The sequence below is a fragment of the Gorilla gorilla genome, chromosome 19 (genome assembly GCF_029281585.2).
Source record: "Gorilla gorilla gorilla isolate KB3781 chromosome 19, NHGRI_mGorGor1-v2.1_pri, whole genome shotgun sequence".
In the NCBI taxonomy this organism is placed as follows: Eukaryota; Metazoa; Chordata; class Mammalia; order Primates; family Hominidae; genus Gorilla; species Gorilla gorilla.
This window is the reverse complement of record NC_073243.2, coordinates 26,118,618-26,190,706: the sequence shown is the minus strand read 5'-3', so window position 1 is coordinate 26,190,706 and position 72,089 is coordinate 26,118,618. Positions and strand designations below refer to the sequence as shown.

Below are 72,089 nucleotides of genomic sequence, written 5' to 3'. Positions count from 1 at the left end.
ACACCCATTTTCATTACAATATTATTCACAATAATTGAAAGGTGGAAGCAACCCATGCCCATCAATGGATGAATGGATAAACAACTTATGGTCCAGACATACGATGGAATATTATTCAGCCTTGTAAAAGAATGAATTTCTGATACTTGCTACAGCATGGGTGATCCTTAAAAACATTTTCCTAAGTGAAATAAGCCAGACACAAAAAGGATAACTATTGGATGATTCCACTTACATGAGGTACTTCAAATAGTTAAATTCTTCGAGAAAGAGGAATCATGCTTACCAGGGACTGCGGGGAGGGGGGAATGGGGAGTTAGAGTTTAATGGGTACTGAGTTTCAGTATGAGATGATGAAAAATTTCTGGAGATGCATGGCAGTGATGATTACACAACAATGTGAATGTACTTATCACCACTGAACTGTCTACTCAAAAATGATTCAAATGATAAATTTTGTATGCTGTATATTTTGCCACAGGAAAGAAAATGGCCAGCAAATGATAACCAGACACTTGAAATGTCCTCTAATCGACAGAGAGAAAACCAAACTAGTATAAATAAGGGACCCGGGTTATGCAGAAATGACTCCAGGAGCAAAGGAAAGATCTACATCTTTATCTGGATCTGTATCAGTGTCTTTAGTAGAATGAAAGGAGATATTTCACCTGCCTGGACCGCGAATTGCAAAAGGAACAACATTCCACACAAAAGAATTGTCCAAGAACAAGGAAAGAACTTTTAGAAATTAAAGTATTTGAAGTCCTTGCCCATGCCTATGTCCTGAATGGTAATGCCTAGGTTTTCTTCTAGGCTTTTTATGGTTTTAGGTCTAAAGTTTAAGTCTTTAATCCATCTTGAATTAATTTTTGTATAAGGTGTAAGGAAGGGATACAGTTTCAGCTTTCTACATATGGCTAGCCAGTTTTCCCAGCACCATTTATTAAATAGGTAATCCTTTCCCCATTGCTTGTTTTTCTCAAGTTTGTCAAAGATCAGATAGTTGTAGATATGTGGCATTATTTCTGAGGACTCTGTTCTGTTCCATTGATCTATATCTCTGTTTTGGTACCAGTACCATGCTGTTTTGGTTACTGTAGCCTTGTAGTATAGTTTGAAGTCAGGTAGCATGATGCTTCCAGCTTTGTTCTTTTGGCTTAGGATTGACTACTTTAAAGTAGTTTTTTCCAATTCTGTGAAGAGAGTCATTGATAGCTTGATGGGGATGGCATTGAATCTATAAATTACCTTGGGCAGTATGGCCATTTTCATCATATTGATTCTTCCTACCCATGAGCATGGAATGTTCTTCCATTTGTTTGTATCCTCTTTTATTTCATTGAGCAGTGGTTTGTAGTTCTCCTTGAAGAGGTCCTTCACGTCCCTTGTAAGTTGGATTCCTAGGTATTTTATTCTCTTTGAAGCAATTGTGAATGGGAGTTCACTCATGATTTGGCTCTCTGTTTGTCTGTTATTGGTGTATAAGAATGCTTGTGATTTTTGTACATTGATTTTGTATCCTGAGACTTTGCTGAAGTTGCTTATCAGCTTAAGGAGATTTTGGGCTGAGACAATGGGGTTTTCTAGATATACAATCATTCTAAAACACCAAAAGCAATGGCAACAAAGCCAAAATTGACAAATGGGATCTAATTAAACTAAAGAGCTTCTGCACAGCAAAAGAAACTACCATCAGAGTGAACAGGCAACCCACAAAATGGGAGAAAATTTTCGCAACCTACTCATCTGACAAAGGGCTAATATCCAGAATCTACAATGAACTCAAACAAATTTACAAGAAAAAAACAAACAACCCCATCAAAAAGTGGGCAAAGGACATGAACAGACACTTCTCAAAAGAAGACATTTTCTTAATCCAGTCTATCATTGTTGGACATTTGGGTTGGTTCCAAGTCTTTGCTATTGTGAATAATGCCGCAATAAACATACGTGTGCATGTGTCTTTATAGCAGCATGATCTATAGTCCTTTGGGTATATACCCAGTAACGGGATGGCTGGGTCAAATGGTATTTCTAGTTCTAGATCCCTGAGGAATCGCCACACTGACTTCCACAATGGTTGAACTAGTTTACAGTCCCACCAACAGTGTAAAAGTGTTCCTATTTCTCCACATCTTCTCCAGCACCTGTTGTTTCCTGACTTTTTAATGATTGCCATTCTAACTGGTGTGAGATGATATCTCATAGTGGTTTTGATTTGCATTTCTCTGATGGCCAGTGATGATGAGCATTTTTTCATGTGTTTTTTGGCTGCATAAATGTCTTCTTTTGAGAAGTGTCTGTTCATGTCCTTCGCCCACTTTTTGATGGGGTTGTTTGTTTTTTTCTTGTAAATTTGTTTGAGTTCATTGCAGATTCTGGATATTAGCCCTTTGTCAGATGAGTAGGTTGCGAAAATTTTCTCCCATTTTGTAGGTTGCCTGTTCACTCTGATGGTAGTTTCTTTTGCTGTGCAGAAGCTCTTTAGTTTAATGAGATCCCATTTGTCAATTTTGTCTTTTGTTGCCATTGCTTTTGGTGTTTTGGACATGAAGTCCTTGCCCACGCCTATGTCCTGAATGTAATGCCTAGGTTTTCTTCTAGGGTTTTTATGGTTTTAGGTCTAACGTTTAAATCTTTAATCCATCTTGAATTGATTTTTGTATAAGGTGTAAGGAAGGGATCCAGTTTCAGCTTTCTACATATGGCTAGCCAGTTTTCCCAGCACCATTTATTAAATAGGGAATCCTTTCACCATTGCTTGTTTTTCTCAGGTTTGTCAAAGATCAGATAGTTGTAGGTATGCGGCGTTATTTCTGAGGGCTCTGTTCTGTTCCATTGATCTATATCTCTGTTTTGGTACCAGTACCATGCTGTTTTGGTTACTGTAGCCTTGTAGTATAGTTTGAAGTCAGGTAGTGTGATGCCTCCAGCTTTGTTCTTTTGTCTTAGGATTGACTTGGTGATGCGGGCTCTTTTTTGGTTCCATATGAACTTTAAAGTAGTTTTTTCCAATTCTGTGAAGAAAGTCATTGGTAGCTTGATGGGGATGGCATTGAATCTGTAAATTACCTTGGGCAGTATGTGGCACATATACACCATGGAATACTATGCAGCCATAAAAAATGATGAGTTCATGTCCTTTGTAGGGACATGGATGAAATTGGAAACCATCATTCTCAGTAAACTATCGCAAGAACAAAAAACCAAACACTGCATATTCTCACTCATAGGTGGGAATTGAACAATGAGATCACATGGACACAAGAAGGGGAATATCACACTCTGGGGACTGTGGTGGGGTGGGGGGAGGGGGGAGGGATAGCATTGGGAGATATACCTAATGCTAGATGACGAGTTAGTGGGTGCAGTGCACCAGCATGGCACATGTATACATATGTAACTAACCTGCACAATGTGCACATGTACCCTAAAACTTAAAGTATAATAAAAAAAAAACTTCCGAACACAATAACTAAACATTAAAAAAAAAAGAAGACATTTATGCAGCCAAGAAAACACATGAAAAAATGCTCACCATCACCAGCCATCAGAGAAATGCAAACCAAAACCACAATGAGATACCATCTCACACAAGTTAGAATGGCAATCATTAAAAAGTCAGGAAACAACAGGTGCTGGAGAGGATGTGGAGAAATAGGAACACTTTTACACTGTTGGTGGGACTGTAAACTAGTTCGACCATTGTGGAAGTCAGTGTGGCAATTCCTCAGGGATCTAGAACTAGAAATACCATTTGACCCAGCCATCCCATTACTGGGTATATACCCAAAGGACTATAAATCATGCTGCTATAAAGACACATGCACACGTATGTTTATTGCGGCACTATTCACAATAGCAAAGACTTGGAACCAACCCAAATATCTAACAAGGATAGACTGGATTAATAAAATGTGGCACCTATACACCACGGAATACTATGCAGCCATAAAAAATGATGAGTTCATGTCCTTTGTAGGGACATGGATGGAATTGGAAATCATCATTCTCAGTAAACTATCGTAAGGACAAAAAACCAAACACTGCATGTTCTCACTCATAGGTGGGAACTGAACAATGAGAACGCATGGACACAGGAAGGGGAACATCACACGCTGGGGACTGTTGTGGGGTGGGGGGAGTGGGGAGGGATAGCTTTAGGAGATATACCTAACGCTAAATGATGAGTTAATGGGTGCAGCACAGCAGCATGGCACATGTATACATATGTAACTAACCTGCACATTGTGCACATGTACCCTAAAACTTAAAGTATAATAATAATAATATAAAAAAAGAAAAAAGAAATTAAAGTATTTGATAACTAAAATTCGATAATAGAATATGAAGTTGAGGGAATATCCAATATATAGGTGAAAAGATCAGGAAGTAGAAAATAGTGGAGAAAAGAAAAAAGTATTTTTAAGAGATTGCAATATCTAAATACTTGGACTTAAAACAGCAAAGAAAATAAAGAAAAGGAAGTCATTGAGGGAAATAATAGAAAAACATTCTTCAGAATTGAAAGGCCTAACTCCAGATGGAAGGAGCCCATAAAATGTTACTCATGATGAATATTAAAAAGTCACACAAGGCACATCACTCTGAAATTTCAGAACCCCAGGGATTTTTACAAAAGGTTCTAAAAGTAACCACAGAGGAAAAATTAATAGGTCATATACCAAGAATAAGAAATCAGAAACACAATCTCTTATGAGCAACATTAGATGCTAGAATATAATGAATCAAAGCCTTACAAATTCTGAGGGAAAACTTATTGCCTAGAATTTTATATCCCCCTAAACTATAAATTGAGTATGATAAATAATGTAGGTGTTTTAAAACACATGTAAAAACTGAAATTTTCCTTGCTTTGTGACCTTTTTTTAGCTATGAAGAAAAAAGGAAAACAGCAAATCTAACATAGAATAGTGAAGAAGTCACAGATAACAACTGTGCATTGTGGTTTTTGGTGCAGATTTAAATTCTGCAGTGGGATGTTAACGTCCTTATTTTTCTTGACGTCTAAGCAACAATCACTTTCATTATCTGATCTAATCTTTCCAATGAACCCTATAAAGTCAGTATGATTTTAACCTCCACATGAGCTGAAGGTTAGCTAGGCTGTCAGGCGGTAGAAAAGGTTTTGAGGGGAAGATAAGAACTTCTTTTTGATACACAAAACTTGACAACAGTTGAATGTATGGATCTGAAGCCTAGGATAGAGATCTGGACTAGAGACAAAGGTTTTATAAGGGAAATAAAGTTATGGGAAGGAAAAATGAACTATGGAAAGTAAACATATTTTAGTTTTTTTGTTTTGTGTTTCATCAAAAGACAGAGCCTCACTCTGTTGCCCTGTTGTCCAGGCTGGAGTGTAGTGTAATGATCATAGCACACTGCAGCCTCAAATTCCTAGGCTCAGGTGATCCTCCCACTTCAGCTTCCTGAGTAGCTGGGGCTACAGTCATGTGCCACCATGCCTGGCAATTTTTTAATTTTTTTGTAGAGATGGGGTCTTGCTACATTTCCAGGCTAGTCTCAAACTCCTGGCCTCAAGAAATCCTCCCGCCTCAGCCTCCCAACATGCTGGGATTACAGGCATGAGCCACCGCACCCGGCCAAAAGTCAACATATTTTAAAAATCAAGAGTTTAAAACCATAAGAGAAATGATAATAAATAAGATAATAGATCAGAACCGATAGACTAGAAATAGTAATCAAAGCTATCTTAGAAGAAAGAATCTGTGACCTGTAGGCATAGTGGAAGCTACCAATGAAAAGATTTTTGTTACATAGCTGGAAAAATAAGTGAACAGAGACCAAGGGCAAGAGCTGTCTTAGTTAAGGTGCTGTATTAAAAAGAAAGAGAGATAAGAACATGTTTCCAGACAGAAAATACTGGTTACTATTAAAAGAATCAACCTCCCCACTAGTCTTATAGTTCTATGGGGAGGAATTTTTCTGAGAATAACACTCCTGGCCTTTTTCTCTACCTCATGATTTCTCTGCATAAGAAGAGCAGCAACTTATAAGTGAAAAAAAAAAAGAACAGTAAGATAAGTGCATTTGAGAGAAGTAACTAGAGAAGTAACTATACTAAAGACTCAGCCCTTGCCCCTGTCTGATCAAGTCTATCAGCTGTAGGAAGTATACCCCTATCTCCTTACCTGCCAGGTGGTAGCAGTCCAGCCCACAGGGTAGAGCCAAGCAGTGGTACTCATGACTATGCCCAGGAGTCTGCCAATTTTAGGAGGTAGGGGTTAGTAAGTCCGTTTGGCCACAGTTCTAAAGCCTCTTTCTCCAATCAGCTTTAAGGTAACACAACTAACATTTTGATTTTCCTTTTTCCATCTCCTGTGTTCTCAAGTTTATCCCAAAGTATGTAACCCAAGTCAGTACCAACTTGGGAGGGAAAGAGGAAGTAACTTAAAACACCAATGGTTACCCACAGAAGATTACAAATACATGAGAAGACAGTAGCAAAGTTCACGAAGTGCTGGTTCTTAGGCAAAATATAGCTCAGGTGTGTGTGCTGTTTGCTGATTTTACTTGGCACGTACAATGTTTGAAGTGGCCATATAATTAGGCGGCACGATATTTGATTGTAACACACCTTTCTCCTGGGCATCACATTTAGGTTTCCCACATAATGGATGTAGAATTTGAGTTTTCTACCCCTCCAATACAGCAAAGTTGACAGAATCAAAAGTTAAATAGAATTAGGTAGATATATAAGTACCAATATGGCTAGACCTCCAAGCCAACTGTTGACTGAAAATGCAGAACAATTGCATACACATCTTTCTAGAACCTTGTGGGATCTTTTTATGTATTCATATTCTGAACTTCACGTTCATATGCCTATGGACCTGAGAGATGAAATCCCTGTCTTCTCTTACATTCCAGTAAAGTTCATTCCAGTGAATTTACATTCCAATAAGTGAGGCAGCCAATAAACGACATAATGGAATACATGTGTAATATGACAGAAATTGATAAATTAAGAATAAATAAATTGGAGCAAGGGCTCCCTCTCTCTTCCTGAGGTTGTTTCTGAGCTCTTGGTGCTTCGTATAGGGCAGAACCATCCTATGTGGAGAGAGAGGCACAATGCTGAATGGAACTTTGATAAACTGCCAAGCCACCTTCCCAAATGGCCATACTGATTTATAATCCCCCTAGCAGTGAGACTACAGATATTCCCCAATTTGAAAGACACAAAGTATTGTATCCATTTTCACTTCCTTGATTAATTTGTGGTTGGTTTCTTGTTCTTGGCCCCCTTTTCTACTGGGTTGTCCAGCCGATTCGTATTTCACCTTCACAGACCCAGTTTCCAGTTCCAAATTTTTTGCTCCCCACCATGGTGCTTTTACCAGAATCCCTACTGGAAAGTAGATATGGAGCTCTCCTTAATCAAGTATGATTCAATCACTCAACTTGTAAATACAATTGGGTGACAATTTGTAATGCTTCTTCCTAGACTCAATTAGGTGATTTGCCAACAAGATGTTATTTAAGCCTTATTACATGAAAAGGTAAGTGATAGTATCGTCACTGCACAGATAAGCAAACAGTCTTGAGATAAATTACTTTACTTCAAGGTCCCACAACAAATAATTACAGAAGCCAGAACTCAAAACTGTGTCTGATGATCTGTAAAGCAATGCTCATCTCCCATCAGTACATTCCTCATTAGACATGGAGCACAAAAGTGACTCTGCAACAGCATTGGCTGTTTCAAATTTTAGCTAAATTCAGATTGGCACTGGATGCAGCTCACAAAAATAAAGTTTTTGCAGTTGTCCACAGATCTTCTTAGCTCCTCTTCCACCCCCAATCCAATGCTATTTTATCTCTGAAACACAAGATCTCTCTTTCCATCCAGGTTCTAGGCCCATCCTCCCAATTCTAGGTCTTAAATTGCCCTCAACATAGCTTGACATTAGTCCAGATTATTTTCATAAAATTGTCTTCAATTGTTACTTCCTTAAATGATATAAACCAGGAAAATACCTAAGAGAGATTTTTTTCAGTTTTCCACATCCTTTTCTTCTGTAAAAACATTCATTTAAACATGTTTAAAATCAAATTTACATGTCAGTTTCTCAGGTCCCAGACAAATGGTGGTTACTCAGATTATCATGTAAAGTTTAACATCACAGACTCCTAAAACATTGAAGCTGCAAGGAATTGCAGAGTCAACCCAGCCCAAGGATGGCCAGCAGGGTCTATAACTGGAAGCAGGTGCCGGGGAAGCTGGGGTTGCATCCAGGCTCTTCAGGAAGGAGTGCTGTGCTCCATTAGTAATGTCTGCCCTGGACAGCTGCAGGAACTCAAGCCTCTGGGGCAGCTGCTGGAAAATGCTGATGTGAAAGAAACACTAAAACATCACTGGGATAGACTAGTTAAATGTAATTTGTTCCACTCCCACCAAAGCAGACAGCACTCTGAAGTGAAACTTTTAAAAGCACATCTCTGCTTATGTCTTTTGCAACTTGCTCATGAAGTCCCACTTTGTTAAAATTCTCCGTTGAAATATTTCATGATATAGTGCCTTTTGCCCAGAAGAAGAAATTTGTTTTATTAAATACATTTCAAAGGTTGTAATATAACTCCCAAGAAATGGACTAAAGAAATCAGGGGAGAGAACAAGAACACACAAAAAAAGGAATATTTTAGAGAGTTTTTCAGTGACTCTGATTTGCCTTGTTGAAGTAAACTAGCAAATATAATTTTTATTAATACAATTTTTTTTTTGAGATGGAGTCTTGCTCTGTCACCCAGGCTGGAGTGCAGTGGTGCGATCTCAGCTCACTGCAAGCTCCGCTTCCCGGGTTCACGCCATTCTCCTGCCTCAGCCTCCCGAGTAGCTGGGACTACAGGCACCAGCCACCACGCCCGGCTAATTTTTTGTATTTTTAGTGGAGACAGCGTTTCACCATGTTAGTCAGGATGGTCTCGATCTCCTGGGCTCGTGATCCACCCACCTCGGCCTCCCAAAGTGCTGGGATTACAGGCGTGAGCCACCGCTCCTGGCCAATACAAATTTTTTTCTTTCAACTTCTCTCTCCTACCTAGATAAATAAATATTGAACAACTTTGTAAGTAATATTGGTTGGATGAGGGCCAATTAGTCTGGAGTGCCCACACATCAACATCTGGCCCTGCTGCCTGATGTGTGGGAGAGAATGTGCGTGCCATATATTTATTATCCTTAATATCATCCAAATCCTACATTTTATGGAGTAGGAAACTGAGGCTCAGTTAGACTGAGCCATTTATCCATAAACATGCAACTAGTTAATGGTGGAGCTAGAATTTGAATTGGCGCCAGTCGTAATCTCTGATGTGGTTTGGCTCTGTGTCCCCACCCAAATCTCATCTCGAATTGTAATCCCCATAATCCCCACGTGTTGAGGGAGGAACCTGGTGGGAATTGATTGGATCATGGAGGTGGTTTCCCCCATGTTGTGCTCATGACAGTGAGTGAGTTCTCACGAGATCAGATGGCTTTATAAGTGTTTGACAGTTCCCTTTTCACAGGCTCTCTCTCACCTGCCACCATGTAAGATGTGCCTGCTCCCCCCTTCTTCTGCCGTGATTGTGAGTTCCCTGAGGCCTCCCCAGCCATGCACAACTGTGAGTCAATTAAACCTTTTTCCTTTATAAATCACCCAGTCTTGGGTAGTATCTTTATAGCAGTGTGAAAACAGACTAATACAGTCGCTAAAGACAGAATTCCCAATGCTTAAATCCTGAAAGCCAAATTCTGGGGAAGGGATTAGTGTGCTTTCAGTTGTATTAGGGATAGTTGCATTATGTTAGTTGCTTCACATTAGGTGGAACTGATACCTTTCTATTGTCTTTATTTGCAAATTAAATATGGTTTAAAGAGATGCATACGGTCGCCAAGTTGACAAGGGGTGGATTTGTCAACCTAATTTTAGGTGTCAACTTGATTGAATTAAGGAATACCTAGAATCCAGATAAAGCATTATTTTGGGTGAGTCTGTAAGGGTGTTTCCAGAGGAGAATAGTGTGTGAATCTGAGTGGAACAGGTTGGGGAAGATCTGCCCTCAGTGCTGGCAGGCACCAGGCAGTTGGCTGGGGGTCCAGAGAGAAAAATGTAGACAGCAAACTGAGAGCTGGGACAGACTTTTCTTCTGCTGCCTGGAACGTCAGAAATTTGACTCCACCAAAGTGCATCATCACAACATTGACTTTGTGTGTCAGCATCATGCCTGTAATTAATAACGTTGAAACTTCCTCAGTAAATGAAGAGATGTCCTCCTCTATGTGCATCTTCATTTGTGAAAGGCAAAATTTCTCAAGATCTTTGCTCTTTGGGTGATTGCATAGGCAGTGGTGACTCATCACTGTTTTTGATGGATTTCATTGAAAGACTTAGGTTGTTTGTCACGGTATTTCAGGTGAACACAGGTATAAAGCTGGATGCACACAACACCATCCATAGTAATATGTATCTATATATTTCACTTTTTGACATGATTCTTTATGAATATGGTTCATATGAATATGGTTCATCTGCTGCTCGTAAGTGTCATATTCATGTGACTGTAGTTAGTAAGCCTGGGTGTTTGTGCTTGCAATAATATGTATGTTGTTATTGCCTATTTTGTTGTATCAAGTGGCCTGTGAAGTGTTCTGTTGTGTTTTTATGTTTCTTAAATACATCCTCTTTTTAAAAATGTAAATAAATATCTTTTTTCTTTTTTTTTTTTTGAGACAGAGTCTTGCTCAGTCACCCAGGCTGGAGTGCAGTGGCGCAATCTCGGCTCACTGCAACCTCCGCCTCCCAGGTTCAAGCAATTCTCCTGCCTCAGCCTCCTGAGTGGCTGGGATTACACGCACCCACCACTATGCCTGGCTAATTTTTGTATTTTTAGTAGAGATGGGTTTTCACCATGTTGGCCAGGCTGGTCTCCAACTCCTAACCTTATGATCTGCCTCCTTGGCCTCCCAAAATGCTGGGATTACAGGCATGAGCCACTGTGCACGGCCTAATAAATATCTTTTAAATAATTTTTTAAATTAATTTTTTAAGAATCATGTTTTTGGGATTTTGATCTTTCAGGATTGTGATTTTCAGGGTTTTAACCATCAGATTTCCGGCATTCAGGATTGTGTCTTTTGGGATTATAGCCCAAGCCCATTTGTAATCCATTTCTGCTGCCTCTTGGTTTAGTACTTTAACCCTAGCTCATTGCTCAACAAGTAGACATAGATTTAGGAGACAGAACTGAAATGGCACAGACTTGGGTGGTCCTAGGATGCTCACAGCCTGATAGCAGAGGCAAACCAGCAACTCCACAAGCCCCTTGGCTTTCCTGAGAAATGCAGTCAGAGGTCTTTAAAATCCTCAAGTTCACCATTGCGTTTAGACCCCTTCACTCCCCTACCAGCACTAAAAGTCAACTTCCTTTCTGGAGTCTTTTTAGGACAAAGAAACTTATCTTTAACACTTCATGAGACTTATCCTGTACCGAACAATAGAGAGCCACAAAATAACCAAGCTCATTCCTGCTTTGGGGTCTTTGCACCAGCTGTTTGCTCTGGTAGGAACGTCACCTCCCCTCCGTCTTCACATGGCCGGCTCTTGTCATTGCAAGTTTCTTTTCTTAATTTGTTTTTAATTGTGGTAAAATATACATAATATAAAATTTGCCATTTTTACCATTTTTAAGTGTACAAGCCAGTGGCATTAAGTATATTTGTGCAACCCTCACCACTATCTCTTTCCAAAACTTTTTATCACCCCAAACAGAAACTCTGTACCCACTAAGCAATACTCCCCATGCCCTCCCTACCCCCAGCACCTGGTAATTTCTGATCTATTTCCTATCTCTAGGAGTTGCCTATTCTAGATATTTCACATAAGCAGAATCATACAATATTTGTCCTTCTGTGTCAGCTGATTTCACTTAGCATAATGCCCTCAAGGCTCAACCATGTTGTAGCATGCGTCAGCACTTCCTTTCTTTCTTTCTTTTTTTTTGGAGATGGAGTTTCACTCTTGTTGCCCCAGCTGGAATGCAATGGCGCGATCTCAGCTCACTGCTACCTCCACCTCCAGAGTTCAAGCGATTCTCCTGCCTCAGCCTCCTGAGTAGCTGGGACTACAGGCGTGCGCCACCACACCCAGCTAATTTTGTATTTTTAGTAGAGACGAGGTTTCTCCATGTTGGTCAGGCTGGTCTCAAACTCCCAGCCTCAGGTGATCTGCCCACTTTGGCCTCCCAAAGTGCTGCAATTACAGGCGTGAGCCACCGTGCCCAGCCCTGCACTTCCTTTCTTTTTAACATTGAGTAATATTCCACTGTATGGATAGACCACACTTTGTTTATCCATTCATCTGTTGCTGGACATTTGGGTAGTCCCATCGTTTGGCTACTCTGAGTAACACTGCAGGGCTCCCTTCTTTTTTTTAATTTTTAATTTAATTTTATTTTAAGTTCCAGGGCACCTATCCAGGATGTGCAGGTTTGTTACATAGGTAAACATGTGCCGTGGTGGTTTGCTGCACCTATCAACCCATCATCTAAGTATTAAGCCCAGCACGCATTAGCTATTTATCCTGATGCTCTCTCCCTCCCCGTTTGTTCCCCCAACAGGCCCCAGTGTGTGTTGTTCCCCTCCCTGTATCCATATATTTTCATTGCTCAGCTCCCACTTGTAAGTGAGAACGTGCAGTGTTTGGTTTTCTGTTCCTGCGTTAGTTTGCTGAGGATAATGGCTTCCAGCTTCATCCATGTGAGGGCTCCCTTCTAATGCTGACTGCTCTCCCTCCTTCCCACTTTCCATCACGTCACTCTGTTTTATTTTTGTCAGTCTTTACACCTTCAGTCTCCTTCCAAAAAGACAGTCCATGGGAACAGAGAACTTTTTATTCATCACTGGATCTCCAACTAGAAGTCCTAGTGTGAGGTCTGACACATAGTAGGTACTCAATAAATATTTTTTTAACAAATGAATTAAAAAAACAACAAAATGCAAAGACTGGGCAGGTAACCAGGCTCACTAACTTGCTAACTAACCCCAGCCCTCCCATTGCAGAGCAATGCATACAGATTCATATCTTAGCAAGATAACCAGTGACTACCTGTCGTGGGTCTTTGGGATGTGATGTATAAAGTACAACTCAAAACGATAAATCATCAAAACCAAGGATCTACCACATCATATGGTTGTAAGTTGCTATAATGCTGATGTGGGCAAAGGATCCAGGACACAGAAATGCTAGTGAGTAAAAGAAGTAGGATGAAGAGAAGAAAGAAGCTTTGCATAAGCTCTGTGCCTGGAAGAAAGGGCTGCTCATGTCTTTATACAAGGTGAGAATCTCCAGCATAGCTGACCCAGAGAGGCACGCGAGAACGCAGCCCACCCTGGCAGCTCTGTGTCACCTTCTGCCCTGATTTAACAGGGCTCTCTTTATCCCCAAGGATAAGACCACACATCTCTCTGAGAGAGCCTTCTTCCCACTGATCTCCGCCCTGGGGGATTGTAGAAAATTTCAGTCGGTGCACGTTGATCCCATTATTGCTTACTACATGACTATTTCCTGGGGCAGGGAGATTATCCAATTCAGCTCCTTTCCCACACACAGGCATAAAACCATAATATATAATAAATGATGTCAGATGCAGCTCTATCCAGTTCAGCATTCTGTCCTTAACACCAGGAGCAAGGAATATTTTGTGAGCAGCTCTAGTACTTGTTCCACCTGACACAGACGCCACGTCCTGCTCTTTTACCATAAAGTCCCACTGTGTCCCTGAATCCTACTGTCCCATTCTCTACATCATCCCTACTGGTTCCACTCAGCACATGCCCACTGACCTCCTGCAGTGTTCCAGGATCTGTGTTGGGAATGAGAGAGACAATGAGGGATGAGTCATGACCTCTGTCCTCAAGGGCTTCGCCAAGAAGCAGGAAAGACAGACAATAAATCAGTTCCCATAAGACACTTGAGTAAGTGCTTAATTAGAGTTTGTTATTATGCTCCAGGGGAATATAAATGAATAAAGAGTGTCAGAGAGCCCTGACATTTTATTTGGACCTTGAAGGTGAGTAGAAGGACACCAGGGAGTTAGAAGGGTAGGAAGGGAGTCCAGGAAAGAGCAAGTACAGAGGCACCAAAGATTAAATGTATGTGCAGTGAACAGTGTGTTTCTGCATGAGGAAACTGAGGGGCAAGGAGTAGCTGGCAGCAGGACCAGAGAGGCAGACTGGAAGCAAATTGTGAATGGTCTTCTCACGCAGGATACAGGATTTGGACTTCATCTTGTTGCAAACTGAGACCTCGCAGAGGTTTCCAAGCAGAATGTGACTGCAGTGACAACTGAATCTTTGTTAGCCAATCAGATGCACATGTGAAGGAAGGAAAAATGTCAGTGATGCCTCCAAGTATTGGTAGCTTGGCCAATTTAGTGGGAGCAGGAGGAATGCTGAGCACATTGATAGAAAAGGAACAGAGAAGGCAAGAGAAGAAAGGGATGGGAGTGGATGGCACTGCTGCAGAAGAATGTGTAAAGTGAAATAAAGTGGGTTAGCACAGAGACACCAAGAGAGGAAAAGAAGCCAAATGGGGCAATGAAAGAGAAATCTAAGTGGGAAGAGAGCTGGGACAGAACATTGCCTTGGAAGTCCACAAGGTTGAAAATGTGTATTAAGAATCACATGCTTCATAACTGTTGAATAGCCTGAGGCCTGAGGGTGGTGGCAGAATTTTGGAATGAGGAAATCCTTGGTGACCTTAGGAAGTTCATTTTCAGTATAGAGGTAGCAAAAAGAAGATGGATTGACATAGGCTGAGATTTGAATACAAGCAGAGGGAGCAGTGGCTCTCAGCCATGGCTGCACATTAGAGATACTTGGGAAGATTTTGAAAATGCAAACGCCTGGGCCCCAAACCTAAAGATTCTGGTTTAATTGTCCTGGGATAAGGAATAATCATGGGGATTTTTTTTTTTTTGACAGAGTCACCCAGGCTGGAGTGCACTGGCACAATCTCGGCTCACTGCAACCTCCACCTTCTGGATTTTAAGTGATTCTCCTGCCTCAGCCTCCCCGGTAGCTGGGATTACAGGCACGCGCCACCATGCCTGGCTAATTTTTGTATTTTTAATAGAGACGACATTTCATCATGTTGGCCAGGCTGGTCTCGAACTCCTGACCTCAAGTGATCCACCCTCCTTGGCCTCCCAAAGTGCCGGGATTACAGGCCTGAGCCACAATGCACACCCAATCATGGAGACTTTTTTTAAAGCTCCCCCATAGGATTCCACTGGGCCGCAAAGGTGAAGGACCAGTGGACGAGTGACTAAGAGAGGAACCTACAAGGCAGATCTTGAAAAGGAAGCAAAGTAGAAAGAAATGGGGGAAAAGCATGTGAAAGGGGAAATGAATACATAATTGTATGTGGTGGGGGAAAGCCCGGAGAAAGAAAGAGACAGTGAAGATGTGAGAGTAGAATAATTTCAGATATAATGATGAAGGAAGTAAAAATATAGACAAATTTAGAAGTAAAAACTTAGAAGGAACATACATGAAATAAATCACTTCTGATGACCTCCATATTCTCTGCAGAGCCTCAGCTGGGAATAGGGGGTGATGGTGGGTTGGGTGAAGCAAGGGGAGGTCAGGGCAGCCACTGAAAGGAAAGGGAGAGAAAGTCAACAAGAGATGATTAGAAGATGACTGAGCAGGGTTGGCAGCACAGCTGAGGCTGGGAAGCTCATAAATTTGTAATGGAACCAATTCAGCATGGTTATGTGATTTTTCTGCAGCATTGGAAGGCACAGAGGGAGAAAACAATCAGTTGGATTGACATAGCATTGGGAATGGAAGGGAGACACAGCTGTGGAAGGAGGACAAGGAGATGGAGGAGATGGGGGCATGGATGAGAGTGCCCTTGCAGGGACGGGTGATTAAATCTAGCTGAGGAAGGGGAGAAGGGCAAGGCCAAGTGAGGTCTGACAGCCTGTAAAATCAGGTGCCAGTTACATCAGAACACATATTTCGGTATAAGGTTTTGTATTTGTAGGTTTTGACTAGATATAAATCAGGTTCCCCAGAGAAACAGAATCAATAGATATAGATAGATATCGATATAGATACAGATATAGATAGAGAGAAGAATGTTTATAATTAAGAACATTTATAATAAAGAACATTTATAATATATCATGTATATATATGATTTATTATGACGTTATTGTAAAGAACTGGCTCACACAATTAGTGGCTGAGAAGTCCCATGATTGGCCATCTTCAAAGAACCAGGAAAACCAATGGTGTAAATTCCAGTCCGTGTCCAAAGGTCTGAGCACTGATCGTGTCCCAGTCCAAGTGCACAAGACCAATGTCTCAGGCAGAAAGAGAGGGAGAGTTCAACCTTCCTCTGCCTTTTTGTTCTTTCTGGGCCCTCAACAGGATGAGCCATGTCTCCCCTTCCCACACTGGGAGGGGTCTTCTGCTTTACTCAGCCTACCAACTCAAATGCTAATCTCTTCCCTCACAGACACACTCAGAGATAATGTTTAGCCAGATATGTGGGCATCCCATAGTCCTGTCAGGTTAACACATGAAATCAACCATCACAGACTTGATAACAGTAGCTCTCATTGTAACCCTTGGTATTTATGCACCAGGTATCATGCTAACAGCTTTACATGTAGGGTCTCATTTAGTACTCTCTCACTTTGCAGAAGAATAACTGCAATTCAGAAAAGTCAGATTACTGTGGACTTCTCTGACTCTAAGACTCAGGCCCATGAATGTATGACCCAAAAGGGTTGCAGAGCTAGACTTCTGAGCATATGGATTTTGCAGGTTGGGTCATCCCAAGTGATGCGGAGGAACAAGGTATAGGAGGTGACAACAGGACTGGATTGGTGAAGTGAATGGAAGCTGAGTCGTTGACAATGAGGAAGTCAGAGCCGTCTGTGGCCAGAGAATGGAATGCTTCAACAACAAGGATGTGAAGTTATGCCAGTGGTCCAGGAGTCAGGGACCTCAGAGATCACAAGGAAAATTTAACTTCCCAGAAGCGGTAACATGAAGAAGAACCAGCCTAAAGCCAACTGGAATAAATGTTTAAAGGCCAGGGAGACTCTGAGACTTGGCAAGAGGTGGCATCTCTCTCTTTGCAGGGTTCTCAGTTGTGCTAAGGGTCCCCAGGACTACCCTCAGGTTCAGTGATTCACTAGAAGGACTCATAAAACTCAGAAAAGCTGTTATATTCATGGCTATGGTTTATTACACTGTAAGGATTCAGATTCAAAATCTGCAAAAACAAAATAAAAATGGCATAGGGTGGCGTACAAGAGAAACCAGACATGAGCTTCCAGTTGTCCTCTCTCAGTGGAAAAACACAGACAGGGCTTAATTGTCTCTGCAATGATACGTGCCTATGCACAAAATATTACCAGCCAGGGAAGCTCACCCAAGCCTTGGTGTCTAGGATTTCTATGAGGGTCAGTCATATAGACATGGAGCACCCACGTGGTATACAAAGACATTCTTATCAGGCAGAGTATTCCAGGCATTTCAATCACTTACATTCTGATAATGCCTCTTGAGCAGAGAAGAAAGTAAATGGTTCCCTTACACCTAGCATTCTAGGCCATGGACAACACTCAGCTTGTCTTCTCCATGCTGCAGTCCAGTCTAATATTCATGAGTGCCTCCTGTTTTACAATTCTCAATGAGTAACTCTTTTGTAGGGGGATATTCTATTAGAGATCACCTATGAGACTTTTGCCTGGGGACTGCTTTATGCCTACCTTTCCTTGACCAATGGGGAGACCATTCTATTCCAACTGCCGTTGGGGAAGGGTGTTACATCAGCAAAACGAAAAAGAAAAAAAAATCATGCTTAGATTTCCTTTTCTAAATGAACATTTGGACTTATGGCACAGACAAAAGTTTGACAGGAAAGGGATTTTGGAATTCCAAAGCAGAGCCTAGTAAGACTCAGGGCCTAAAGTTCAGTTAAGCAAAAAGATTTCATGACCAGTCAGAGCCAGCTTTTACCTCCACTCATGTTAGATTAAAATCTCTTAAGTAGAAAGAGGGTGAAACTAGGAGTGGTCTGAGAGAAGCCTCTGTGTCCTGATCCTCTGGGGTCAAGTCCATGGTGCTGGGAAGAACCATAAGCCCAAAAGCAGAAGGAACCCACACTTACCTGCTTAGCAGGGCTGAGGCAAATAAGCAAGGTCTGGGAATTCTCCATCTGTATCCTACCATGGAGCCACAGTGATGGAGAATTGGCCTGAAGGGTCCAGGGAAACAGGCTTGACTTCCCAGGCCCTATGCAGTTAAAAAAAAGTAGGTCAGATGCTTCCCATTTAATCTTTTTTTTTTTTTTTTTTTTTTTTTTTTTTTTTTTTGAGACAGAATCTCACTCTGTCACCCAGGCTGGAGTGCAGTGGCACCATCTCAGTTCACTGCAACCTCCACCACCCAGGATCAAGCAATTCTCGTGCCTCAGCCCCCTGAGTATCTGGGATTACAGGTGTGTGGCATCATGCCTGGCTAATTTTTGTGTTTTTAGTAGAAACAGGTTTTTGCCATGTTGACCAGGCTGGTCTCAAACTCCTGGCCTCAAGTGATCTGCCTGCCTCGGCCTCCCAAAATGTTGGGATTACAGGCGTGAGCCACTGCACCTGGACTCCCATTCGATTTTTAGGGTTGTTGAGCCCTAATGTCCCCTTGTTGTCTTGTGAGGCTGCAAAGTGAACTTTATGGACTAACCACCAGGGAAAAGATGAAAACTTGGATATCGCAAAGGAGGTCAGCAAAGATGGGCATTGACAACAGAGCCAATGGGAATGAGGATGTGGTAGAGATGCAGAAGAGAAGATGTGATGGCCAAGAATCAGAAACCATTCCCAACGGCTTCCCAGTAGTCAAGTCTCCTCGAAATTAAATACAACTGTGGAGGGAGGAGGAAAAGGGGGAGCTGTGATCTCATTGAGAAAAATCTTGAATTAATTAGTTTTCCTAAAACGGCTAAGATTAAACATTCATTGTCAGTGACATGGAGCTGGAGGTAGAAATCAAATTCAGTTATGGAAATAAAAAGAGAATTGTCTTTTATTTTGCAAACCTGAGTTTGAGGTCTAGGAAATGAGCACTTGCCACATTTTAAACTCTTGAAAGTTCAGAGATGGGAGGATAGGTAACATCATTGGTAGTAGCAGGAGCAGCAGGATTTTTTTTCATGCTATGTATATAGATGTCAGTTTCTCCAAACCGAAATTTGGGATGCATTGTTCTGACCATGGAGCACATCTGTAAGGGACTGCCTTCAAAAACGTGAACAGTGTGTGCCTAGGATATCTTGTTTCTGCATCAAGAGCACAACCATTCCTGAGCAGGCAGATATAGTGACCGTGCATTTCAAAAGGGAAGATGTGTACAACTTCTAGATGTGTGAAATTGTCTCAGAGATGCAGACTGGGCCCAAAACTGTTGGAATATCTGAAACAATTCATGGAATAAATTCAAACTCCCTAGTATGGAAAACAAAGCTTTTCAGTCTGTGGCCTTGCTTTCCTGACCCACCTCTCTGAGGCTTTCCAGCATCACTCTGGTCACGATGAGCACTGGAAAGCCTCTAAACCTGCTGTGTGCACCTGCTTCGGGGATTTTGCACAGCCCATTCCCTTTGCTTGAATTGTCATCCCCACCCTTGTTGTTCTGGCTACTTCTATTTATCCTTCATGTCTCAAATTGAACTTACCTCTTTGTCTTAATCAGTTTGGGCTACTATTTTAAAAAAAAATACCATAAACTGGATTGCTTAGAAACTATAGAAACTTGTTGCTCACAGTTCTGGAGATTGGGAAGTCCAAGATCAGTGTGCTGGAAGATTCAGCGTCTGGTGAAAGCCCCCTTCCTGATTCACCAACAGTGCCTTCTGGCTATTTCCTTACATGGTGGAAAGGATGAGGGGTCTAATTCAGACCTCACTTATAAGGGAACTAATCCCATTTATGAGGGCTCTGCCTTCCTGACCTAATCATCTCCTAGAGGATCCACTTCTTAATGCTTTGGGGATTAAGATTTCAACATATATTTGACTTCCTCTCATTATTGGGTATACACCCAAAGAAATATAAACTGTTCTATTATAAAGACACATGCACGTGTATGTTCATTGCAGCAGTACTCACAATAGCAAAGACATGGAATCAACCTAAATGCTCATTAATGGTAGGCTGGACAAAGAAAATGTGGTACATATACACCATGGAATACTATACAGCCATAAAAAAGAATGAGATCATGTCCTTTGCAGGAATATGGATGAAGCTGGAGGCCATTATCCTTAGCAAACTAATTCAGGAACAGAAAACCAAGTACCACATGTTCTCACTTATAAGTGGGAGCTAAATGATGAGAACACATGGACACATAGAGGGGAACAACACACACTGGGAACTACCCTAGTGTGGAGGGTGGGAGGAGGGAGAGACTCAGGAAAAATAACTAATGGGTACTAAGCTTAATACCTGCGTGATGAAATAATCTGTACAACAAACTCCTGTGGAACAAGTTTACCTCTGTAACAAACATGTGCATTTACCCCTGAATTTAAAATAAAAGTTAAAAAAAAATTTTTAACAAAAAAAGACTTCAACATATGAATTCTGAAGAGACGCAAACATGTGGACCGTAGCACTCTTTCAGAAAGCCTTCCCAAATTTTCCCAAAGTGGTTTTATTGCCCTTCCCATGAACTCCCATGGGATCCTGAGTTTTCCCTGGCTGTAGCAGAACTTAGAAGAATGTATTTAATTGTCCATCTACTTATCCATCTCCCTCACTAGACTGTCAGCTACTTGAGGTGTATCTTGATCATCATCACATTCCCAGAGCCTAACGCTGCCCATGGCAACAAGATTGTGCCCAATAAATACTTATTACCTCAACAGGGTTAATGACTCATAGAGAAGAAATAGCTTTGACCTGAACTACTTTAGAAAATCCAGGCTTACCAGCCCACTTCCCAAAGGGAAATGGCCCCCAGCAAATAGACATCAGAATCAGGGTTGTCGCCAAATAATTTTTCTTCACTTATTCCCTGGCAGAAATTAACACCCTGAGCAGCAGTGTGATACTTCTTATTCTCGGAGGAAGAGAAATCCCCCAGGGTAGTTAACCCAAATCAACAGGTGCACAGCTGCTGTCTCTGGAGGGTCTGTTTGTGCCGGTGCCAGAAGGCAGAACCTCAGCATCCCCATTCCTGAGGCTACGGTTCAGAGACTGGGCTGTTGGGGTTGACTGTGTGGGCACTCCCCAGGGGCTCATTCTCTGCTCGGGGGCTTTTGTTATGAATGTCCCGAACAGAAAGACTCACTGGAAACCTTTCCGATGGAGGGTCTATGCTGGGCACTCACAGAGAGCATATGATTTCATCCTCACAAAAACACTGAGAGATAAAACCATTACTCTCAGATTTATAGAGATAAAAACTGAGGCTCAGAGCGGTTAAATAACTCACTTGAAGATCACAGCTAGTCAGAGGGTAAGTTGTTCTTGAGAAAAATAAATAAACAACCTCCATCATGTGGCTGTTCTGTTTTTACACTGCTATGGCAAAAAAACAATCAATACCCCACTACCTGTTTCAAAAGCTTCCGGTGACAACACACACACACACACACACACACACACACCCCATTAAGAGTCCAGCAGGTGATAACTGGTGTTGCTACAGCATGAAAGAAAAAAGGGAACTGTGAAACTCTCCACTATCCTGGGAAAGAATCAGGCGTTTTATACTTTGTTAACCATGGTATAAGGTAAAGATTTAAGCAATAGTTTTCCATGCTTCTGATTTAAGTTTAAAATTTTCAGGAAGAGCAGAATGTGTCAGTTAGTTAGCTCCTTGCCTTTTTTTTTTTGAGATTATATAAGCTGTTTACTCTCGCAAATACTCAGGTGAGTTTGAGTGCTGTTCACTGGCTCACCTGTCGATATTTCATGCAGTCATTAATCGTTCACAGATTATTTATCCTCTGCACATGCCCTCTAATGTTCCTTTATCTTAGTTGGTTGGCTTGAGTTATAAGTTCCAATGCCTATGAGAAGCAGACCCATAATATAGAAATTAAGAGTCCCCACCATCCCCATTTAACATAGCAGTGGAAGTCCTAGCCAGAGAAATCTGGCAAGAGAAACAAATAAAAGGCATTCAAATAGGAAAAGAAGAAGTCAAGCTATCTTTGCTGATGATATGATTCTATGCCTAGAAAACCCTAAAGACTGTGCCAAAAGGCCCTAGAGCTCATAAATGACTTTGGTAAAGTTTCAGGATGCAAAATCAATGTACAAAAATCAGTAGCATTTCTATACACCAATAACATTCAAGCTGAGAGCCAAATCAAGAACACATTCCCACTTACAAAAGCCACAAAAGAATAAAATACTTAGGAATATAGTCAACTAAAGAGGTGAAAAATCTCTACAAAGAGACTTACAAAACACTGCCAAAAGAAATCACAGACTACACAAATAAATGTAAAAACATCCCAAGCTAATGGATTGGAAGAATCAACATCATTAAAATGACCATACTGCCCAAAGCAATTTACAGGTCCAACACTATTCCAAACTGTCAAAGTCATTTTTCACAGAATTAGAAAAAACTATTCTAAAATTCACACGAAACCAAAAAAGAGCCTGACCATACTGCCCCAAGCAATCTACAGATTCAATGCTATTCCTATCAAGTGACCGATGTCATTTTTTACAGAATTAGCACAAAAAAATTCTAAACTTCATCTGGAACCAAAACAGAGCCCAAACAGCCAAGGAAATGCTAATCAAAAAGAACAAAGCTGGAGGCATCACGCTACCCAACTTCAAACTATACTATAAGGCAACAGTAATCAAAACAGCATGATACGGGTACAAAAATAGACACATAGACCAATGGAACAGAATAGAGAACTCAGAAATAAAGCTGCACACCTACAACCATCTGATCTTTGACAAAGTTTAGAAAAATAAGCAATGGGGAAGGGACTCCCTATTCAATAAATGGTGCTGGGATAACTGGCTAGCCATATGCAGAAGAATGAAACTGGACCTCTACCTTTCACCACATACAAAAATTAACTCAAGATGGACTAAAGACTTAAAGGTAAGACCTCGAACTGTAAGAATCCTAGAAGAAAACCTAGGAAACACCATTCTGGACATTAGCCTTGGGAAAGAATTTATGACTAAGTCCTCAAAAGCAATTGCAACAAAAACAAAAATTGACAATTGGGACCTAATGAAACTAAACAGCTACACAGCGAAAGAAATTACCAACAGAGTAAACAGACAACCTACGCAATGGGAGAAAATACTTACAAACTATGCATCCAACAAAGGTCAAATATCCAGAATCTATAAGGAACTTAAATAAATCAACAAGCAAAAAACAAATAACATCCTTAAAAAGTGGGCAAAGGACATGGACAGACACTTCTCAAAAGAAGACATACAAGCAGCCAACAAACATATGGAAAAATGCTCATTATCATTAATCAACAGATTAATGCAAGTCAAAACCACAATGAGATAGCATCTCACATGAGTCAGAACGGCCATTATTAAAAAGTCAAAAAACAGCAGATTCTGGAGAGGCTGTGGAGAAAGGAAAATGCTTATACATTGTTGGTGGGAATGTAAATTAGTTCAGCCACTGTGGAAAGCAGTTTTCAGACTTCTCAAAGAACTTAAAACAGAACTACCATTTGACCTAGTAATACCATTACTGGATGTATATTCAAAAGAAATAAATCATTCTACCAAAAAGACACAAGGACATACCATCCTGAACATGCCTGATCTCATCTGATCTCAGAAGCTAAGCAGGGTCAGGCCTGGTTAGTACTTGGACGGGTGACACATGCACGTGTATGTTCATCACAGCACTATTCACAATAGCAAAGACAGGGAATCAACACCAGTGCCCATCAGTGACAGTTTGGATAAATAAAATGTGATACATATACATCATGGAATGCTATGCAGCCATAAAAAAGAACAAAACCATGTCCTTTGAAACAACATGGATGCAACTGGAGGCTGTTATCCTAAGCCAATTAATGAAGGAACAGAAAAACAAATACTGCATGGGAACTAAACAATGGGTATTCATGGACATAAAGAAGGGAACAATAAACACTGGGAACCACTAGAGGGGAAAGAGAGGGAGGCCTATTGGCTACTATGTTCACTATCTGCATGATGGGATCAATCATACCCAAACCTTAACATCATGCAACATGTCCAAGTAACCAACCTGAACATGTACCCCCTGATTCTAAAATAAAAGTTGAAAAAGAAATACATAACCACCTATCGGTGTTCCTAAGCAGAAAATAGAATCTCACATTTATTTTGGCACCTAAAAAAAAAATTGGGCTGAGTGCGGTGGCTCACACTTGTAATCCCAGCACTTTGAGAGGCTGAGGCGGGCAGATCGCCTGAGGTCAGGAGTTCAAGACCAGCCTGGCCAACATGGTGAAACCCTATCTAAAAATACAAAAAATTAGCTGGGCGTGGTGGTGGGTGCCAGTAATCCCAGCTACTTAGGAGGCTGAGACAGAAGAATCACTTGAACCTGGGAGGCAGAGGTTGCAGTGAGCCGAGATCACACCATTGCACTCTGGCCTGGGCAACAAGAGTGAAATTCCGTCTCAAAAAAAAAAAAAAAAATTGGTAGTCCCAAGAGGCTTACTTGGAGGGATATGTAATGACTTAAAGTATGTACTCCATCTGCAGGGGGCGCCATGACTCAACTCCAGCCAATGGTTGCCATGTAGAATGTCAGAGTTCCTGTGCCTGGGTCTTTTTATATTCCTCCGCCCACAAAAAAAAAAAAAAAAAAAAAAAAAAAAAAAACAACTCATTAATCTGGAATTTTGCATGAAATTTCCTGATTTGCAAAACACTATGTGATCCAAACAGCATATGCCTGTGGGTAATTTTCTATCCAGTCTGTGACTCCTGTATGACCACCTGCAACAGACCCTAGGATCCAGGTCTTGAATTAGCTCACCAGAGAGCTGAACAGCACAGCCCATAATCTAAGAGCAGACAGCCCTGAGCAGGTGAGGATGGGCAGCTGTGGGGCACAGCGGCAGGAAAGTTCTGTGTCTGATGAAGTCTCAAGCATTGAGCCAAGGAAGAAAGGAACTATCCGTCCTGTCAGAAAACTACAATGCTCAACAAGTCTTTGTGGTCTCAATTTTAACATTTTTGGTTATCACTGCAACAGTAGCATCTGCTCAGGCAATATGAGACAGGACTCTGGGAACATTATGTGACACCTTTTATCTCAGCTCTGGATGAGGTGAACTGCAAGTACAACTATTTACAAGCAAGACAATCACAGGTACAGAGGTGTGCCAACATGCTCGGTGAAATTCAGAGGGAATCTGACCAAGAGCTTAGACAGATTTCCAAAAGGGTAGTGTGAGGTGTTAGAAGAAGCAGAGCCGATAGGAAAACTCATAACAGCATGTTCCTCCTCAGAAGCATCTTTTGTTTATTTGGCAAGGATGCAGCGAGGGCTTGGCTAGACCCCAGGGATATGCCAGTGAACCACACTGACTATGTTCATCAGTGGAAGTCAAAGTCAAGAGGAGGCCCCTGAGTTCTGCACTGTCCAGGCAAGATCACCCTTCACCCAGCCATGCCATTCTGACAGCAGGACTCCCTAAACTCATCCCTCAGTACCCTGCCTTGCATCCCCTCAACCTCTGTGAACCTCGTAATCTGACTACCCCCAACTTCCCAAACCCACCCATTGGGTCACTGGAATGCATGATCTATTATCAGCAAAATCTCTTTATCTTCAATTGCGACTCTAAACATTCCCTTCACCTTTCTGTCCTCACAGAATAAGGGGGCCATCAAGAGCAGAATGTGATGGAAAAATAATTATATTAATAGCAAACATTTATATGTGCAACCACTGTCCCAAGTCTAGTGCAAGCACAGCTCCTATATCTATTGCCTGAACTTCACAACAATTCCGCAAGCCCATTACCATTCTATCTTTTGATTAGGAAACAGAAGCACAAAGAGGTCGATTAATTAGCCCAAGATCACAGAGTTGAGAAGTAGTGCATTAGAAACACAGGACTTGAATCGAGACAGTTGGAGCTCAAACCCTGTGTATGTAACCACTGTGATATACAGTAGTACAGAATGGTCTGTGGTCAAAGACACAACTCCAGGAAGCAGCAACAGAGGCAACAACAGGGAGGAAGCATTAGGAGGGCTCCGCATCCACTGGGTTCCAGAACTAGCCCCTAAGAAAATCTCAAAGCTCCCTGCAAAGACGCCATTTCCCCTGCTGTCCTCTGAAAAGGCAGCTGATTTTTTCATTCCCATACCCCTTGTTCCACTGGGCCTGGAGGTGAGGCAGGGCTCCTTTTTGCCCATTACTCCTTTTTGCCCGTTACTGATCTTCCATACCACTGCCCCCAACACTCCCGGTTTTAAGGGTCATGCTGCCATACTGAACAACCCACTACCCTCCTTGTCATAGTCAACTATTGAGCCCTGTGTCATTCCCCTCATTTCTACAAGATCCCAGCACCTGGGTCATGGTCACCCTCTCCAATACTACCTCAGCTGTGATTCTCAGTGATTTTGCTTTCCATAGAGAAATCCCTACAAAGCCCTGGACTGCCCATTCCATGACCTCCTCTTTTCTGGGGATTGTTTTCCTCCATCCTAACTCACCCACTCTCCCTTATAGTCATACCCTAGACTTTTTTACACAAGTAATTGCACTCTGTTATCTCAATTCTAAGAATCCTACTTTCCAACCACCACTTCTCATTTTCAGTTTGCCAATTCCAAAAATTATTGACCCCTCTATCAACTAAATACATGACTATATCTAAATATATGATCAATACATGGTTGTACTGTCCCTCAACTCCTCCATTGTCTCACTCTTCTTATCCAGCTTCCATTCAAGTAGGTGCTGTTACCCTTACTCCCTAGAACATACTCCAGCTCCTTTTTTCCTCACTCCCTAATTCTCACCTAGGAAAAAAAACCCTCAACCCTTATTAAATCTCACTCTCTAACTATTCTGAACCTTTATCCAAGCAGCTGAACTTAGTGGGAGAAAAATATGCAAGCATATTGACTGGCCTATTTCAAATGCATGAGATCCTACCTCAAGGGGCCCAAACGCTACCTTCCGATCCCACTCCATTTCGCAAGTCATCCATTCATATGCTTTTCTGCCTAGTGTGATTGGAGAAAATCCAATTAAGAGACTAAACTATTATTTTGTAACTTCTTTCTCCTCCTCACTCTGGACTAAGAAAACAGAAGCAATCAGAAGAAAATGTTGCAGGCTTCCACCAAGACATCTACCACCCTCAGGGCATTTGTCCTAGAAGCTCTGCATTCCCACTCAACATCACAGATGAACTGAAAGCTCTAATGCCAGCCCTTCTGCTTGAACCCTAGGTCCTCATTCTCTTTTTCAATAACAAGGTCATTGATCGGTCAGCCACGCTGTCTCCTGCACCATCAAATTTTCTCTCTCTTCTTGACCTTTTCCATCCAATGCAAAACACAAACCCTTTGCTGACACTTTACCTACTTCTAGTTCCCACTCATTTCTCCGCTCTCCTTTGCAGAATGGTCTCCAATTTCTGATCTCTTTTTCCTTCTTGAACTCAATCCTTTCGGGCTTTTTTGCCCATCACTTCACCAAAACAGCCCTTATCTAGGTTTCCAATACCTCCATGTTACAAAGCCCAATCATCAATTCTCGGTCTTCATCTTACTCAGTCTCTCAGAAACATTTGACAATTTTTGTCCCTAACTTCTTCCTGAAAGTCTTTTATGACTTGCCTCCAGGATGCTCTTTTCTCTAGAGTCTCCTTCTACATCACTGGCCACTCCTTCCTGGTTGTTTCTCCTGGTCCCTGCTCAGATCTCAGACGTCTGAACATCAATGGCCCCAGACCCAGCCCTCAGCTTTTTTTCCTGGTCTACCCTCCTCACTAGAGACCTCTCTAAGACCTCATTCAGGCTCATGGTGTTAAATGCAATTTACACTGATGGCTCCCAGGTTTATATCTCCTGCTAGACCTCTCTCCTGAATTCCACATGCCTCAACCCAACTTTACATCTCAGCTGGATTCTTAACACACATCTCAAACTTTAAACGAACAAACCCCAACTCCTGAGTCACATACCTCCCAGTCACATACCTCCCAATTCTCTCTCTCTCTCTCTCTCTTTGTCTCTCTCTCTCCCTCTCTGTCTTTCTCCCCTTGCTCAAAAACAGCTTCCCATCGCACTCAGAGTAAAAGCTAGGGCCACCTGCTGCCTCTCTGATTTCATCTTCCACCACTCTCACATGGGATTATTCTGCAACAGTTGCATTGGTCTTCTTGCTGTTCCTCGAATATACCAAACATGTTCCAGCCCTCAAAACCTTTGCACTTCCCATTTTCTCTTCTTTAAATGCCCCTCCTCCCAGAGAGCTTCATGATATGGTCCTTCACTGCTTTCAGTCTCCGTTTTCATGCAACCTGATTTGAGAGACTTTTTCTGACAACTGTGTTAGGTAGCAATTCCCTTTGTCCCCATCCTGGAACCAGAATGGGAGTTCTGGGTGAGCAGGCTGTATCTGAAGGGCTTAAAACAGTACCTAGGATGTGTATAGGTAATTTGTAGCTATTTGTGGTAAGCTCCTGTCCTTTCGGAGCTCACACTTTAGTAAGACAGACAAACATTGAATAATTAATGACACATATAATTAATCCTATTGCTGAAATATGTTGTGAAGAATAATTATAGGCCAGGCATGGTGGCTCATGCCTGAAATCCCAACATTTTGGGAGGCTAAGGCGGGTGGGTTACCTGAGGTCAGGAGTTCGAGACCAGCCTGGCCAACATGGTGAAACCCCGCTTCTACTAGAAACACAAAAATTAGCCAGGTGTGGTGGCATGTGCCTGTAATCCCAGGTACTCAGGAGGCTGAGGTGGGAGAATCGCTTGAACCTGGGTGGAGGAGGTTGCAGTGAGTGAAGATCACACCACTGCACTTCAGGATAGGCAGCAGAGTGAGACTCCCTCTCAAATAAAAAAAAAAAAAAGAATTACAGAGTAAATTTAGGGTATACAAGTAGCATATTCAAGGATGTTACATAAAAAGGAATACGGCTTCCAGACCCTAAGCTATGGGAACTCTCTAACTCCTTAAGGATCAGAGTTATGTGTCTCTTAGAAAAAAAAGGATGACATAGACATATCCAAATTGACTTGTCCTAGGAATTTCCAGTTCTCTAGCATTTATTTATCCAAATATCTCTGCCTCCACTTTTAGCCACATGTAAAGCATCCTCAAGGTAGGTGGCAGAGCAGAGGAGATACCCTGTATGTCCAACCCTTTAGTGATAGAGAGTTTTCAGTTTGCTCAGAGGCCACTGTACCTCCATAGCTTCCAGTATCCTGTGCTTGGACTGTGCCTTCTGTGTATCAACTTAAAGATGCAAGTAGACACATGAGACAAGAGGTTCCATTGCATTTGGTGGCACCTTCTACACTATATACATAGTGAGAGCTTGATCAGTGATGGATGGGTGGATGGATGGAGGCGTAGACAGGTAGGGATAAAGTGAGGAAGACGTCAGATCATCCAGGTTTTCCTCACGCTGGTTCCTCAGGTTCCTTGCCATTCCCTATGGAACAAGAAGACAAATTCAAGAAGAATCTATGCCAGCCTGGTGGTTAGATCCTCAATTCCCATACCTTGGAGTTGTAATGCCACGGAAAAGAACTTTCCACCAACACCCTCACCAACCAGCATCCTTTAGCCTTTTTTGGGACCATGGTGGTTAGGACATCATCTTGAATCAAGCTTCCTATCCTGGAGCCCAAAGGTGGCTCTCTGTGCTGTTGGTCATTATCATCACCTGTCATCATAGGCTTTGTGAGTCAGTTCCTTGACCTCATCTTTTCCACTGATTTTTTTTCCTCCATCCTAACTCAGCCACTCCCTCTATAGTCATACCCCAGATTCATTTTATAGAAGAGGCAGGGGGAAGATGAAGGTCAGAAAAGGTAAAGTGAAATGCTCAAGGTCAACATCAAGAATTAATGAGAAAGGTGGGACTTGATTCAAAGTTGCCAATCCCTCAACAGCACTGCAACACCCTCTAGGAAATGTGCTCTGTATCCAGCCCCCGCCCCTGGTACTTTGCATGCAAAGTTGCTGCTAGGAGATGAGCCAGGTTCCCAGTGAACAACCAACCCTTGGTCCTTCCTCCGGGGCTGAGCCCAAGTTAAGCAGACACTGAGCTGGGAAAGGGCGGGGAGAGGAGATTCTGCTCTGCTTCTAGATCATACTCCTTCCCAAAAAGATTGCAAAAAGAAAGCAACTTAAAGCCAGTATCCGTCCAGCCCTTAAGCCAGAGGTTATGTGTTTGCCCGGGGGATGGAGTATAAAATAGCTGCTGGATGTGCACCACGTTTATCTTGTTCTCTGTGCCCCTGGAGTGTGCTGTTTACTTTCTCACTGGAGGTGCAATTATTTAATGAGGTGCTGAAGCCTGGGGAAGATTGCACATTTTAATCAAAGCACCAGAGGAGCAAGTCTAGATGACTTTACAAAATGTATTTGAGGCGAATTTTGCACAGCAATGTCTGGATATCAGGTAATTAAGTGAAAAGGGAAATAACTTCCCAAGGGGTGTAAACAAACACACCAAGTCAGTCTCATTTCAGTGTTATGCTGAGTGGGGAAAATGGATTTTGGAGTGGACCGTGGACTGCAACAGGGCTGCTTCCTCCAATGTCAAAACAGGCTTTGTGAGGCCGGGAGCTGCGGGGCCATGGTGCCTCCTACAGGTTGAGGGGAAAAAACAACCCTCAGAGAAAGTCTTGTCAAATTTCTTCAGTTAGAGGAGGAAGAGGAAGCCTGAAGCCTGGAAGGGCAAAGTGACTTCCTCAAGGTCACATGGCTGTTTAGGGGAGGAGCGAAGACCAGACTCTGGTTTTCTGACCCTCAGTCCTGTGTTGCTTCCAGTCCACCAGGCCAATGCTACCCAAAGGTCAGCTACTGGGAACAACAAAAGAAATAATAATAACAACCCAGTGACATCTAAAATAATGAGAGCTAACATGTATAAGTGTGTGTGCCAGGTGCTATGTCTTGTATGATGTCTCCATTTCTCATTAGATAGCTCCCCAAGACCCCAGGAAGAAGATACTATTATCCTCAGTCTAGAGGTGAGAAAACAGAAGCAGAACATTTAAGAAACCAGCCCAACGTTACAAGTAGAAAGTGTCGTAGAGCAAGTGCCAGACACAGATGCCCTGATATCCCATGGTTCCACAGTCTCTGAGCTTCCAGGCCCTTTCCCAGGTCCCTAAGGCTTCAGAAGCACAAGCCTAGAAACCTCCATCTTCAGGGTACTGCTGCTAAATCTGTTACTACATTTACCAAGTGATATCTCTTTGGGACCACACCAATCCTGATGAGTAACTCAGTCTTTTTCTCAGTTCCACGATAGCAAAACCAAAACAAAGCTGGAGGAAACAAAATGCAAGATGCATTTGCAAGTGTGGTTACTTAGGAGTCATGAGGGAGGGTCCCAGAGAACACCTTCCAGCCATCTCCTGAAAACCACCTTTTAGACATTTTCTTCCAAATTCCAGGGGTTTCTTTCCGGCTTTCTCATAGGCATTTCTTGCTCTTTCTCCTGCTTGGGTCTGGGCTATGGTTCAGCTTTCCAGTTCTTATCTTTCCCCTTATTCCACTTCTTCTATCTCCTTTTTCTCTTTCCTGCATTGTGAGGAAAAAATAAACAATTCATTTCACTGGACACCCATGCCTTCAGGGTCTCTCACCTTCTGCCCTGAGCAGCTTATCAAGATATTTTCTTGGACAGAGGCAATCTCCTTGTTGGACCAGGATTCTAGAACTAGCTGCTAAGAGAATGCATTATTCACTTTGTGACACCAATAAATATGAGGTCTCCACTTCTATCTTTTTATGCCCACATATATGTTTACTTGCACAGCATATGGTTTCTGCAGGATAATTCACATTTGGGACCCCAGAAGTTGAGCATCTTTGTTTATTATGTTTCCCCTGAACTTGTTCTTTCTTGAATTTCACCCTCAAGGCATCATAACGATGCAAACACATACTGGCTGAGGTGGAAGGATGTCCACCTGCCTCCTGACTCCAACCCCTGAACAACAGCTCTCTCAGAGAGCACACATAGTAGAAGCTCCTTGAGAATAGAGTCCTTGGTTGGCTAAATTCTGTATCCCCAGAACCTAATACTGTATATGGCCTGCATACAAAAGGCACTCATTCATTCTACATACATTTATTGAGCGCCTGTTATGATCAAGGCCCTATATTTTAGGTTTTGAAGATATACAAATAAAGAAAATATAGTCCCTAAACTCAAAGTTGGGTCTATATCAGAGGTTCTTGAACTTTTGCAGATATGGGTCCCAGTAAGAAATTGGTAAAAGCCTTAGATCATCTTTCCAGAAAACATACAGTATTTTGGCATACAATCCATGGTGGATAGCAGCAATGGCCCTAATTCTTCTCTGTTTTCTGAATGATGCCCTTGGCCACGCAGCATGGCCAACCTTCCCTCTGTGAGTAGGGGGGCCTTCCCCACCACTTGACTTTGAGCTCATCCATGTAACTTGCTTTGGTCAAAGGGATGTTAGTGGGAATGGCCAATGCAGAAGCTGATGAAACAGGCTTGCATTTTGGGGTCTGATCTTTTGCATTTCCACCACCACTATGAGAAGGACCTCCTGGGTTAGCCTTCTAGTCCAGAAGGGAGATGGGACGCATGTGGAACACGGCTCAGTTGCCGCAGCAAGGGCCAATCTCCATCAGCCAGCAGTCAGGTAATCCCAGAGGTGTAAACAAGCCCATCCAAGAGTGGCAGGACCCCTGCCTGGCTGAATTCCAGCAGACTCTAGACGCATAACAAATATTCACTTACTATGGGCCACTGAGGTTTTGTGGTTGCTCTTATTCTGTATTATTGTGGCAGTAAGTAAATAATACAAAATTTTAAGGGCATATCATGGATAGCCTAAAGGTCCAAATACCCCAAGTTGAGAAACCCTGATCTTTTAGGGGACACAGAGAAGGATTCGTGAATTACAGCATAGTAGAAAGAACAACAATGGGGTAAAAGCAAGCACCTAACAAGCTCTTGTTTTGCACAGGAGGTGATGTCCAATCTAAAATCTGAAGAATAGGCAGGAATAGATCAACTTAAGACAGAGAAGAAACTGTTTCAGAAGTGGAAATTAGCAAGCGCAAAAACAATAAAATCAGAGAAAGCGTGGTCGGTTAGTTATTTTGATGGGACTGCAAGCATTTTAGTTGCTCTTCAAACAGGTAGCTCTTCAAAAATTGAGAAAGTAGTCCTAAATACTTCCAATATCTAAAGATGCTGACATATTTTTAAAACGAAGGTATGCTAAAAAAGAGCACAAAAATAATGGTACAACTTAAGTATACCATTATTCGTAAGAACGAATAAACTGTTTTAACATTGGGAGGGAGATAATGATCGTATGCGTGGCCTTATTTGAATGCAACATTAAATGCCTAATCATGTTCTTCATAAATGTGAGAACTGGGACTGGTGGCCTTCCTGTCCCCACACCCCAATCCAGTCTAAAATAGAGGGTGTGAAGACAGACGGGGTGTTAGTGAGAGCTGAGACTCAATAATGTCTTGTTCAACTGAGTTGAAATGAAGTGAATAATTTTCAGATTTCAACAAGAAGAAAATGCACCCTGGCTTAGTAAGAGTCCTCTCCATTCATCTGCTCATGGGCAGCATAAACTGGAAAGCCCTCAACTCCAACTACAGAGTTTGGTGCACAGACCCCCATCTTGGCCATCTTGATTCCCAAGAGGCCCCCAGCCACTCCACCGGCCCCGCGCAATTGGTCCAAGTTGCCCACTATCCCATGGCGAGGTGATGATGGTGTCACACCACCACCTAGTGGCCACTGCTGTGAAATCGTATTCTCCTTAACCTCTGGGATTTACAAGCTCGCCCAGGTGAGTCTTCTGCTTGGGAAAGGACTACCAGTGACTGGGAGGACCTAGAGTTCCTCTCTCTCAATATACTAAGGGTGATATAAAGTGTTTTGCCCAAATCCCAGCATGTAACACTGAGAGCTTAGTAACCGCAATTAACATTACCATTGTTATTGCCATGATACTGTAGAAATTCCTGAGTCTCTTTGAAATTAATTGGGCTGCCGGAAAATGAGATTTTTCAGAGATAATTAAGAATCCATTTCTACTTTAATTTCATTCAATAAACAGGTACTAAATGTTTAATGTATGCCAGCACTGTGCTGTGTAACTGGGACAGCGTGAGGAAGATATAAAAATGGCTAAGATGCAGTCCCTGCTCTAAGACATTTCCAGTCCAGAAGGAGAAGTAGGCACGTAAACAGCCAGCTCTCAAGTGCTAAATAGAGACACAGCCGGAGTGCTGGCTATGACAGCGCGGAAGCAGCAGTGATTCATTTAGACGCCTGTGGTTTCCCTTAATTCTCAAAATAAAATCCTGGTCCTTACTGTGGTCTTGCAGGGTCTGGCGGGGCTGACTCTCTACGCTGCTTCTGGGCCTCTCTCCAGCACCTTGGAGAGCTCCTGGCCTCAAAATAGGAAAGGAAATTTCATGAGATTGCAGAATAGGCAAAAGGCCTCGGGGGTGGGGGGTTGGGGGTTGCAGATGCTGTTTCTGGAGTCAAGGTTCTAGCTCTATGACCTTGGACAAGACACTTAATCTCTCTGTATCTTATTAGCCTCATGGTGTAAAGGACGATGTTAATAACAGCACCTACCTCCTGGGGTCATTGTGAGGATTCAAAGACTTTATATTACAATGTAAGGCACTTAGTCTCTGAGGCATGGTAAATCTTCCTCTTTTTTTTTAAGACATGGTCTTTTTCTGTCTTCTGTCACCTAGGCTGAAATGCATGGCACGATCACGGCTCACTGCAGCCTCAACTTCTTGGCCTCAAGCAAGTAGCCTCCCAAGTAGCTGGGTCTACAGGTGCTCACCACCATGCCCTGCTAAATTTTTTGTATTTTGTAGAGACAGGTTTTCCCCATGTTGCTCCGGCTAGTCTTTAACTCCTGAGCTCAAGCAATCAGCCTGCCTTGGCTTCCCAAAGTGCTGGGATTACAGGCGTGAGCCACTGCACCTGGCCTAGATCCTCCATATTTTTATTACCAGCTGTACTCTGCAAAAACCTCCTGGGCTCTCCATGAGATGCAGATCCAACTTCGTAGACATTCAAGCTTTTGTGTTGTTGTTGTGAAAGCTTGGTCTATCCTGTTTAAAGCTTTGCTTTCATATGTGATTCAGCACTTCCCACGCATCCACTGAGTGCATTTGGAATTGGAGGTGCAGAAGAAGGTGCCTGGCAAGCTCCCTTTTTTCTTTTCTTCTTGATTTGTCCCCTTCATCATCCTGTGTGACTCTAAACCCTTTAGAGGCCTACCACTGGCCTGTGGCCCAGCAGCAAGGACACGAGGAGGGGAGATTCTGCTCCCATTGCTCACGTGACAATGTTCTGACTCATTCCTGTGCTGGTGACCTCTATGAGGGAGGATCCTGATGGAGGTGGTGTATTTGGCTAATATGGAAAGCTGTTCAGCCTTGCACTGCTCACCCTTGACTCTTTTCTTTTTTTTTTTTTTTTTTTTTTTTTTTGAGACAGAGTCTCACTCTGTTGCCCAGGCTAGAGTGCAGTGGTGCAATCTCAGCTCACTGCAACCTCCACCTCCCAGGTTCAAGTGATTCTCCTGCCTCAGTCTCCTGAATACCTGAGATTACAGGTGTGCACCACCACACCCGGCTAATTTTTGTATTTTTAGCAGAGACGGGGTTTCACCACATTGGTCAGGCTGGTCTCGAACTCTTGACCTCATGATCTACCCACCTCGGCCTCCCAAAGTGCTGGGATTACAGGCATGAGCCGCCGCGCCCGGCCCTTTGACTCCTTTCTAAAGAAGATCTCTGGGGGCGAACCATGTGGCCCTTTGTCCACCAGTTTATGTTCACCCCCTTCTCCAGGCCACCATCCTGTTGTCCAGTCTGCTAGACTGGGGGATCCACGTGGGCAGGACCTGTCCATCACCACTGTAGAGTCGGTTCTGGGTACAGTGCCTGGCGTATGTGTGTCTTCAACAAGTGCTCGTGGTGTTTGCAATATTTTCCCTTCCCAGCATCAGGAAATAGATGGGATGAATATTTATGATCACTATCTGATGTCCTTAGGCAAAGGGAGGAGATGGACCAAAAGGTCCACTCTGCATCTTTGGGGGCCTTGCGGGGGTGTAGGTATACAATAACTGCAAGTCCCTATTAGGGCCTCAGCACTCAGAGAGGCTGCTGGCCTGCTCTTATGATAAATATGCCTCTAAAAATATATTGGGAAAAATTCATCTCTTTGTATCCCAGTGAACCAAAGGGAAGTGAAACAGGTCATTAAAATGAGACTTTTTGTCATCTCAGAGTTTGAGCTGTGACCCCAAAGCTAAAAACAATGAGTGCCAAGTAGACGCCCACTGAAATGCTGAACCACATGTGTAGGCTTGGCGAAGGGCATTGCCAAAAGCTACTGCTGCTTTCAATAGATGTGCACCCGTCTCCAGGCTATGGAGGAAAAAGCCGAGACTCACAGGAGGTTAAAGAGATGCAAAGGATTAGATCTTTGAAGAGAGATATTGGTGTTTTGTATGGGTTGCTCTCCACACATGTGTGAGAGCAAGCTTCGGGTCCAACACCTCAGGTCAGAGAAAGGACAGGACTTAAGAAGAACTTTCGAGGCTCCCTGAAGCCTGGGTGGCAGCCAGACTCATTCCTAAAGAGTCTGCAGGTAATAGGCAACAGCTGAATACAGAGGCTGCCAAAGATGCAAGCTGCACTTACATTGAGCGTGGGGGAAGGAGCCTGTGATGGGTGGTCCAGGAAAGAACCAGCCATGGTCCTTCTAGAAAAAGACCCTGTCTGACATATACACCATGGAATACTATGCAGCCATAAAAAGGAATGAGACCATATCCTTTGCAGGGACATGGATGAGGCTGGAAGCCATCATTCTCAGCAAACTAACACAGGAACAGAAAACCAAACACCACATGTTCTCACTCATAAGTGGGGGTTGAACAATGAGAACACATGGACACAGGGAGGGGAACAACACACACCAGGGCCTGTTGTGGGGTGAGGGGCAAGGGGAGGGAACGTAGAGGATGGGTCAATAGAGGCAGCAAACCACCGTGGCACACGTATACCTATGTAACAAGCCTGCATGTCCTGCACATGTGTCCTGGAACTTAAAGTAAAATAAAAAAGAAAGAAAGAAAATGGCCCTGTCTGAATATGCCCAACAGTAAAAATGTTTAAATAGTTTTATTGAGACATAATAGATTTACAAAGAACTGCACATACTTAAAGAATGCAATTTGATACATGCACAAAACTGTCTCCATAATCAAGATAAGGAACTCATCCATCACCCCCAGAAACGTCCTTCTACTCCTTTAGCATCCATCCCTCCCACCCTTCCCTTTGCCTCATTAAAAAGCAATCACCGCTCTGCTCTCTGTCACTGTAAATCAGTGCGTATTTTTGAGCATTTTGTAGAAATGGAATCAGACAGTATGCATGCTTTTTTTTGTCCGCCTTCTTTCACTCAGCGTGATTATTTTTAGATGCAACCATGTTGTCGTATCAATAGTTCACTCCTTTTTATCGCTGAGTGGTACTCCAGCGTGGGAATGTACAACGATTTGTTTCTTCATTCATCCGCTGATGGGCATTTGGGATGTAGGTGGCGGGAATTTGACTAATTATCTTCTGCTCTCTTATTTTTAGAAATATTCTGTTGTCACGTGTGTTGCTTTTATAATCAGGTTACCACTTAAGTGTTTTTCTTTTTTTAATGAAGAGGAAGAAAAGAAGCTTGCCCATGTGGGCTTCCTGCCAGCAGTGAGGCAATCTCAGCAGAAGGAGCTGTGGGCGTGCCATTGGGTGCACAGCTGTCAAGAGAAAAAAGTCAAAGGCAGCCAACATGTGGTGGCTTCCTCAGTTTTAGGGGCTGCAGTCAGAGGGCTCACGGAGGAATTCACAAAGTGCCACATAGAGAGAGAGAGACATGTGCTTACTGCCACATACAGGTTACAGGCGGGTGCAGGAGGCCTCTTCTGTCCTTCCTCTCCTCTCTCCTCCCCACCTATGACCCCAACACAGGAGGGTCCTAAAATGTCTGCTGGGGTGTTAGGGTAGGTAAGAAGGAAATGGGTGGAGAAGCAATCACAACTATTTCCCCCACTATGACTTCCAAACCTGAAATCGGCCAAGTGGTGGAAGGAGAGTCTGGAGTTTGTATATTAGACTGGACTAGATTTTCTCTTACCTAGAAGTAGCCAAGTAACATTATTATATCAAATTTGTCGTTATTGTCTAAGAGTGACCACAAAAGCGACTGCATTCACCCAAAATGTTTTCCAGGGACAGAGATCAGGTAGAAGTGGACAGATACAAAAAAGAGTGTTCTCATTTAACGAACCAGTTGCCGAAGTTCTGATCGAATAGTACCATGAAGCAGTAATGTCTACTTTAAGGAAGACCAAAACACTGACATATATATGCTTATACCTTTAAAACAAACTTGCTTTGCCAAAATTGTTGCCTCTTTATACTTTCAGGGGCTCAACTTGAGGCCATAGGTGAAGGCCCTCCACACCCATTCCCATCACAAAGCATTTGGGGAAGCTCCAGCCTGTTCAGACCTTGTAAAAAGAATGCACAGAAGGATGGAAGCAAAGCAAGCCACCTGGCTATTGCTCGGTAATGCAGCCAGAACTTTGCTGAGAGGGAAACTGTGATTGTTTTCATCTCTGGGTGTGCTAAAATGCTCTCCCCTTATAATCAAAAGAATCAAAGCACAGTTTTGCCCAGAGAGGAGAGACAACCTAATTTTACCAATACCTGGAACAGTGAAGCCAGACTGAGGTATTGCAACTTTGTTAGTTTGTGGGGAAACTAAAAACTCAGCAAGGTCCTTGAGCTCTTAGGTGCAGAAATCCATTAGCCTTCCTTAAGGAGAAGTCCACCCCAGGAAAGGCCATGACGATGGCACATCACTGAAAACTAGTCAGGCGCCATTGCATATAACAGATTCACTGTACGTATTAGAATGAAAGATCCACACTTGACCATCATTCTACATCAATGAGTCATTGCCAATGTACGTGATAATCATAGCTACATTTCATTGAGCTGCGTCACTTTCACCCTTGCAACATCCCTATGAGGAATCTCATTTTACAGATGGAGAAACCGATGTTCAGAAACATTACATTACATGCCCAGTATTATATAGACAGAAGGCAGCAGAGACAGAATCAAGCCCAGGTCTGTTTGGTTCCAAATTCCAGAATCTTTCTAGCATGTGACACCAACACCATGGGCTGTTATTGAGTGAGATGGAGTGGGGAGGGGGTGTATGGTTAGTGTCAAAGTTGGAAATGTTCTTCTTCTGAAATGCCAGATGGTTGTCACCAAGAGGAAAGGCCAGCAGACTATCTTCCAAGATGTCTCATAAACTAATATGGCTTACTTTGGGGAATTTTCCATCATCCTAGATCTGCTACTTGGATGCTACAGAATCTGAAAAGGGATCCATCTCTCAATAGAGACACTTTAACCAAGCACAGAACACTGGCAGATAAAACCAGAATGCCAATGCCTTCATTTACTGTGAGAAATTACTGGCACGGAGACCTAAAAACTCAGATTCCATAGAATGAGCCCAAAGTCTCCCCATAGACAGACTCCAAGGAGAAGCCAAATCATAGACTGAAAGTTTCTGGTGAGCCTGAAGTCAGAAAGAGGGAAGTTCAATAATCCAGTGCTTCAGGCATCCAGCTGAGATACCTCAGTGTTTTCATTCCGCAAGGAGGACGGTCTTGCCAGTGAGACCAGAGTCGCTTAAAATATGTGGGCTCCACCTCTGCCCTGACAAAACCAGAACTCTTCCAGTCACTGGTTAAGTGGAATATCCTAGGATGGATCCTGCTGATATTTGCCTCTGGTACTCACATTTCTTTCTTATTCCAGAGCTGACAAGTCCTTCCTCTGATGGACACATCCTTTCTTGATGGAAATATATTCAATCTGGTGGCTGTGGGGGCTTGTCTACCTGAGAGATGTGCCTTCTCCTTCAGCTGAGTTCACATATCTGTACTGTGATGCACTGCGCCTAACTCCCCAAAAGGCAATCTTGCTTCCTTCATTTCCAAATCTGGGAAGGAAAATGTCTACTGTGCCCAGAGAAGGAAAGGTAGCTGCATCCTTTTCTGTGAATACCCTTCTATAAGTGAATATTAGATTTTTTTAAGGAAAGAAGCAGTTTTAATTAAGACGTATATAAACATTATATGCAGAGAACCCAAAAAAGAAGAAATGGATATTAGTTTCCAAGTGCTTAATGAGGGCTTGGTGCCATGCTAGGAGCATTTAATAAGCACAGCAATTCAAGGAAATAGTTATTAGTGTCACCATTTTACAGTTAAGAGAACTGAAACTCAGAAAGATTAAGTGACTGCTAGTTTCAGGAGAACTGGGGTTTCAACACTGGCCTGTCTGACTCTGAGACTCTGCTAGGAACCCGTGCACCAAGAAAAGTGCTCGTATCTGTGAAGATGCATTGTGAGCTGCCAATGAGGTATGGTAACTGTCTAAAACTGAAAGGAAAGCTGAGGAGCCGTATTTTATAATCAGCAGACTGCTTTTTCAGCTAAAACATGAGTAACCTTCTAGAATATCTTGCAAAGGCTTTGATACCTGAACTGGTTGCATTTCCATAATGATACCATCTAAATCCAACTGGACTATCTTCCTGCCACAAACCAACATAGGAACTCCTTCACTCATTCCATTCCAATTCCTAGGGTGGTGAGGTCAAAGGCAGCTAAGCTCCTTCAAACATGAAGTAAAATAAGAAGTTCTCATCAGAAGCCCATGGCTGTGGTTACAGATGTGCAGAGCTCACCAACACTTTAAAGAAATGTAAGTTGCTCATTTACAATAACAAAGACTTGGAACCAACCAAAATGCCCATCAGTGATAGACCGGATAAAGAAAATGTGTCACATATATACTGTGGAATACTACGCAGCCATGAAAAAGAATGAGTTCATGTCCTTCATAGGGACATGGATGAAGCTGGAAACCATCATTCTCAGCAAACTAACACAGAACAGAAAACCAAACACCACATGTTCTCACTAAGAAGTGGGAGTTGAACAATGAGAACACATGGACACAGAGAGGGGAGCATCACACACCGGGGCCTGTCAGGGGGTGGGGGGCAAGAGGAGAGGGAGCATTAGGACAAATACCTAATCCATGCAGGGCTTAAAGCCTAGATGACTGGTTGATAGGTGCAGCAAACCACCATGGCATATGTATGCCTATGTAACAAACCTGCACATTCTTCACATGTATCCCAGAACTTAAAATAAAATTTTTTTTAAAAAAGACAAAAAAGGAATATAAGTTGCTCAAAGGGATGGGGAAAAGCTTGCTGTAGCCATGATCTAGATGCAGTCTCTTGGGAATTCTTCAATACCTCCCATCATTCAGATAGGCCCCAAGATCACTGTCCTGGCAGCTCCTACTTAGCAACCCCCAAAATATCCTCTCCTTGGCTTCCTGGCCCTTGTCATTGTAAGCTGTGAGAAAAGAAAGACAAAAAGAAGACCTTGGAAGGCTCTCACTCCTGGAGATAACAAGACCTGAAATATGGGGCAGAAGGAGCATGAGGAGATTATGGATTGTCATGCCGGTGGAATTCTAGTTTCAGATTTCTAACACCAGGTCACTTCTGCAGCTGAGACATAGCATGACCAAGACAGCATGGGTCCTCACTCAAGAGCATTCTTGGTATACTCAGTTCATGGTTCCAGGCTGTCAAGATCTGGCAGGAAAGGAAAAGGAAAGTAAGGAAAGCAAAAAAAAAAAAAAAAAAGGCATTTATAATGTTTTTTTAAAAGCATATTTGATTTCATCTAGTTCCCCAAACATTTCATCTAGTTCCGCATCATTATCTGCATTTTATGGAGGAGGAAGCTGAAGTACAGAGAAGTTAAAGACACACACTCAAGTCATAGACTTGGTAGGATCGAACTCAGGCCTAAAGGAGTGAAAAGTCCATGCTATTTTTCATTAAAGCATGGGTTCAGAAGATCACTAGTTGAGCACCAAAGTTTCCTAAGCCAAAATGAGTATTTTTAAAGAATGCTCTACATTGGTATTTGTTGTTTTCTTCCCATATGGAGTAGGTAGAATAACGCTCCCTACCCACCAAGATGTCCGTGCCCTCATCCCTGGGCCCTGTGAATTGTTAGGTTATATGAAAAAGGGGAATTAAGGTTGCTGTTTTAGTCCATTTTCATGCTGCTGATAAAGACACATCTGAGAATGGGAAGAAAAAGAGATTTAATGGACTCACAATTGCACATGGCTGGGGAGGCATCACAATCACGGCAGAAGGCAAGGAGGAGCAAGTCACCTCTTACATGGATGGCAGCAGGCAAAGAGAGAGCTTGTTCAGGGAAAATCCCCCTTGTAAAACCATCAGATCTCATGAGACTTATTCACTATCATGAGAACAGCATGGAAAAGATCTGACCCCATGATTCAATTACCTCCCACCAGGTCCCCTCCACCACACATGGGAATTCAAGATGAGATTTGGGTGGGAACATGGCCAAACAATAACCTTGAGATGAGAAAATCATCCTGATTTATCCAAGTGGGCTCAGTGCATTCACATGGGGCAGGGGAGTAAAAAGAGTGAGTTGGAGAAAGCTGTGACACTGGAAGCAGGGTCAGAAAGATGCCACATAATTCACTTTGAAGGTGGAAGAAGGGGCCACAAGGCAAGGAATGTGGGCAGCCTCCAGAAGCCGGAAATGCACAAGGAAATGGATTCTTCCTGAGAGCCACCAAAGGAATTGGCCCTGATAATGACTTCATTTCATCCCAGTGAGACCAATGTTGAACTTCCAAACTGAAGAATGGCAAGATAATAAATTGACATTGTTTTATGCCACCCATGTGTGGAAGCCACATTATTATACAACAAGGTCCCAGCTTTCATAATGGTAGGCCACGAATCTAAGAAGCAGACACGGTTTGAGTCCCAGCCTGACCATGCCTGGCTGACGCAGCATGATCCATCCATTTCACTCATGCTGGGAAGATCTTGCCAGGAAAACTTGAAATAATTGAAGCTGTCACCTAAAACCCCATCTTAGTTAGAAGTGGTTTGGTTGTGTGGAACATAGCTCTACTCATCAAGGCTCACGTGAAAAAGGAAAGCTATTTAGAAGCAGAGCGAAGCTTCGTGGAACCAGAAATTTAGTAGATGGCATTCTCGCTCTCTTCTTTCTTTTCTCTCTCACTCTCCTTTCCTCCTCTTATCTCTTCTTTTCTATAAATATCTTATTTATTGTTCTCTTCTTGCAGACATGACTTTGCTTACATCTCTGTGTGTACAAGGCTTCAACAAGGCCATCCCAAGATGATGGCTTCTGTTCCATGATGTCCCAACATTCCAGCCTTGTTCCCCCCACAGCCAACTGTGTCAGTCTTCCTATCCCTGATGGAAAGTTCTGAACACATTGAAACTGATAAGCTCAGCTCTAGTCTGATGTTCACTCTTAACTCTATCAGTTATGGTCAGGATGGAGGAGCCAGGAGCTGGGGCTTTTGCTATAAAAATCTGTCTCATTGGGTGCTGTGGCTTAGGCAGGCCCTTTAAGATGGCATCAGGGAGCAGAGACGAAATTACTGGCATCATCAGAACATCTCTGCATCCTAGGGCTGGCCTCAGAAACAGAAAGGCATCACTTCTGCTGGCTGAACTGCCCTCCTCCCTCCTTTCTGCACAAGCCAAGTCAAGCCTGTTTGCCTCTGTGACTGCTTTTCCTGTCCCTTAATTCTCTGATCGACATACTTTTTTTAATATGTAAATATATTCAACCAAGTTACATTTAAATGGTGCTGGTCTGAGAACTACTCTATATATTTCTGGTGACTTTGCATGTTTCACTTTAACTCCCAAAGGAAGAGAATGATTGTCCAGTTGTTGAGAGAAGGAGCACTTCACTGCGGGCTTCAAGTTCTGATTATCAGTATTATTAATAACAACTTTATTTAGGGTTTTCATTAGTGTTCAGAAAATGCAATCCTTACAACAATGTAAGGCATTTGGTGATGCTCAGATCTACAGAAAATAATAATTGTTTTCTCTTATTAAAAATAGTGGCTGGTACTCTGTAATTGCCCTTTCTGATCTTCACACTACCCCTTCTAGCCAGGACTTTGCCCTAAATCCCACAGTTAGTAGGAGCACCTGACTTGAAAGCCCAGACTCCACACCCTCCCAAAGTGCCCCACCTGTGTCCCTGAATTCTTGAGAGTGTCTTAGATGGGATCTTCTTGTCTGTCCTTTAAGGCTCTGCTCAGACACCACCTCCTCTGCAAAATCTTCCCTAGCTCTCCTTGCAAACATGGCTGCTCCTTCTCCAGGGTTCTCCCAGCAACCAATTCATGCACAGATGGTTATTGAGGGCTGTCTCTGTGGCAGGCAGAACACCAAGGGCTGAGCATACAGCTGAAAATGAACCAGACCACAGCTGCTACCTTCTTGAAGCTAAGGTATGACGGGGAAGTGAATGTAGGGAGGAAATATCGAGTGCCAAGGGAGTCCTCCTTGAGGGCAGCAGCCTTGCTTGGAAAGTCAAGATGCTGGCTTCCTAGGAACTGGCATTTATGTTGCAATGTGAAGGAAGAGCATGGCACAAGTAGGTGGAGAAGAGAATCAAAGTATACTCTGGCAGGAGGATGACAGGGGCAGGGACAAAAGAGAGGGCAGCATGTCCAGGAACTGGAAGTCTTCCAAGGTGACCATAGCGCAGAGCACAAAGCAGTGAGAAGCCAAGTTGATCAGGGCTTTGGGTCCAGCTTCAAAATTTGGGGCTGTGTCCTAAGGTCAAGGGAATTTTGACTTTTTTTTTAACATGATAATGCCAGTGTGTGAGTGAAAATTATTTGGCTGCAAGGAATAGAAATCAGCTCAAAGTAGCTTAAGTGAAATGTGGAAATTTATTATAATGATTCATAGAAATTTGATGAAACTTAAGAAAGAAAAGAGCCTGGAGTCATGATCTGGAAACTCTTGGGAAAGCCTAGAGTTGGTCTCTCTCCATCTGTGCTGTTGCCACTCAGTGTTTCTGCTTCACTATTTTCTCTTCCTCTGTTTGCAGTTATTTTCCTTGCTTCTCCAAAAACAGGGTGAATGACAGTCACCCTACAACCCTCATATTATAATTTATTATTCTATCTGTAGGACATTGTATTAGTTTGTTTTCATGCTGCTGATAAAAACATACTCGAAACTGGGAACAAAAAGAGGTTTAATTGGACTTACAGTTCCACATTGCTGGGCAGGCCTCAGAATCATAGCAGGAGGTGAAAGGCACTTCTTAACATGGCAGTGGTAAGAGAAAAACGAGGAAGAAGCAAAATCGGAAACCCCTGGTAAACCCATCAGATCTCATGAGATTTATTCACTATCACGAGGATAGCACAGGAAAGACTGACCCCCACGATTCAATGACCTCCCCCCGAGTCCCTCCCACAACATGTGAGAATTCTGGGAGATACAATTCAGGTTGAGATTTGGATGGGGACACAGCCAAACTATATCAGACATTATGCTAAATGGAATAAGCCATGTACAGAAAGACAAATACTGCATGATCTCACTTATATGTGGAATCCAAAACAATCAAACTCACAGAAGCACGGGGTAAAATATCAGTGGCCAGAAGCTGGGGTGTAGGGATAATGGTTCCAGAGATATTGGTCAAAGAGTACAAACTGTCAGTTACTCAGGATGAAGTTCCAGAGATCTAATGTACAGCCTGGTGACTACAGTCAGTAATACTTTCTTGTATACTTGAAATTTGTAAAGGCAGTACATTGTAAATGTTCTCACCACATACACACAGTAACTGTGTGAGCTGATGAATATGCTAATTAGTTTGATAGTAATTATTTCTCAATGTATAGTACATGTATATCAAAGCATTGTTTTACACCTTAAATATATACAATATTCGTCAATTATATTTCAATAAAACTGGATGAAAAAGAAAGAAAAGAGAAAGGGAAAAAGAAAGAGGAAGGAAGGAAAGGAAATGAAAAGAAAGGAAGAAAGAAAAAAAAAAAACCAAAGGGTCTGGCCATACAGAGAGACACACACAACAGTGGTTATTGACCCCAATTCAAACTTCATGGAGAAGGAATTCAATTAAGCCAGCTTGGGTCAGCGTATTCATCCCTAACTCAATGAGCTATGAGCAATGCAAGGGAACTCCAGCTCTCATGACACAAACATGGCTTCAGGAATCAGCATACGTCTCTGTGAAGGAGAGGCTTATAGGTTCGGCAGACCTCCAATGACAACTGCTGTAGACATAATCAGATCTACAATTGAAGCAGATCACCACATCTGCCATGTGGAAGAAGGCCTGCAGGGGAGAAACAGTGGAGCTAGAAACACCAGAACATTACCCCACCCAGGTATGAGACGGTGAGGACTTAGACAGGCGTGGTGGCTGTGGCACTGGAGAAATGCTCCAGAGATATGGAGGGAGGTAGAACTAACAAAACTTGATGATTTGTTGGATATGAGGTATAGGGAGAGGAATGCCAGGTAATTGTTGGGTTTCTGGCTTGACCAACTGGGTGGACAGTAATGTCATTAACAAAACATCTAGGACATTGGACTAGAAAGAGGGTGTGGGTGCAGTTCAGAGAACAAGAATTCTATCTGAGACATGTTGAGTTTCAGGCAGCCTGTGAGATGTCTAAGGAGAGACATCCAATGGGCTGTTGGGTGCATTGCTCTGGAAGAGAGGGTTGCTCTTAAGAGACTGGCACAGCAATGGTAATTAAAGCAATGGAAGTGAAAGAAATGTTCTAGGAAGAGCACAGAGCATGAGAAGAGAAAGGCTTAGGACAGGTCCTGGGGAATTCCGACTTTTAATTGTTTGGATAGTGATATGGTTTGTCTGTGTCCCTACCCAAATCTCATCTTGAATTGTAGCTCTCATAATTCCCACATGTTGTAGGAGGGACCCAGTGGGAGATAATTGAATCATGGGGGCGGTTTCCCCCATACTTATCATACTTATTCATGGTAGTGAATAAGTCTCACGAGAGCTGATGGTTTTATAAGGGGAAACCCCTTTCACTTGGTTCTCATTCTTTCTTGTCTGCCACCATGTAAGACTTGCCTTTTGCCTTCCGGCATGATTGTGAGGCCTCCCTGAGAATGTAGAACTGTGAATCCTTTAAACCTCTTTTTCCCCATTAATAACCCAGTCTTGGGTATGTCTTTATCAGCAGTGTGAGAACTGACTAATACAAGTAGCCCACAATTGAGAAGAAACAACCTGAGAAATGGAAGGGAAACCAGAAGAGAGAGTCACTCTAAGCAAATGTTTCTGAAAGAATGGAAATGTTGTCTTTGACAAACATTCCTAAGAGGCCAGGGAAATGACTGAAAGATGTCCAGTAAAACAACGCATTTATGGTATTATGTATTTTTTGTTAACATGTCTAGTTACTAGCCTGAAAACTCCTTTAGTAAATATGGTTTTGTGCCTTTGTTCCCAGGAATTAGTACAAATGTCTGGCACAGAATAAAGCCTCAGAAACTGTTTATTGAATGAATGAATATGCCCTAGGCATTAAAAGATCTTAAAAATCACTTCTGGAGGAGATGGAAAACATGGAACAAGTCCTCAGTCATTTGCAATAAATGAACAGAGAAATCAACAAGATCTTTGAAAAGAACTACAGTCTCACTGATACTCTTTATGTGAATAGCCCACAGCCTACCTAGCTTAAATCACAATCCCGCCAGTGGTCACCACCTAAAGAGTGAGTTGGGTACTCAAAACTAATTTTACTTATGTGCTTTCAGTGTTCCAATTGTATTTGCATAATTAAATTTCATTATCTCCAAAGTCAAGGTCATCTTCAGTCTAATCCTTGCCTGAATTATCCAAAGGCTCTACCATTAACAGGTTTTTCCTCCATTTGTGAAGCAAAAGTGCACGTGTTAATAGACACTCACAGCCAAAATCTGACCTTGACCCCACCCGGCTGGCCAAAAACAAGGAGTCAGATGGAAAAATCTAAAAATCGCCTTTCTTTTTGTTTGTAGAGAGTGTAAACAACCACTAACTCATCAAGTGGGTGATGCTTCTCCCCAAGGGCATCGATGTCATTTAGCCATGGGCATGGCCAAGGTACTGAGGACTCAAAAATGACCTTGATAACGATAACAAGGACGCCGTGTCACAAGGCATCTGGACCAGATGTGAAACTTTAGCTGATGCTGATGGGAGTCCGGGTGAGAAAACCTGCAGCCAATGCAGCCAAGGCAATCAGGAGGCAGTGGGCAAGGGATGCAGGAAGAGGGGCTTTGATGGTGGCTGTTTGCCAGTTGGCACAGAGCTTTTCTGCATTTTAGTAATTCCAACGGCCTTTCCATCTGGCGGCAGCCATCCGGTAAGCCAAGATGGGTACACACAAAGACATCCAGGAGCCACGGAGGAAGAAGCAGTCTGATGTAATGCAGTTTCTGCTAAGGGTTACAAGGCCAAGGAAGGTTACAAGAGCACCAGAAGAAAAGGGGCTAAGGACCGGTCCTGGGGATTCCAACTTTTAATTGTTTGAGTAGCCCACAATGTGGACTGAGAAGAATGCACTTTCTTCTGAGAGTTACAAGGCCAAGCAAAGTTACAGGGCACGAGAAGACTAAAGGAGTTTTCAGGCTAGTGGACAGACATGTTAGCAAAAAAATATAATACCATAATGGGTTGTTTAACTGGACCCATTTCAGTAAAACCCTTTCAGTTATTTCTCCTGGCCTCTTAGGAGTGTCTGTCAAAGACAACATTTCCATTCATTCTGAAACATTCGCTTAGTGTGACTCTCTCTTCTGGGTTCTTTCCCATCCCTCAAGTCAGATACAAGGCGCGCAGACTGGGATAGAAGGCCAAGTAAGGTTACATTATATATAGGATTCACGTGCGCCATGGTGGCGGAAAACACCCAGTTCCTACAGGTGCAACTTACAGCAAGCCTGTCCATCCTGGTGTTAACAAGCTAAAGTTTGCTTGAAGCCTTCGGTTCATTGCAGAGGAGTGAGCTGGATGCTACTGTGGGCCTCTAAGAGGCCTGAATTCCCCCTGGGTTGGTAAAGATTCCTCATACAAATTTTTTGAGGTTATCTTCATTGATACATTCCATAAAGCTGTCAGAAGAAATCCTGACACCCTGTGAATCACCACACCAGTCCACAAGCACAGGAAGATGAATGGGCTGATAGCTGCAGGCTGAAAGAGCTGTGGCCTTGGAAAGGGCCGTAAGTTCCACCACACTATTAGTGGTTCTCGCCGTGCAGCTTGGAGAAGGTGCAATACTCTCTGGCTCCACCGTTACTGCTAATATAAGTAATGTTTGTAAAATTCACACCTAAGAAACAATTTAGGACAGTCAAAAAAAAAACCTCCAATGGCCAAACCTCTTTGCACTTGCTGATGTGCCAGCAGCCCAATGCATACCAGCTCAGGCTATTACACTTCTCCCTATTTAACAGATTAAGAAACTGCAGTTTACATTTGACCCAGCCATCCTGTTCCTGGGTATATACCCAAAGGATTACAAATCATGCTGCTATAAAGACACATGCACACGTATGTTTATTGCAGCACTATTCACAATAGCAAATACTTGGAACCAACCCAAATGTCCGTCAATGATAGACTGAATTAAGAAAATGTGGCACGTATACACCATGGAATACTACGCAGCCATAAAAAAGGATGAGTTCATGTCCTTTGCAGGGACATGGATGAAGCTGGAAACCATCATTCTCAGCAAACTATCGCAAGGACAAAAAAACAAACACCGCATGTTCTCACTCATAGGTGGGAATTGAACAATGAGAACACTTGGACACAGGAAGGGGAACATCACACACCGGGGTCTGTTGTGGGGTGGGGGTAGAGGGGAGGGATAGCATTAGGAGATATACCTAATATAAATGATGAGTTAATGGGTGCAGCACACCAACATGGCACATGTATACATATGTAACAAACCTGCACATTGTGAACATGTACCCTAGAACTTAAAGTATAATTAAAAAAAGAAAAGAAACTGAGGTTTAGTGAGATAAGATTTGAAGAAAGGCCCACAGCTAGTGGCATAAAAACTGGCCATGGAACTAATCTCTTCGTTCTCAGATCCAGCGTTTTATTTTACGTCATCACTCATAAATTTCCCCTAGAACTGTTATGAGCATCCAAATTCCTGTTATTAATGAGAATACTAAACCTGGGCTGGCTCAGCAACTGTACCACTAATAGACAGTCCCATAACAATGGACATATGATCAAGAAGACGTCTTCTCCTCCATGGAAAATCTGTAAGTTTTCATCACGGAATCACGCATTCTAACAGAGGCTGGTTCCAGGAAGAAGCAGGAAAATTCTGAAATATTCTCCCAGGGTGAACTCCCCTGCAGGTGATCCATCTGACTCAATCTCACTGCAGGGAAGATCCATCTCCAGAACTCTTTCACATGCCGAACATTCTAGGTATGAGACACGATAATTAACTGCATGTTCTGATAAGCTGGCTGACAATTAAAGCTGAGGTTGCTAAGCAGTTCTGAGAACAATTACCGATGTGGTTTTCATATTTTGTGACAATGGTCTAAGAAAGAAGCATATTATGATTCCTGGTGGATGAGGCCCCTGCTAGTCATGTTTTAATTATTAACTTAATTATATGGATGAAGCAATAAGTGGTAATTTAGTTCCTTCACTGACACTTAATTCTCGCTCACTCAGCCACCAGGCTGGGGACTCTTCAGAAGCAATTCGTTTTGGGAATTCATTCTAGATATATCCAGCAGTATCAGGGCTCTACCACCATGCGTCCCTCTGAAACAGAGGCAGGAATGGGTAGGAGGGTGAGTGGGAGAAGAAGTGATGTGTCCTGGTAAACTGCCATGATCTGGATACAGTAAAATGAGCTAGTGACGTGAGAACTGGCCCAGATGGGCACTGGCTGTGAATGTGAAGCTGAATGTGCCAAGCGCAGTGTTCAAACAACACACTTTCCTCATTAAGTCCAAAAATTATTGGGAGGATATAAGAGTGAATAAGAGGCCAGGCACGGTGGCTCATGCCTGTAATCCCAGCACTCTGGAAGGCCAAGGCTGGTAGATTACCTGATATCAGGAGTTCGAGACCAGCCTGGCCAATATAGTGAAACCCCGTCTCTACTAAAAGTACAAAAAATTAGCTGGGCGTGGTAGTGGACACCTGTAATCCCAGCTACTCAAGAGGCTGAGGTAGGAGAATCACTTGAACTCAGGAGGTGGAGGTTGCTGCAAGCTGAGATGGTGCCATTGCACTCCAGCCTGGGCAACAAGAGCGAAACTCCGTCTCAAAAAGAAAAAAAAAAGGTGAATAAGAGATTGGAAAGATTGTTCTGGGCTCCCCACTTAAGAGTGGAGGATGTGGACTCAAGGGTTTTAGAGAAAACATTTTTTCTTCCCGTGGTCTTTCTAGAGTTTTACATGTTCTTATTTTTCAGAAAGAGCCACTCCAGTTCCCTTGGAATGTTAGTGGAATCTATTTAGATGTGATACTCCCCTGATCTCTGCTTGCTAGACCAAACAGGGAAGGACCTGGTGTAGCGGATAAGGAAAAAAGAAAGATCACGAGGAAGAGTTATGATCTAGAGAAAAATATACCCGTAGGGCTGTTTCCTAAACCCACATGGTTGGGAATGTGGTCAACTTCAAAGGCATCTCAGGAAGCCACGTGGGAGCCCAGCCATCAGGGATAGACCACTGAAGTCAAGTTGGGAGGTATGGCTTAACGCTTAACCCAACCAAGTAGAGGCTTAAGCTGCTGATTGTTTAGTACCTCAGTTAAGATTGGCCTAAAAAATTAAGTCATGTACTCACCTTGGCAGCACATATACTGAAATTGGAATGATACAGAGATTAGCATGGCCTCGGTGCACGGATAACAAAAAACTTGTGAAGCATTCCATAGTTTTAAAAACAAAAATATAAAAATAAAGTTTAAACGTTGGATCAGGATAGGCCAGGCGCGGTGGCTCACGCCTGTAATCCCAGCACTTTGGGAGGCCGAGGCAGGCGGATCACAAGGTCAGGAGATCCAGACCATCCTGGCTAACAGGGTGAAACCCTGTCTCTACTAAAAAATACAAAAAAAAAAAATAGCCAGGCGTGGTGGCGGGCACCTGTAGTCCCAGCTACTCAGGAGGCTGAGGCAGGAGAATGGCGTGAACCCAGGAGGTGGAGCTTGCAGTGAGCCGAGTTCGTGCCACTGCACTCCAGCCTGGGCAACAGAGCGAGACTCCGTCTCAAAAAAAAAAAAAAGTTGGGTCAGGATAGATGTCTATATTTGTGACTTTCGTAAGTAGAAGTATCCATATATGTGAATGTATTTAGCAAACATGGATCACACGATGCTTTTTACTGTTTTGTTTTTTGAAATGGAGTCTCACTCTGTCACCCAGGCTGGAGTGCAGTGGCATGATCTCGGCTTACTGCAACCTCCACCTCCAGGTTCAAGCGATTCTCCTGCCTTAGCCTCTGGAGTAGCTGGGATTACGGTTTTTTGTTTTGTTTTGTTTTGTTATTTCAGTAGAGATGGAGTTTCGCCATGTTGGCAGGGCTGGCCTCGAACTCCTGACCTCAGGTGATCCGCCCCTGCTTGGCATCCCAACGTGCTGGGATTACAGGCATGAGCCACTATGCCCAGCCCTTTTTACTATTTTGTAAAGTGTGTTTTTGTGCTCACTGAACAGTATATCATATACGTCTCCATAAATAATGTTTATCATTTTGTCATTTAGTAACATCATAGTTTTAAAATGGTTTATTTTGTCATCTCGTGAATGCATAGTCTTAAAAGATATTTTATTAATTTTCTATTGTGGGACTTTTGTTTTGAATTTTTCACTATAAATCACAGTGCAGGACAGAACTGCCTTCTTTTCCTACTGGCCTGAGGCATTGCTGCTATCACGTCCTAGTTCCCACACATACATGGGTTCGTTCTGGACTCTCTGCTCTGTTGCATTTGTCCTTCAGGCTATTTACACACCATCCCCATATTGTTTTAGTTATTATAACTTTGTCATGTGTTTCCCTGCCCCTCCAAGCCTCTGATTTATATTTTTAAATGTCTATGCTATTCTCTTACATTTTCTACTCCAGGTGCATTTTTTTCTTCAGTTTGAAAAACTCCATGAAATATCCCTAAGGTTCTTAAGGGAATTGCTTTGTATTTATAAATTACTTTGTGTAGAACTGACCTACTGGGGCTTCCCACCAGGAACACAATTTGTCTCTGTTTATTCACATCTTCCTTTGTGGCCTTCTGGACAGTTTCACAACTTTTCTTCATATCGAAAGCCTATATTTTCTAATTGATTACTCCTAGTATGTAAGAATGCTTTTGAATTTTTGAATGTTACTTTTTTATCCTCTCCATTTTTTTCTATTGAAGTGTTTGTCTTTTTCTTAGTAGTTCAGGTATTAGACTTTCTCAGGCTCTGAAGAAGCAGGTTACCTGTGGTGATGGGGTGGATGACCGCCTGCCTCATACCCACGTGTGATCACTGCACTGTGATCTTAAATCAGTCACACCACCTTTCCACTCCAAAGTTTCATTGTCAATAAGATGATACATTTCTCCATTCCTCTCTCAGAGAAGTAGCAAAGATCAAGTCAGCAAGTACCTTCTTAATCCACATTGCCCGACATGGTAGCTACTAATGCTAAGTGACTATTTAAATTTAAGTTAATGAAAAGTAAACAAAATTTAGAATTCAATTTTCACCTAAGGTCCCTTTGGTCACCTTCCAAGTGCTCATAGCCACATGCGGCTAGTGGCTGCATTTTGGACAACACAAAGAAAGGATACTCTCATCATTGTAGAAAGTACGACTGGATGGCCCTGTTGAAAGCCTGGTGAAAGTACAAGTTAGGTTATCATTGCTGCTGCTGGAGGTTGGAATTCTCATATATACATGAGGAGAGGCACTCATTCACACAGGTCCACACTCCAACATCCATGGGGGCTGCCTAAGCACTCACAAAGACACTCATATTTCATCACTGTATCTAAAGCAGTCACAAAGCAAAGAAAACATAAATTAAACCTTTGAAAAATGGGAGCAAGGGTCAAATAATTGAATGCACTATTTTTCATAAATGTTACTATCTCGACCACAAATAGATTCATGAACCTTCTAATTACAGAAGCAAGAAAGTACTATTTTCTACGAAGTTGCTCATTCAGATTAGCCATTTACAAAAAAGGCATGTTATCTTCTAAACTCTAATATCCTTTATTCATGGTCTTCAATATAGGACTTTGGGCTGTGAGCAGGATGGAGCAAAGAGCAGCCAGAGGAGAGCACCAGGAGCCTAAATCCTGCTCAGAAGGTGCCTTGATTTCTCTGGCACAAGGCAAGAAGACAGTGATGAATAACAGGTGCTCCCCCCACCACAGGACTTAATAAAGCAGCAACTAATAGTAACAACAGCAAGAGCAATAGTTTCAACCGTTTACTACATTCCAAGGCTCATGCTAAATGCCTTATATACCTTACTGCAGTAGCTCTTGCCAAAAGACCAATGAGGTAGGTATTTGGCATTATTCCAATTTTACAGATGCAGAGACTAGGTTCATAGAGGTTTAATAACTTACCTGAGGTCACGCGGGAAAGAGTTCAGAGTCATGGATTGAATGGAAGTATGCGTGACTTGAGAACCTATGTTCCTAATTGTCATGTTTCTCATCTCTGGTCAGGATGGTCCTAAATGGAGGAAATGATGCTACCTGCACAGGAATGTTTGGGCTCTGGTTCCATCCCCCATTCTTCTCAACCTCGGCTCCATCCTGAACTACAAGGACCTCACATGGCATGTGGACATCCCAGCCTGTACATCCAACTCCATCCACTCCCCTCCCATCTCCTATGAATAGTCCCCATGCAGGCCCTGGAAGTGGGCTCAAGGCTAGTTGTACAAGGATCTCAAGTACCCAGAGTAGGGTCTAGTGGGGAAGAGGATGGTCCCTTGGTCCCAAGACTCCCCTGTAGGGAAGGGCACAGCTGAAGGAGGATCAAAGGAGGGTCCTCTGAAGAACCATTACTCAAAGTTTGATTCTGGGACCAGCAGCATCAGCATCACCTGGGAACTTGTTAGAAATGAAAACCTGGGGGCCCCACCCCAGACCTCTTGAATCAGAAACTCTGGGATGACAGCCAGCAGTCTGTGTTTTATTAAGCTCTCTAGGTGATTCCGATGCTAAGTCTTAAGGTATATACAGCTTGGATATTGAACCCTCCAAACCTCATGTTGAAATTTGAACCCAATATTGGAGATGGGGACTAATGGGAAGTGTTTGGGTCATAGGGATGGATTTCTCATGAATGGCTTGGTGCGGTCTTGGTGAAAATGAGTAGTTTTCACTCTGTAGAACTCATTGCTAAAAAGAACCTGGCACCTCCCTCCTCTCTGTCTTGCTTCCTTTCTCACCATATGATCTCTGCATGTGCTGACTCCCCTTTCCCTTTCACCATAAGTGGAAGCAGCCTGAGGCCCTTCGAAGATGCAGATGCTGGCACCATGATTTTTGTACAGTCTGCAACACCATGAGCCAAATAAGCCTCTTTTATGAATTACTTAGCCTCAGATATTCCTTTGTAGCAACACAAATGGACCAAGACACCTTGAGAACCACTGCTCCAGGGCAGTGCTTGTTACACAAGTGTGGTCTAAGAGCCAGTGGCATCAGCATCATCTAAGAGCTTGTGAGAAATGCAAATTCTGGGCCTCCCCACAGACCTCCTGAATCAGAATTGATGAGGGCCAAGCCCAGCCATTTTTGTCTTAACATCCTCTCCACGTGATTATAAGCCATGCCCAGGCAGAAACATAGAAATTGCAGAAATCACAGGGAGGGCTTTGAACTTCCATAGGAAGTTCAAAGAATAACCTTACCTAGATTTCAAGAAGCAAGTAGACTCAAGGTCATTTTAGAACTTTCAAGGTCACGAATTATCTTCATATTTGGAGACACTCAACCTCACAGCATATTAAAAATAGCAATCAAAATATGCCCACATTGGACATAATTTATATATGATAATATAACCATGCACTGAATTTTAGTGGACTCAATGACTTAATGTTACCTTGAAAAAGATTTTGTTAATATTTTCTTTCTGAGTTTTGGAGAGTTTTTTTTTAAACTCTCAGTTACTTTTGTAGGTCCTAGTGAAGCTTGCAGAGCGCTGGCATGGGTCTCTATTACCGAGGTCATCTTTATGAACTGGATGTAAATAGATAAGAGTGTGTGAAAGTCACTGGCTTGGCAAATGCTGGAGACACGTTCCAGGATTTTGTCCTCTGTTACTGTAGAGGGGAAAAAGCAGGACATTGTAGCTGTTTAATTTCATTGTTATTCTTTGGACAGGGGTCCAGTACACTACAAACACTGGCTGAAATTATCTAATCCATTTGAGAACCTCACACCAGGGAGGACTGCTTAAATCAAACAGGTCCGCAGAGAAATTAGTGTGAAAGGACAAGTGAATGTCAGTTCAAACCAGTGACTGGCGTTGCAGGATGAGATTTGGACTTTTAGGGCTAAACAGAAAAAACGTCCATCCTTTGGGGTTGTAATCCACGGCAGCAAGTCCTCCTCATAGACCTCAGTAAGATTCTCAGCAAAACAAATGACCTCATTAATTAAATGGGTTAGTACTCTCACCACGCTTTTCTTAATTGCTATTCTGACTTTCGGGAGAGGCATTTTCAAGCCAAATTGAACACCCAGAGCCTCCAGTAATCAATGCCACAATAAGCCCTGTGTGCTCTGAAAGCGACTGCAAAGACACCCGCACGAGATGTGCCCACAGCTTGCCTCCATCTGCTGAGGCTCCCCATATGAGCCTAGTGCCTAAGTGCCCCACCCAACTGGCTTTGTCCTCCAACCCAGCTAGAAATCCAGGAAGTCCTTCATCATCATTCTCTCCCTACAGAAGACATTTTATTTTAATTTGAAGATATGCTCCACTTCCATTTTATCTATTGAATACATATTATGTGAATGCCTTTGATCCTGTGCTAAGTATAAGAGATAAAGGAATAAACATCATAGGCCAAAATCACTCTTCCATGGGGCTTTTATTCTATTTGGTGAGTTTCTTCTACAGCCTTGAGTTCTGCTTGTTTTGTGTGAGATGTCCCTTTTTTGTTTTATGCTACCCAACATGTATCTGTGTTGCATTTGAGAATAGTGACTTTTTCTTTTTTTTCTTTTTTTTCTTTTTTTTTTGTTTTTTGAGACGGAGTCTCACTGTCTCTCAGGCTGTAGTGCGGTGGCACGATCTCGGCTCACTGCAAGCTCTGCCCCCTGCGTTCATGCCATTCTCCTGCCTCAGCCTCCCTAGTAGCTGGGACTACAGGCACCCGCCACCACGCCCGGCTAAATTTTTTTTGTATTTTTTGTAGAGACGGGGTTTCACCGTGTTCGCCAGGATGGTCTCGATCTCCCGACTTCATGATCCGCCCACCTCGGCCTCCCAAAGTGCTGGGATTACAGGCGTGAGCCACGGTGCCTAGCCGATAGTGACTTTTTCACATGAATTTCTTTCCCCAGTGCCTAGGACTGCCTAACACATAGCAGTTGCATCAGTTAGGAATTGGTTATATTTGTTTGTAAGTAGAATTTGGTTGTAAGTGACAGAAATCCTCTCCTCCCCCCAAAAAAACATGCAGTGGCTTAAATCAGATAATGATTTTTTTTTAAATCATTTAGTTCAGGAGTAGAAGGTCCTGGGCTGTCCTGGCGGCTCCACAATATTCTCAATGCTCCAATTTCCTTTTATTTCTGTTTTCACCCTTTTTACTGCTCAGTTCCACCCACAAGACTTCTTCATTGTCCTCAGAGGGCCACTGCAGCAATAAAAGTGGCACTCACAGTCCAGATGGTAAGAAAGCAGAAGGTGTAAAGGGAAAACAAGCCAGGTATTTAGGAGATGCTCCTGGAAACCCCAACTGCATCTTCTCCTGGTGTTTCATTTTCCTGAACTATGTCTCAAAACCACATCCTTCTTTAAGAACGTGGTAATTTTTAAATGTTTCCACTTGGATAAACCTCCTTCTGAGAAGTGGAGCCTAACTTTTCTCCCCTTGAGTGCACACTGTACTGAGTGACTTGCTTCTAATAAATAGAATGTGGCAGAAATGATGGTGTGTGACTTCCGAGATTAAATAAGTGATACTGTGACCTCTTTCTAGGATCACTCATTCTGGGGAAGCAAGCTGCCACGTTGTGAGGCCACACAAGCAGCCCTGTGGAGACGTTCATACATGCAGGAACTGAGACCTCCTGCCAACAATCTGCATGAATGTCCCCAACCCATTGAAGCTAGGAATGAGCCGCCTGGGAAGCAAGTCCACAGCCTCAGGCAAGCCTTCAGATGAGTTGCAGCCCAGGTCAAAGTCTTGACCACAGTTTCATGAGTGACCCTGAGCTGAAAACATCAGCTAAGCTGTTCCCAAATTTTTGACACACGGAAACAATGTGAGGTAACAAATGTTTATTGTGCTAATCTGCTAATTTGGGGGATACTTTGTTACATAGCTTTAAATAACTAAAACAAAGGGAGACTATGAAATATTAATTTTGGTCATCGATGTGGCAGAGACTGCTAGTTTTCCACAAAAATCTACTTATCACTTCTTTGAGCACAGAGCTAGACTATATTTCCCCTCCTTCTTTACAGTTAAGTGTGGCCATGTGACTAAGTGCTCTCAAATGGAATGTGAATAAAAGTGATATATACCACTTGTAGGCTTGGCGAAAAGACCTGCATATGCTCCTCCAAACATTTTCCCTTCCAACCCGACTTTCCTGTTTTTGCCAGATCAGTGTAGACAACAAATGACAAGGCCATAAGAGAGAGCAGAGCCACAAATGGAAGGAGCCTGGGTCCCTGAGGAATCAAGTAGAAAAGAGTTGCCTTGACAAGGTGAAGACATGCCAAAGGTTACTATGAGAGCATGAAATAAATTTCTATTATGTTAAGCCACTGACATTTTGGAATCCTTTTCTTTTCTTTTCTTTTCTTTTCCTTTTTTATTTTTTATTTTTTGAGATGGAGTCTTACTCTGTCACCCAGGCTGGAGTGCAGTGGCGTGATCTCAGCTCACTGCAACCTCTGCCTCCCAGGTTTGAGCGATTCTCCTACCTCAGCCTCCCCAGTAGCTGGGATTACAGGCACACATCACCACGCCCAGCTTATTTTTGTATTTTTAGTAGAGACGGGGTTTCCCCATGTTGGCCAGGCTGGTCTCGAACTGGAATCCTTTCCTTATCTCAGCCTAGACTGTTCTACCAAATATAGAAATATTTCTGCCGCCCCCTTCCGCCTCACCAAAATTGCAACTGTTAGAAAGAGAGATTGCAGGTGAACCCTATAAGTCTTAGTCTCAGGAATAGTCCATGGTTAAGTATACACAGCACCTCCTGGCTGGTGCACAGAGGGAGGTCTGTCTCTGAGACTGTTCAAGGCACTCTAAAGTGGGCAGCATGATCTCCTGAGGGCAAAGTCCCTAGACCCTGCCCTCAGGAGATCATGTTGGTATCTTAAGAAAGTAAGGAGGGGAATTGGATCTTGGAGGAGAAGGAGGTGAATTGTAGGCCTGATCCTACCTCATTATCACTTCCACAGGCACCAAAGACTGATATCTAACTCAGGCTATCTCCACCCTGGGGTGTCCCTGCTCCATCAAGAAGTTTACAATCTGCCCATGTCCATTCTTATCTCCTCCTTGGCTTACGTAGAAATATTTCCTTCTTCACCCTTGCTTGAACATTTTCACTACTGTGTTGCTACCCTGAAACCCACATAAGGCTACCCAAGGGTACCTAAGGAAGGACACCTTTCTGATATTTCATTCATTCATGCATGGAAGCTAGCATGTACAAAGACTCTATTATGGCTGATCATAGTCTACAAGGTGCACCAAGCTCTGGCCCCTGCTTATGACTCCAGTTTCATCTGAGCCTCTTTTGCCTGGTTTTCTGACCTCCTGCCAAGTACCTTTCTAAGTCAGTCTTACCCAGGCTCAGAGCCTCCCCCTGCTAACAGGATACCAAATGCCAAGACCTTAGCTTGTAGGTCTCTATTGAAATGGTCCCTGCTCTGGGACGCCTCCATGATACTCTATGAACTAGGTCAGGTCCTCCCATGGTATAGTCTTATAGCTCCAGTACCTCTTCGTTCTAGTCACTATTGAGTAATTACTGGAGTAATGACCTATTTAATGCTTACCTTTCTCACTAGTCTGAATGCTCGGGAAGAGCAGGCACTATGTGTCTCTGATTTCCCATGCAACAGAAGCATCCTGGAGCCTGGTAGTGGGGAAACATTTCTTGAATGAATTCATGTGCTAGAGACAGGGAGGCAGGGGCTGAATCTCTTGCCCTGGAGAAGCTAAACTGACTAGAAGGGAACGAAGCATGTAGACAAATAAACTGTTATATTTGATGAACTGTTTATCCCTTGGATTGGACTTAAAGGCAGTCCTCTTCCCAATGAATCTGACTTAAGGAAAACTATGTTACAACAAAGATCACTCAATAGCCATAGCTCCAGGGATGCATTTCTGGACTGATCAGGGAAGAATTCATAGCCTTTCTTAAATGCAACTCGGACTGAAAAGAACTTGTTCTTATTAATTATTATTGTAATTATTCACTCACCCTTCCCCATCCCAATATATACTTAGAGATATAGCAGAGGTCCAGTGAAGGTGCCTTACTAACTTCTAATTTGTACAATTTTTCAGGCCCATCTATGACTAATGGTGGAATCTTCAAGAAATCATGATGCATGTCCTTGTTTTGGGGAGAAACAGCAGAAAGGGACTTATCCATGGTGCTTTCAAGTAGGAAACCATGACCTGAGGGAATGAGTGAATAGAATATTCCAGTGTTATTGTTGTTTGTGGCCATATAAAGCCTGCCCTGCCGATGCACTGTGGTATTCAGGGTTTTGAGAGATTCTGGACACATTTCTTTCCACTGCAAGTTGCAGAAACACCCTTTTGAGCAGCTTAAACAGTAAGAATGTGGACTGTCTCATGCAAGAAGTACAAAAGTAAGCTAGCTCCAGGCTGAGATGGTCTGCCTCCCAGTCTAATTCTCTGAAATTTTCTGAGCTTTGCCTGACACTATGTGTCTCTTTTTCCTTGGCCAAGTTCCTTCTGTGGTCACTGACTGTCCCTCACATCCATGGTACTTTGAAACGTTACCAAGGTCTGAGCTCTTTCCACAGCTGAGATGCTGGTGCACCACTTTGTTTTTCTGAAGGAGCCTAACATTATTCCCTTTTGCAAATATAATGCCTACAGTGCTCCAAAGAGGGAATGCTGTGTTCATCTCAGACCAAAAAATGTTCACAAGTATTCGGAATACAACCTCTACTGATGAGGCCCCTTCCATGGGGTGTGTTCACTGGTATTCTTGGTTAGAACCCACCCAGGTTGAATCCAAAGGTGTGCTTGGGCCCTGCCTTCTGAAAAGCCATGGCAGACTGGCCCAGACACTAAAAAGAATGCAAGGGCGCGTCACATGGATGATGGAGCTAAGAAAAAAGTCTTAACAACAGGAAGGCCTTCTCTCCATCCACCAACATCTATGTCATTCCCCTCCACCACCCCAACACTGGGAAAGGATGTCCTGAGTTGAGAGAATGGAAGAGAATCATGGTATGCATTATTCTGCTTGGGTCATCATAACAAACTACCATAGACTGGGTGATTTAAACAACAGAAATTTATTTTCTCACAGTTCTGGAGGCTGGAAGTCCAAGATCAAGGTGCTGGTAGGATTGGTTTCTTCTAAGTTCTCCTGAGCTTGCAGTCAGCAATCTTATCGCTGTGTCCTCACATGGCTTTCCTCTGTGTAGGCATGCGCCTAGTGCCTCTTCTTCGTCTAAGGACACCAATCCTACTGGATTAAGGCCCTTATAATCTTACTTAACCTTAATTACCTCTTTAACAAATACAATCACGTTGGGGGTTACGACAGCTTCAACCTATGAATTTGGGGGTGGGGGCATACTTAACACATAACAAAGAGTAAGAAGAAAACACAGACATTGGTGTTTTCCCAACACAGGGTCCCTGCAACCCACTGCCTGGCCTGAGGCCCATATTGATGAATAACTCAGTTGCATCTTGGAAAAAGTACAGCAAAGAAGAACAAATTTCTTACTCCAAGTGGAGTTCCAGAAAAGAAGCAGGGAAGTGACCAGATCCTAATGAGAGGGAGCTGTTTATATCTCTAGAGACGTATCACCTCCGATGGCTGCTCAGCAATTCTTTGTGCCCTGAGGCAGTATGGAAGCAGTAGAAGGATTTCTGAGGACCAAGAATGGGTAGAAGTAGAGGTGAGAGTCTCCAACCCTGGAAAGGCCATAAAGATTGGAACCGGTGGAGGATCAGCAGTGACCTGTGTAGTAGCAGCAGCTATGGATGACTTGAAGATCAGACCTCCACCTCCATCTCCATCTGCAGCTCCCTCACTGCCACTACCACTACACCATGACCACCACCACCACCACCACACCCACCTCTACCAATACCATCCACATTCATCACCATCACCAAAACCAAAGCTAACACATCCAACAACAACAGTGCTATCATCAGCACACTCACCAACACTATAACCACCACCACAATCGCGACTCTCCTCATCATCACCACCTTCATCACCACTGCAACCACTTCTATCTCTATCAGCTCTACCTTCACAACCACAGCCTGCATGGCCTCCAGCCTTTAACTTTACTGCCTCCAAGACCTCCACCACTATCTCCACCATCGCCTCTATTTCCACCACCACCACCACCTCCATCTCCACCATCACCTTCACTTCCACCACCACCATCACCTCCACTTCCACCACCACCGCCTCCATCTCCACCATCACCTCCACTTTCACCACCACCACCTCCATCTCCACCATCACCTCCACTTTCACCACCACCACCTCCATCTCCACCATCACCTCCACTTTCACCACCACCATCACCTCCACTTCCACCACCACCGCCTCCATCTCCACCATCACCTTCACTTCCACCACCACCATCACCTCCACTTCCACCACCACCGCCTCCATCTCCACCATCACCTCCACTTTCACCACCACCATCACCATCTCCACCATCACCTCCACTTCCACCACCATCACCTCCATCTCCACCATCACCTCCACTTTCACCACCACCACCTCCATCTCCACCATCACCTCCACTTTCACCACCACCATCACCTCCACTTCCACCACCACCACCTCCATCTCCACCATCACCTCCACTTTCACCACCACCACCTCCATCTCCACCATCACCTCCACTTTCACCACCACCATCACCTCCACTTCCACCACCACCACCTCCATCTCCACCATCACCTCCACTTCCACCACCACCATCTCCACCATCACCTCCACTTCCACCACCACCATCTCCATCTCCACCATCACCTCCACTTCCACCACCACCACCTCCATCTCCACCATCACCTCCACTTTCACCACCACCATCACCTCCACTTCCACCACCACCGCCTCCATCTCCACCATCACCTCCACTTCCACCACCACCATCACCATCTCCACCATCACCTCCATTTCCACCACCACCTTCATCTCCGTCATCACCTCTACTTCTACCACCATCACCACCACCTCTGTCACCTCCATCACTTTTCTTTGGCTCCTATATGTCCTTCAAGCCTCATCCTATCCACCAACCTTCATTTGTTTCTTTTATTTTGTTGGGTTTCTTTCTTTTTTTTTTTTTTTTTTTTTTTGAGACACGGTTTCACTCTCTTTGCTCAGGCTGGAGTGCAGTGGTGGGATCTCTGCTCACTGCAACCTTTGCCTCCTGGGTTCAAGTGATTCTCCTGCCTCAGCTTCCCGAGTAGCTGGGACTACAGGTGTGTGCCACCGCACCCGGCTAATTTTTGGATTTTTTTTGTAGAGATGGGATTTCACCATGTTGGCCAGGCTGGTCTCGAACTCCTAATCTCAATTGATCCACCCACCTCGACCTCCCAAAGTGCTGAGACTAACCATTACCTTTTTGAGGAAGCCTCTCCCTTCACCACCCTATGCCAATCGTCCTTTGTATTTTCTCTTTTTTAGACAAGGTCTTGCTCTGTCACTCAGGCTGGGGTGCAGTGGTGCCATCTCCTCTCACTGCAGCCTCGACTTCCTGGGCTCAGAGTATTCTCCCACCTCAGCCCCGCCAAGTAGCTGGGACTACACATGCGCGCTACCATGCCTGGCTAATTTTGTTGGGGGCGGTGTTTGTTTTTTGTAGAGAGAAGGTTTCCCTGTCTTGCCAAGCCTCTCCTTTGTATTCTCAATTGCGCAGCACAGACATGGCTGTATTGAAGAGGTTTTGCTTCTAGATTGGAATTGTTGATTCAGTTGCCTGTTTTTTCACATAAATTGTATAGTTCTCTTTATTTCCAATGCCTAACCTAAAACAGTGTCTGGTATGTAAGAGACCTATGTAATCAATATTTGATGGTGAGATGCATACATGACTACATGAGTCTTTTAAATTATTTAAAAACTAGTAGGTCTTAATTATTTGACATTTTGAAATTGCAATGAATATTACTGTGAGATAGTATTTATCAGCAATGTGTAAGATTCGATTTTCTAATTTCCAGTCCACCGTGAATTACCAGGCCAGAGACAGATCGCGAAGGAATAATTGAAGTCGACTTCAGATAGCAGCACTGCTCCAAGTTCACCACTAGGTGGCAGGCGCACCCCAAGAGGAGGCCACCTCCGCCCTCGACCACAGCCCCGCCCTTGGGCACCGCGTCCCACCCAGCCCCAGCTCCTTCCTGGGACTGACGCCCCCCACCCCAGGAGGGGCAGGTGCCAGCAGATAACGATTGCCTGATTGCCCTGGGAACTTCCCCGAAGAAAGATGCTCCTTCCTCCGCCATTCCCACTCCTACTTCTTGTAAACTCCACCAGTCTCTTCATTCTTCACGTCCCCAGCTCCCCGTCCCCACCTCCCCATACACAATTGCCCTAGCTTTAGCACTCCCGGCTCCCGGCGCAGAGCCCAGGGGGCTGCTGTCTCCCACGTCACTGCTCAATTATATGCACCGAGAAAGAGAAGGGACAGACCTTCCTGGAGGCTCCCCCGAAGGACATCTTGAGAACTGTCTGGTGTGTGAGGCTGCAGCAGACAGGAGGAAGAGAGACAGGAACAAGGAAAAACTTCAGAAGAGTCAAGAAGAGAGAGAAAAGCAAAGCCGGAGGGAGCTGGAGGTTAAGGATAACGCCTTAGACGCTGTGTAGCCTCAAGACAGCTTACGGAGCCCAGCCAGAGTCAGGGAAGACACCTGTACTTGGGTCTCTCAAGAGAGCCAAGAGGACCAGACCAGCAGAGACTTAGGCTCACAGAATTCCGTCTCCTTGGTCATGAACCCTGATGGGAAGGGAAAGGAGGCAAAGACAAACGTAGTGGGAGGTGGAGCAGTTGGAAGATGGTGGTCCCTCCCTGGGCTGCCTAAGTTGATTAATTGCTTTGCATAACTTTCCTGGGCCCTGGGTTTAAAAAAAAAAAAAGCTTCTTGCCCTCCTTGGAAGGAGCCTAGAGTCTTATGGGCAAAAGGGGCCTCCTCTCCTCCACCCCAACCCTGGGGCTGGAGCCCCTCCCTCCCAGCCTGCTTCCCCCCTTACTTCCCCTGGCTTTGCATCTTGCTCTGCTCTTGGGTGCAGTTTGGGAGGGGGCTGGAACGCCCTCTGAGCACAGTTTCCAATAGTTTCCCAAAGTTGGTGGTGTTTTCTTTCAGCTTGCTGTGTGTTTGGTTAGGACAATGAGCTACCTAATGGTTATTAGACTACAATAAAAAGACACCAAAACAAACAGTGGAAGACAAGGATGTCAACGTAGGCACCTCTTTGTTAGGCTTGTCACCGACAGCCAGTGCTGACAGCCCACCCCGGACTCCTTCCCATGGTTAGAACCTCACTCCTCCTCTGCACTGGCATTGGCAAGAGATACCCAGGGTCCTGTGGAAACTCCTGCTTAGGGCAGTCGCCTCCTCTGAAGTTACCCTGAAGGTTCCTATTTGCTCATTCCCCTGCCTTGGCGTGGGCGGGAGGGAGCGTGTAGCTGGGTTGCAAGTTCAGTTGCTCCCGAGATCTGCTACAAAGAAAGTGACTTTGTTCCAAAGCTAGCTCAGGGGAAGAAGCACAGGCTTCCTGTCTTAAGGGTACCGCTTCTCTTTTGGAAGAGAAAGCAGGGGTTTTTAGAAGGGGATTTTGCACGCGTGGTATGCAGGGGAGGAAACAAGCAGGTGGGGGTCTGCGTAACTTCCAGTGCCTTATCTATATGTGCCTTATCTACAGGGCTGCCTTACCAGAAGTGGTCAAGTTGGTGCCATCGCAGGCAGAACTAGGTTGTAAAGTGGCCTTGTCTCGAGGTGCTCTTCAGATGAGAGAGAGTTTTGTAGCAGGCATACTTTTGGTTGTAAATTGGCTTTTGTCTCTCAAGGCAAACTCCTGGTGGGAAAGGTTTCCACTCTGGAGCTTTTAAGTACGCACACAGTTAGATAAGCTTACCCTATAGGCAGTGTCTGGTGAAGGGAAGGTAAAAGGTTATAACTGCATTCCTAAAGAGCTAAGTAGGAAGTGGGGCACAGGAGAAGAGGAGGAAAGAGAAAAAAAAAGGAGAAAATATAATTTTAAATATTAACTTATTATCCCTTAGAAAATGAGAGTACTGGCCGGGCACGGTGGCTCACGCCTGTAATCCCAGCATTTTGGGAGGCCTGAGGCGGGTGGATCACGAGGTAGGAGATCGAGACCATCCTGGCCAACATGGTGAAACTCCATCTCTGCTAAAACTACAAAAAATTAGCCGGGCGTGGTGGCAGGCACCTGTAGTCCCAGCTACTCAGGAGGCTGAGGCAGGAGAATCGCTTGACCCGGGAGGCGGAGGTTGCAGTGAGCCGAGATTGCGCCACTATACTCCAGCCTGGGAGATAGAGCAAGACTCTGTCTCAAAAAAAAAAAGAAAAGAAAAGAAAAGAAAAGAAAATGGGAGCACTTGGTTGGAAGGGGATGATGGAAATGACCATGGCATTCAGAGTCTTTTGGCTCAGTAACCAGTTCCAGAATCACAAGGGAGAAGCAAACAGAAAATGTAGCTCCTGGCCGAACGGCATGTGGGCCAAAGCCCTCTATGCATTGCCAGGTACCTTATGAATATTCATGTGACTCCTTATTCACCATTGACTGGGCACCCCTCCTGGGCCAAGGCATTGTACTAGGATCCAGGGCCACAGTGGAAATTGAGACACGGCCCTTGCAAAATGCAGGCAAGTGATAAATGGCACCGTGAGGAAGCAGGCGGCCAAATCTGGAATGAGGGAAGTTCTCTAAGACAGAAGTCCTGTGTCTTCAATAAATAAATGTTATGAATAGAGGAGGGAAAGGCTGTTAGAGGCCAAAAGAAGTGCTGGAGGCAGACCTACTAAAAGTAATCGCTGGAACTTGCTGGGATCCTGCTTTGAAGAAACCTGACTCTAAAAGGGTGGTTTCGAGGCTGGGCACGGTGGCTCACAACTGTAACCCCAGCACTTTGGGAGGCCAAGGCAGGAGGATCGCTTGAAGCCGGGAGTTCGAGACCAGCCTGGGCAACAAAGTGAGACTCTCTCTACAAAAAAATTTAAAAATTAGCCAGGCGTGGTGGCGGATGCTTGTGATACCAGCTACTTGGGAGGCTGAGATGAAAGACTCTCTTGAGCCCAGGAAATCCAGGCTGCAGTGAGCCATAATTGCATCACTGCATTCCAGCTTGGGCAACAAAGCAAGACCCTGTTTCAAAAGCAAAAAAAAAAAAGTTGTTTTGAGACAATCAAGGGAATGTGAATGTGGAATGGGTATTCACTTTAAGAATGCTTCAACTTCACGTATGGTTATGATGGCACTGTGGTTATTATTTCAGAAAAGAAGGAAGGAGGTCATCTGTTAGGGAAACACAACTCTCTATTTGCAAGGCTTTACTGAAGAAGAGACGTATAGAATTAACTTTAAAATACTAAATGAAATAAAGTATCTTGACCAATGTGGGGGTTAGGGGTGCCAACCTCTGTGCAGTCAAAACGTCATATGTAAGTTTTGACTCCCCCAAACTTAATTATTAATATCCTATCATTGACCAGAGGCCTTACTGATAAGATGAAGAGTCAATTAACATATAAATGCAACAGTATCTACTCATATATATATATATTTTTTTTTTTTTTGAGATGGAGTCTTGCTCTGTTGCCCAGGCTGGAGAGCAGTGGTGTGATCTCGGCTCACTGCAACCTCCACCTCCCGGGTTCACACCATTCTCCTGACTCAGCCTTCCAAGTAGGTGGGACTACAGGGGCCCGCCAGCAAGCCTGGCTAATTTTTTTTTTTTTTTTTTTTTTGTATTTTTAGTAGAGATGGGGTTTCACTGTGTGAGCCAGGATGGTCTCAATCTCCTGACTTCATGATCCACCCACCTCGGCCTCCCAAGTGAGCCATGGTGCCCAGCCAGTATCTACTCATATTTTATGCATTTATGACATATCTATCTTTTTTCTTAATTTTTTCAATATTTCTAGGCTATGCAGTTTGTATGTAGGTTTCTTCAAATTGTCACAAGTCTCAAAAAAGTCAATATATTTATGGAAGAAATATCCAGGCCAGGCATGGTGGCTCATTCCTTGTAATCTCAGCACTGTGGGAAGCCCAGGCAGGAGGATCGCTTGAAGATGGAAGTTCAAGACCAGCCTGGGCAACATAGCAAGACACCATCTCTACAGAAAAATTAAAAGTTAGCCAGACATGGTGGCATGTGCCTGTGTTCCTAGTTACTCAGGAGGCTAAGGTGGGAGGATCGCTTGAGCCCAGGAACTCGAGGCTGCAGTGAGCTGGGATAGTGCCACTGCACTCCAGCCTGGAAGACAGGCAGACCCTATCTCAAAGAAGAAAAATTGCCAACATATAAGTGGACCCTCGAAGTTCAAACTTGTGTTGTTCTCAAGGGTCAACTGTACATATACAAGGGAGACATATGAAAAAGAATGAACGTTGATAATTGTTGAAGCTGGATTGTGGAAGTTCATTAGGTAACGTGCGCACATGTGTGTGTTTAAAATTTTTCATAATAAACACTTTTTATTAAAAAAAAAAACTATTCCAAGGAGTTTAGGGGATGCAAGTGGGGGACAGAGAGACAGTCATCAAGAAGTATAATAGAGCAGAAGAGCGAAGGCCCAGAGGCTGTGCAGGGCCAAGGCCAGACTGACTGGGTCAGCTAAATGAAGATGGGCCAGGCGCGGTGGCTCACGCCTGTAATTCCAGCACTTTGGGAGGCTGAGGCGGGCAGATTGCTTGAGCCCAGGAGTTCAAGACCAGCCTGGACAACATGGTGAAACCCCATCTCTACAAAAAAAATACAAACAAAAAAATTAGCCAGGCATGGTGGTGCACATCTATAATCTCAGCTACTGGGAGGCTGAAGAGGGAGAATCATTTGCGCCTGGGAGTCAAGGCTGCAGTGAGCCAAGATCACGCCAATGCACTCCAGCCTGGGAAACAGGAGTGAGACCTTGTCTCAAAAATAAATACATACATACATACGTACATAAAGATTGACAGAAAGAACATTCCAGAAGGAGACAGCCCATGTGCACAGGGACGGATGTTCCAAATGACATGCCACTGCCCAAAAGTGTTTACTAAGGAAACAATTCATCTGGTTTGCTTGGAACTTTCATGGTTTTAGCACTGAAAGTCCCACATTTCAGGAAATCCATCAGTACCCAGTGAGCCTGGATGGCTGGTCATCCTACCTTACCACTGTCTCGTGCAACACTGGACTGGCCAGGTGAGGGGGCACAGCGCTGAGCAGGAGCAGCTACAGGGTGGGGAGTTAGGGCACTGTGGATAAGAGGCTAAGAGCCATCCCCAGGCAGTGACCATCCCTGCTCCCATTCCCTTCAACACCACAGCTGCAGTAGTGGCCTCTTCATCCCGGGACACTGGAGTCAGCTGCCCAGGGACCATGATGGCTCCTCATGCCTCCTCATCTGTCCTGCTAGGAAGGGGGTCTGCAGACAGAACAGCTTCTACCCTGGAGAAGCATCAGTTCTCCTCTGATGCTTGCTGCCCCTCCAATTTACATTTATATTTAAATATGTACTTATACACATGTGTATTATGTGCATATATATTATGTATATATTCTTTAAGCACTTGCTATGAGCATTTCCTCATTTAATCTTCATAAAAACTCTGTGATGTAGTAATGATCCCACTCAGTGAATACATGAGGAAATTAAAGCCCAGAGAAGTAATTCGTCCAAGGCCAAATACAGAGATAGCAATATACCTCACATGGCTACCTCATGGAGTTGTATGGGAAATAAGTGAATTGCTATATATATAAAGTGCTTAGAAGAATGCCTGACATGGAGGGAGTGATGAATAAGGGTTTAACTTAGAATGGTATTACTCTGCCACACTGCCGTGCCCTGCAGAGGGTGGGGGAATAGCCCGAACTTTGTAAAAATAAATAAATAAATCATTTGATTATTTGCATTGCAAAATAATTCACTCTAGGGTTCCTCTGCGAGCCAGGCCACTTGGTTTTACAAACTGATTTGAGTATAAAGTCAGAGGCACCTAAGGCAAAGCAACTCACATCCTCAAAAACCTTCAAAGTCAAGTTCCCCTGGACACTCAAGGCAGGCCTCTCCCTGCTCATTGCCCTGAGCAGAGACGCTCATCTTCGCAGAGGACAGAGGGCGTACTCAGCCTGATCCCTCACAGCAGCTCAGGGGACAGGCTCATCCTCCTAGCTCTCTGCTTCTCTAGGCATGGATCACACAGCAACCTCTACAGAGCCTTCTAGGCTCAGAATCTCCTGCTCATTGCACAGATGAGGAACTCAAGATGCCAAATATGGGAGAGTCTCATACCTGCCTTGACAGCAGCTTCCTTGGATGGCTCCTAGGAAAGCCCTCCCGGCAGACCACAGAGGAAGCCCCTCAGGGTACTGTTCCCAGTAGCAAGGATGCCCACCCACCAGTTATCCTGAGGAACAACAGCTGCCCACATTCTCAGGTTAGTGTGGGCCAGGGCAGGAGCCAGCATGCCTTCCAGAATCATAGGCAATTTTGCTGACCTCAGTGTATCTGTCAGCATCTTGAGAACTGGCCACTCAACAGCTCACACCCAGCTTCCCCAAGCACAGTCTGGTAAAGGTTTATAGAGGAGAAAACCTTTTCACTCTCCTTGCACTGATTTGCATCATTCTCTTCTCATCATTGTGGCAGCAGGCATCCCATAAAAAGCAACAGGGCACCATGAGGAATGATTGGAAGAGCGATGGGGAACAAGCTCTTTTGCCTCTGTTTGAGATGTCGGGCCTGGGATGGAGGTAAGTCCTGTTGTGGGCTCCTGGCATTCTGTAACATAGGGTGCCCACCCATGCATTGGAAAGTTCCAAGAAGTGTCCCTGCCATCTTGCAACCAAGGATGTTTTCTAAGTCTGCATGTGCCCCCTCCAACATCCAGAACACAGAGAGTTCCCAGATCAAATTATTAAGGCCTGCACTGAACAGAGCCAGTGTAGCCTGAGTCAGCCGGAGGGTCTGATCCACTCTTTGGCA

General features: G+C 43.6%; 2 long non-coding RNA genes, 1 other non-coding gene and 1 pseudogene across 5 annotated transcripts in view; 3 read left to right on the top strand and 1 right to left on the bottom strand.

Annotated features, from left to right (window-relative positions):
- LOC134757534 (uncharacterized) overlaps window positions 1-769 on the top strand; it is a 14,147-nt gene extending 13,378 nt beyond the window's left edge. The window contains exon 3 of the long non-coding RNA XR_010131661.1: window positions 482-769. This is a non-coding gene — a long non-coding RNA (uncharacterized lncRNA). The remainder of the gene's footprint in view (window positions 1-481) is intronic.
- Window positions 770-18,616: 17,847 nt separating this feature from the next.
- LOC129528138 (uncharacterized) lies at window positions 18,617-31,984 on the bottom strand. Of its 3 annotated transcripts, none has more exons than XR_010131714.1 (3): window positions 31,930-31,984; window positions 29,511-29,759; window positions 18,617-18,965 (listed from the first exon to the last, which is right to left on the bottom strand). It is a non-coding gene; the product is annotated as an uncharacterized lncRNA (long non-coding RNA). The 3 variants fall into 3 exon arrangements; XR_008673366.2 differs by lacking the exon at window positions 31,930-31,984 and adding an exon at window positions 29,882-29,959; XR_010131713.1 differs by lacking the exon at window positions 31,930-31,984 and adding an exon at window positions 29,830-29,943.
- A 14,591-nt stretch (window positions 31,985-46,575) lies between these two features.
- On the top strand, window positions 46,576-49,702 carry LOC101141628 (large ribosomal subunit protein eL15-like; annotated as a pseudogene).
- A 2,528-nt stretch (window positions 49,703-52,230) lies between these two features.
- Window positions 52,231-52,333, top strand: LOC115931312 (U6 spliceosomal RNA). The gene has a single exon (XR_004067821.1). It is a non-coding gene; the product is annotated as a U6 spliceosomal RNA (small nuclear RNA).
- Window positions 52,334-72,089: the final 19,756 nt, after the last annotated feature.